Raw genomic sequence first — 70,227 nt, forward strand, 5'->3', positions numbered from 1 at the left:
TGCCTGGCAGCAGCCTGCAGACTCTGGGTGGACTGGCGCTGGTGGGAGCGCACGTTGTTCAAGTGAGTATTTCCCCGGCTGCTGCTCGCCTACCGCACCAGGATGCGAGTCTGCTCTGTGGCCGCTCGAGCCGCGCACACCTTCCCCTCCTGAGCTTTTGCCATCACCAGGGCTGTTTCTCTGCCTGTGGGAAGAGCCGCGCAGGTTCCCCCTGCCACGCACCAGCTGACGGTGAGCGCGCCGCTGCGTTTCCGCGCAGCAAGTGTGCCTCCGCCTGGGAGGCGGGCAGTCTGGCTGGCTTCTGTTCGGCTTCTCCCCCTCCTCAGCGTCAGAGTGCGCTCTCTTCCTGCCGCAGTGCTGAGGGGGAGGTCCTGCAGAGTCCCATGGTTTTCTCTTCCCTCGCATCCTCTGCAGATTTTCTCCACCTTCTTGATTTCTCAGTCCCCCGATGCCTCCAGGAAACGGACTCTTCAGCACTTGACCCAGCTTGGCCATGGAAGTGCTCTTTGTCTCTTGGCGTTCAGCGCCTGCTCCAGGGGTCAAAGGATGGTGCCTGGAGAAACAACAGGGATCTTAGGCTAGGGTTGTTGTTGCAGCCTCCTCGTGGCTTCAGTCTCCCCCTGTCACATTCCGGCAGCACTTGATATGACACGCAGAAGACTGAACCAGCACTAGAAACTGGAAATTAGGTCATGCGCTTCCAGCCATGCCTGTCCCTTTCAGAGCAGTGACTCATCTTTGTACCCTCTCGCACCTCCATTTTGCCTCGTTTCACAGCCAGTCTCAGGGAGCAGACGGGTAGCAATTTACACAAGCGCAACTGTTTAGGGCCAGACAAGGAGGGAGAAGAAAGGACCTGGCGGACTGCAGAACAGAGAACTCAGCTGGACAAAGAGGCGTTCTCTGCTAGGACAGAAAGCAAAACCCACCGGAGGAGACCAGCAACAAGAAGATCAGGAAGAGGAGAGGGAGTGTATTCTGAACACCCTTTCACACTCGATAGTACCTGGCATAGAAGAGTAAATAGGCACGCTGGCAGAGTACCGTCTTGATGTCACAAAGACGTACAGAGGCATCATTCATCTTGTACCAACATCCATCGCTGGCCTGCAAAGAAAGGCAAGGCTGTCTTCAGATGAACTGCAGGGTTTTTAAAACAAAACCACAGACAGGACACCGCTGAAGGACACAATAACCCAATGCACATCACTGAGTTGGCTTTCACCTTTACAAAGCAGTAATAATGTCCTGTCTGACAGCTGGAACCTTCATGTACCAGGACGGCATACAAGGAATAGAGGAGCGGTTCTCCAGGGGCTTGAGACATGTATGCGCCAAGGTCCAAATATTCCGGATACTGCACAACCTAAGGAGAGACCAAGAAGACTCAGAAACTACCTTGAGAGTCTTTAGGAAGCAGCCTGAGAAAACCTTGTCACCAAACACAGGCTGCAAGTATAGAAATCGATCTTCTTGGCCCATCAAAACCAGGTGTTGCCATTTCATCATGGAAGTGGCAGAAAACAGTTTGCGCCCAAACCATCTCTTAAGGAGCACAGGAGGTGCTTATCTTCACATTGGGACTTTCCTCTTACCGCAAGGGAAAGAGCAAGGCACAGCTATTGCCTTGTTTTTTCTTAGGCAACTGCACTCACTCGATAGCCATCAGGCAAGCAGACAGTAACAACTTCCAAAAAAGGGTTCTCCTTCAGGAAAGGTCTCCTTCCAAGCAGACGAAGTTGCAGTGCACTTGTAGCCATACCTTGCTAATCTTTCTGCCAGAGAAAGCATCAAATCTCTTCAAGCACACGGTCAGGACATTGGAGGAACCATGTATGGTAAGGCTCTTGGACGCAGCGGCCAGCTGTTCACACCTGGAAAACAAGCACAGCCCCAGCTGTTGCAACCTGTCTTCTCCCGGCTGCGCCCCCCATCCATGTAGGGTTGAGTTAAGGCTTGTTTTGCCCAACTATCGTATGCACGCTTGCATTTCAGACCCCTGAAGTCCATATGCTCTCCCTGAAGGCAGCTTCGGGCTAGGGCGGCTCCCTTTGGAGAGCAGCAGTCTAGAGCCTTGGCAATACAAGAACTAGGCATGACGCTGTTCAGGGAGCCAGCGGGGGCTGCTGCTGCTCCGAGGACTGAGGTCTCCTGGACAGAGACGCAAGCATCCAAAAAGCCTTGGAAACAAAACTGTTGATGGCTTTCTTGAGGAAGCTGCTGTTGCCAGATCACTGCCCAGGGCTCCCGCCTTGCTTCAGCTCACCACTGCATATGGGACATGTCTTTTCCCTTCTGGCCATAGGGGTAGTTCAGTGGGCAACTTCATAGCTAGGAAGCTTGACCACCTCCAGGGCAGACAATGCCAGCAATAAAATTCTCATCCAAGCTTTCCAAGTATTGAGGCAGAAGGGGAAAGAAATACCCATCTTAGAAACAAATGCATTCTTTTCCAAGTTCTGGATGATTCAGGTGGATTAGTTGTATGGGGAAGAAAAAAAAAAGAAAAACAAAGCCAAGCTGTCTCATGACTGGGTTTCTCAATTCAGTCAAAACATAACTAGTGCTCCCAGACATGCAATACCGTAACCCAGTATCTGCTATGAAGGTGGCATTGGCCGAAATCTTACTTGCTACATTTATAGCCATTTTCACCATCCAGCTGCTCCGGTTTGACAAAGTCTTCCAGAGCTCCAGTGACCGATGAGGCTGCCTGGATGAGGAAGAAAGGAGAGCACTAAGTTCCTGGAAACTCAAAAACCCCAGGAAATAGCTACCCGCGTGGTACCAGCGTTATCCCAATAAACAGCTACCCCTGGGCGGTACCAGAGTTACCTGCGGTACGCGTGGTCCAAAATAGCAAAAACAATCAAACCCATCCCCCCAGCATCAATCAAACGCGTAGTGAGGGAGTCCCAAGCAGGGTGGTATGACAGTGTCATGATGGCTGTCCATACCATCCTTACTCTTTGCCCAGCTGACACCCAGCCCCCAGCCCAGGGAGACCATTTACAGGGCTTCCGCAGAAGGAGCACACAAGCCCAGTTCCCTTCCCATCCACCCCCAAGCTCTTGCCTGGTAACAGCCCACAGCTGGAAGCCAACAGAGTTTACTGGAGATAAACTAGGCCCCCGCAGGGGCCCTGAAACATTTGGCACCACAATTTCAAAACATCTCACCTTGATATCCAAAGGAATATCAAGGAATGTCTCGTAGGTGTCGGAAACGGCTTTGCAGCTCAAGCACGTTACTGCAAAAAAGCAAAGAGAAATGCTTCTCAGGTAGGGAAGGAGACTAACTGCCCAATGACCAACACGTACGACTTTAGACACACTGGACCTACTGCCACATGCTAGGAGCTGTTTACCACAAAGAGAGGAAGAGCCATGGGTCATTCTAAGGACCGAAATATTTTTAAAAAGTACCTCTGGATCTTAGAAAGCCTCCAAAGACCTGATGAATGAGTGTGCTAGCTTGAGAAGTTGTGTCCCGGCTGGAAAGAAATGGTAATCGGAGCTCAGAAGGTGGAAGGCAGAGAGTTAGCTCTTCCACGAGTTTTCCTTGGTAGGAAGGGCCCAGACAGAGTTTTCACTGGCGGCCGTAAAGGAAGGAGTCAAAAGGGCTAGAGAACGTTTCAATGGTCATGTGCTTATGCTTACTTGCTGCTTGTGCTCAAGCAAGCCCTCTGCATGGCATCCACGGTGTAGTAGAAGAATTCATGTGCGTCTTCCTGGGTGCCAAGCTGGAAATGGTCTCCTATTCCTGAGAAAGAAGAAGGGTTTCCCACTGATCTCAGAGAAAAAGGAAAGAAGACTTACCCTTCTGAAAGCTCTCCTCCTTAACATGAACCCGGCAAAACCAGTTACACACTTCTTCAGAAATCCAAAATACCTCCAAATGAAACCATCTGAAATGACTCACGTGGAAGCTCATTGATCACAGGCGTAGGCTCGATGGCACTGCCCGAGCAAGACAGCACCTCCTCAATGTGCACTTCCATGGTACACATCATGCAGAAGCCTTGCTTCGCACCTAAAGAGGGAGGGAAAGAGGGACAGAAGGAAGCAAGCAAGCGAGCCTCTCGGTCAGGTAAAATATACACAGCTATGGAAAAGCTTCAAGGGAAAAAACCACCAAACCACCCCACGTTTAAGTTCCAGGTGCAATCTCCACTCTCCCTTCTACATGTGCTTCTCCTCAGATGCCAGTGGCTCAACAGCCCTGTGGCGGTTTATTGTGCAGAGTTGTATAGAAGAAATAGGCATGCCTTTCGAAGGCACTTCATTAAGCACGGGAAGCAAGAAGTGATCTTCCCCGGGAGTAGGAGCACGGTGCATGAAACCAAACTAACGCGCTGCCTATGCTATGCCGAGCCCGCTCTGAAGGCAATATTGGGAGGCAGCTTCCAGAGGAAAATAAAGAGCTGTCTTCCCAGAGTCCCTGTTGTTCTTTCATCCTTCAGAGCTGCCCAAGAGATGTAAAAGAAGGTGTAGCAAGGACTCACAGGACTGGCTGTGCTCACGAGAGAGCAAGTAGTTGGCCAGCGGCGGGGTGTACGTCAAACACTGCAGGACAGAGTTGAGGAAGCAGGTATTGCCCAGGTTGAAGAGGCCGCCTCCGACACTGCGTCTTTGCTGCCAGGCCATGCAAATCTTCTGCGGAGGAAACAGGTCCCTTTCCGGCACAGCCATTCCGACACTCATGCCTGCAAGGAAGTCAGCTTTTAAAGGAGATCCTCCTGGTTTGGTTTTGGAAAGCCCTAGACCGCTCTCCCTAGGCTTGTCCCTCTTAGGATGTGTTACATAAAAGATAACAAGGAATTATGCTGGCAGCCTGCGTCTACCCAAGCTGTAAAAGTAGAGCTCAGCTGGCACCTCAGAAGGTACAGGCCAAGCCACACGTCCACCCTGTCTCGATCTACGCAATCCCCTGTCCAAAAGGAAACTAACAATTACCTTTGCCACCAACTGGAATTAGCGGGAAGGGGAGGGAGAAAAAATGGATGAAATTCCTGGGAAGAAAAGGAGAATGTAGAAGGAAATGCAGACAGCGAGGAGCTGAGTGACCCCCGCTGGCGAGCTCAGCCCACGCTTGCTCTCTCCAGCACAGGCGCCAGCTCCAGGAGAGAGCACGGCAGGAGCTGCGCGGGGACGCCATTTATGGCCACCCGGCCCTGGGATGCCCTTTGTGACACGCGGCCGTGTGGGGCCACGCGGCGACGGGGCTGGCACCGCCCGGCAACTCCCACACCTGCGGCCACGGGGCCGCCGCAGTGCCCGCTGCGGGGACGGGGCTCCTTCCCTGGGCAGAGCACATGCCTCTGCCCGGCGCAGAGCCAGCCCTGGGTGGGCACGGGCACACGGCTGGGGCCACTGCTGGGGACAGCTGGGGCTGGCACAGCCCTGCTGTGGCCCCGGGGTCCTTCCCTGCTCTCTGCAGTCAAATGCTGCAGGATGGTGCTGAGGAAGCTCCTGTTGCCCAGGTTGTAGAGGCCCGCACCGACCCTGCCTGGCTGCTGCCAGGCCATGCAAAGCTTCTCCGGGGGAAAGAGGATCCTCTGTGGCAGAGCCATTCCCTCGGCAATGGCTGCAGGGAAATGACATTGGAAAAGAGAGGAGACGATGTGATTGCATGAAAGCATCTTTTAAAAGTCGAGTTCTGTACAGGAGCCCCCAGGACAAGCAGCTCTACCCTCCGACACAGAACCACTGGGGGAAGCCTAACACTGCCATTGACAATGAGTGGTCAAGAAACAGTTTTGGAAAAGAGTCTGTTGCCCTGCTTACTTTGCCAAAACACCATGAAACCCACGCTCTGATTTCTGTGCCTCGGGCTACCTTCCTTTCCCTCTAGACTGCTGAACTGGATTATCAGGTCACGTCTTCCCTTTTCCTGATTGTAACTTGATGAAAACAAGCAAGTCCCTAGCCCAGAAGGTAACCCGACTGATGTCAGAGCTTTCTACGAGCAACATCCTCTTCCAAAGTCTTGTCCATCGTGGCAGAGGAGGGACAAAACGTGTTTTCCTGTGTCTAATTGAAAACACCTGGGTGAGCCTGGCTGATTGCAAACAAATAATTGTAGTTCAACAAAACGATTGAAAAAAATTCCAGAATTCCAAATTCCAAATGAAACCCACAGATCAACGTCTGCCATCAGGAGTGTTTCAGTGGTGCTTGTAAGTGCTGCAGAGCTGCAGGCTGACGGCCCTGCTGTCCCTGTCACAGGACTCCAATTGACAGCAATTACCAAGGCCTTTTGACAGACTGCATTGCGTGTCACCTTCTCTGCAGAGGACCTGCTGCTTACCTGTGGCCAGCGTTAGCAGCAGAGCCCTCTGGTCTCCAGCCCACACTTTCCCACCTTGTACACAGGAGTGACCCGCTTTTGGCTGCTACTTTAACAGCTGCCTTTGCCGTCCTCCTTTTCTGTCTCCCTTCCTACCCCATCAGTCAGGGTGGGCTTCTTGTCATTCCAGGCTGAGCCCAACGCCTCAGACTACACGGCCACCCCCCTACTTACCTATCCTGGGATATGATAAAGAAATATAAGAATTAGCAAAGAGGAGCTCTACCGATAGCCCGTATCTGGCCGGCCTAGAAAGGTGTAATAGCTCAGCCTAGAGCTCGGAAGGCACAGACCAGCCTATACTTTTCTCCCATATCTACCTACCCTATGATGTGTCCTGAAAGTCAAATCATAATTACCTTTGACCGAGGATGGAAGCTGAGGAGAAGTGGGCAGGAAACGATAAATGGTTGGAAAAAAGTGGGCACGCAAGTAGCAATGGAAGGAGCTGAGTTATCCCGAAGGGCAGCTCAGCCCAACTGGCTTTCGCTGGCCTGCTCTTCAGGATTCCAAGCCCTGGCCAGGTGAGGTCACAAGCGCTGGGTGGGTGCCGCATCACCGCCCCTTTGTGACATGGGCGCCCACATGGGGACATGTCCCCTGGAGGCCACAGAGCTGCCACGGCCCAGGCACCTCCCACAGCCATCAGCCCCTGGGCTTCCCCATGCCCTGCTGGCAAAGGGCTGCTCATCTGCCGTCAGAGCTCCCACCTCCTCCCTGAGCTGCACCAGCCGGATGAAGAAAATCCTGCCCAGGGCTGTAAGCGTGCCTGTTCCCAGCTTTGGCTGGCACATTTGGGTTGCTGAGGGTTTCTTTTCCACTCTTCCCAGGTACAGGACTGTGTCCGTGAGACTCGTGGAGCAAAGCACCTGGTCTCTTACAGGTTCATTTCCAATGAATTTTATCTGCCCCCAAGATACAGCCATGGGCTGGCTCTGAACTAGTGCTCCTTGTCCCTCCGTTTCGTTCCCTGGTGAAAGGCGGCCACCCCTATGAAAGGCGGCACCACCTTGCGGTTCCCAACGGGAACCACTGCCCCGGAACCGGCATCCCCTCCCCGGCCTGGTACCAACACCCCTGGTATCTTTGCCCCGTCCTGCTGCTGACAGCCCCACCACCGGCATCCCCACCGCAGGCTGGAACCGGTGTCCCCAGGAACAGCATCCCCACCCCATGCTGCTACCATCGCCCCCAGTACCTGCAGCTCCCACCCATCTACGAGCAACCCCCACAAGTACCTCCCGGGGACCCCCACAGAGGGACACCCCAGGGGCTCTCTTAGGAAAATCTCATGCCCTAACTATTGCAGCAATTAGTCTTGAGAGTATGAAATTGGACCAAGTTCCTGAAGACAGACAGATAAACATCTCGTTGACGTTGTATACTGCACAGTCATGGTTCAGTCAGCATGACCAAAGGGCCCCAGCTCACTGCAAGGAGGAGAAGGACAGCCCCCACCCTGAAGAAGAAAGGATGCCCCTGGACGACCCAGCTCACGCCAGCATCCCAGCCCCTCCGACACCTCTGTGAAACCCTCCCCTTATCTGCCATCAGAGACCAGCATCTGCAGCCAGACCCACTCCAGGGACGTCAAGATCAAGAAAGAAGCAGGTGGATGACGACGCCACAGAATTAGAGTTGCTTTGCAAAACAGCAGCCTGTGTGTGTGTTAAGCAGGGACTGGTTAAATTGCATTGGACCTGAATGCTTGAAAGGCATAAGAAGCGTGTGTAAAACCGCATTTGTGGTGCCCCAGTTTGAATGGGACATCTCATGTGCACAAATGCAAGAATTCCTCTTGTAATGCTATACTCTGCGTCCCAGCTTCTCTCCTCGGTCAGCATAGCCCACTTGCCAAATTTTCAGGACAGCTCCCCATCATGGCCACACAGTACCGGTGCCGGCACCGGTTCCACCACAGTTGGGAGCAGCAGTTGCCCCCCAGGGCACAGAGGGGAGGACAAAAACAACCCAGAAGTGCCCCCACCCCCCACCCCCCAATCCCAGCCACCAGGGCAGGATGGGGCAGCACAGGCATGTTGGCATCACAGGGCCACTGGGGCTGGCCCTATCCCTTCCCCTTGGACAGCAAATTCACCTCCCCCAAAACATCATGCTTGGGATGGGAGACCATTGGGATAGCAAACCATCATTGGGATGGGAAATCATCACTGGGACGGGGAACCATGGTGGGGCTGGGAAACCCACACTGAGGGCAGGAAATCATCAGCAGGATGGAAAATCATGGAGGTGGGAAGTTGTTGTGGTATGAAAAATCAAAGCATCGCAAGGCTGGCTGAAGCAGGTGCTGGCGGAATGATCGCCATGGGGACGGACCCCTCAGAATGCTGTTTGCCCCAAACCAACCCCACACTGCCCAACTGCCATGGCAGGTACAGCAGCAGGCTCGCGCTCCTCCTGGTGCTCCTGCCCTCTGGGTAACCCCCCCAACAGCCTCTGCCCACCAGCATCTCAGGATGGGGGTCTGGGTCTCTGTGCAGAGGCTGAGGGACCTGGGCTTCTTTCGCCTGGTGAAGTGGAGGCTCAGGGCACTCTAGTAGTAGCGTGCAACTGCTTGAAGGGTGGCCTCAGAGGGGATGGAGCTTTTCCTGGTAGTGGGAAGAGAAGGAAGCCTCCACAAAGTGCAGCTTGGAAGGTTCAGACTGGATGTGAGGAAGAAGAAATGTCACTGAAAGGGTAGCCTTGTGGTGCAAGAGGTGACCCAGAGGGAGTCTGGATCAGCCCATGGCTTTGTGTGTCAAGGGAAATCCAGCAAGGGTGCAGAGACATCAGTGAAGATATAGAAATGCCGGGGTGAGAGCTAGGCGGGAAGGCAAGATGGATGTCAGCAGCCTGAAGGGAAAGAGGTGCAGGCATGGGACAGCGTAGGACAGCCTGCAGCAGATGTGGCCAAGGGCTCTAGCAAGGCTGAAAGGCCCAAGAGGACCGAGGTCTTTGTCCTCTTGGCTCTGGCAGCTGCCTCCGGCACCGAGGCCTACCAGGCAAAAGTTGTTTTGAGGCTCTGGCCTTTGTTTCTTCCTCAGCCCTGCCTGGGGAGGCCGGGAGGTGTTGTACAGTTTTCCTACACTTGGCATTGCTCACCCTCACACCCCACTGCCCCCAGGAAGAGCCCTGAGCCATGCGGGAGGGACAGGATCTGCCTTCCCGGGGCCTGCGGATAAGGGCTTGGCCTTTCTGCTTCACAAAAGAAACCAAAGGCTTTGCTCAGCATTACAGCTGCCTGCACAGAGCCTTTGCCTGCCTGCCATCATGGCCTCCAATTACCTGCTCTAAGGAGTCCCTGGGGAGGCTTTGTCAGTAATGGTCCTCATGGGACTCATTAATGCTTCAAGGTACTTTGGGTTTGCTTCTGACTTGGACTTCTTGAGCAGTTTGTTCAATCTCCTCTCCGTATCTGAGGTTCAAGGCCTCAGCGCCAAATACACCCTGGGGCTCATTAAAATACAGAAAGCCCTAACGAGCCCTGTCTCTTCCTGTGATTTTCTCCAAGTCTTCACAACTTGTACAGCTAATTAGAGAGGTTTCATAGCGGAGTTAAGGAGAAAGATGTCAAAGTGCATCTAATAAAAATGAAATTTTATTTTAAAGGATATTTTGTATTAATTCTGAGGTTAAAGAAGAGGTGATAGAAGCATTCTCCAGGTGTTAATGATCCAGAGTGTCCGCTCAGGAGGTCTGGACAGGTGGGAAAAGCAGTCCCTTGAGGTCTGCCACTGTATGGACAACTTTGCTCCTCACCTCCCCAACCTCCCCATTTCTGACATTGGCCCCCTGGGACTTGCATCACTGTTCCTTGCATCAGACTTCTGCCCTGGAGTCTGCAGCTGGATGTCACAGCTCCATTGCACCATCTCCCACCTGCTCTCCTTCGAGAACTGGCTGCACACAGGCACAGAAGAATTTTTCCTATTTGCAATTAAAGAAAAGCAAAGCAGGATAAAGTTCCACAAACAATAAAACACACTCTGTAACCATATGCTCAGTCCAAGCTGCCTCTAAGGAGGTTGCCTTTCTACAAGGGATAACCTTATGAGAAATGCTTAGAGATAGATAGGTGCAAACAGATAGATAGGAAAACAACTAAAGTGTTGGTTAAAGAGGCAATTAGACTACTGAAAGACAGGCAAGCTTTGAACTCCCTGGGGCTTAAAGCAGCTGCATAGGTGAGAGGTATCTGAAGGAACAAAGACTAAGGGGAGGAGAAAACTGGAGAAAAACGGCAAGGGCCTTTGCCTAGGCAGTCTGCATCCACAAAGATGATTTTAGAAATGGCCACTCTATCAGGATAGGTGAAAGTGTATGAAAGACTAGAGAAACTAAATACACTGTATAACAGGCAGAATAGTGGTAATGGAGTTACAGGGGAAGGCTGGCATTTCTTTGAATATCCCTTTTGAAAGGTCATGGGACTGGTGAAGGTCTTATGCGAGTGAGGCCAAGCAAGTGGTGCACCCATCTTGGAAGGCAGCCAAAAGTGCAAGGCAGGGAAGCGCAGGCTGTACAAGCTCCCTTTGGTGAGGAGGGAGCCACTGAATGCCTCCTCATGGCTGACATTTCTGGACAGCTAAAAGAGAAGAACATGTCCACCAGCAGTCAGCATGGACTCCCCAAGGGTAAATCATGCCTCGCCAGCCTGATTGCCTTCGTGGTGAAGTAACTGTGCTGGTGCATGAGGGGAGAAGAGTGGATGTCGTTTACCTCATCTTCAGCATGGCTCTTGGTGTGGTCTCCCTCAATAGTCTTCTACTCAAGTTAGGCCATTGCAGCCTGGATGGACAGGCAAACAGACGGGCAAAACGCCAGTTGGATGCTGTGTGTGTGTGCCACCGAGTGCATTCATGTTCCCGAGATGTGCTCTGTGCCTTGTGAAAGGTGAAAAATGCCGCCTTCTTCTCGAGGGCAATGTCACTGATGCTTGCAGAACCCCTTCTGACTGCCCAGGGGAGATGCTCTGCAGGCCACCTCCTTTGACAGCATGCAATGAAAGGGACAGGCCAGAAAGCCAAGGAAGCGTGATGGAGCATTTGCAATGAAGCTGTCCACAGTGGGTGAGACCTAAGCCTTCAGCAACTGCCCTTTCATGATGGCAATGCTGTTATGGACGTCAGCTCTGCCACAGAAGCACCCACTGCTTGTCCCCGCCTGCTGGCACAAACTGCCCCACACCAGGGCTATATCAAGCTGCCAGTGCTCTCAGGCCTTACACCAACAGAAGGGCTCAGAAGGAGCGAGTGGAAGAGGAAAGTGAGCAGCTCGGAAAGACCAAGTGCTGGTGCTGCCTGGCAGTGCTGCTGTGCCAGGGCTCTCTTCCCCTCCACCTCTGCACACAGGCACTGCCCCTGCAGCTCCAGAGAAGGTCTCAATAAAGGACCTGGGACAAACAAGTCACTGCAGGGTCGTTTATTTTGTTTTAAATCACAGAGAGCACGGCTCGTCATTACACAGTCTCTGGGTCACACAGGACAGGTAGATACGGACTGAGGAATGGTATGAGTAATGGCATTGCTTTGTGGACAACATTATTGCAATGAAGAAAAGCTAAAACCCAAAATAAACTAAAAAGAACCAAACTACCAAAGTCAGGCTGGGCCTATAGTGCTTTCTATTGTGAGTGATATACAGAAGAAGATGGGCAGTTTATTGCTGCTTAAAACCATCCAGTCATCAGCTTCCACACTGCACCCTTGAGCTCCTGGTTCCTCATGCTGTAGATGAGGGGGTTCACTGCTGGAGGCACCACTGAGTACAGAACTGCCACCACCAGATCCAGGGATGGGGAGGAGATGGAGGGGGGCTTCAAGTAGGCAAACACTGCCGTGCTGAGAAACAGGGAGACCACGGCCAGGTGAGGGAGGCACGTGGAAAAGGCTTTGCGCCGACCCTGCTCACAGGGGATCCTCAGCACGGCCCTGAAGATCTGCACATAGGACACCACAAGGAAAACAAAACACCCCAAAAAGACAAAAGTACTAAACACAAGAAGCTTAAATTCCCTGAAGTAGGCGTCTGAGCAGGAGAGCTTGAGGATCTGGGGGATTTCACAGAAGAACTGGTCCAGGACATTGCCTTGGCAGAGGGGTAGGGAAAATGTATTGGCAGTGTGCAGCACAGCATTGAGAAACCCACTGCCCCAGGCAGCTGCTGCCATGTGGACACAAGCTCTGCTGCCCAGGAGGGTCCCGTAGTGCAGGGGTTTGCAGATGGCCACGTAGCGGTCATAGGCCATGGTGGTTAGAAGTCAAAATTCTCCTCCAATGAAAAAGACAAAGAAGAAGAGCTGTGCAGCACATCCTAAGTAGGAGATGGCCCTGGTGTCCCACAGGGAATTGGCCATGGCTTTGGGGAGAGTGGTGGAGATGGAGCCCAGGTCTGTGAGGGAGAGGTTGAGGAGGAAGAAGTACATGGGGGTGTGGAGGCAGTGGTCACAGGCGATGGCGGTGATGACGAGGCCGTTGCCCAGGAGGGCAGCCAGGTAGATGGCCAGGAAGAGCCAGAAGTGCAAGAGCTGCAGCTCCCGTGTGTCTGTGAACGCCAGGAGGTGGAAATCGGTTATGGAGCTGCCGTTGGACATTTTTCCCTTTGGGAATGCGAACCTGTCCAAGAAGGAAAGCACAATGACAAGTTAGGGGAGACTTCTTAGAGGTAAAGCCCACGCCATTTCTCATTGCAATCCCCCTCCCTGAGCTGAATGAGGAATGTTTCAGATAATTTTTCATCCCTACCAACTGAATGACATGGTGCCTCACAGCTTGGGCACCTAGTTCCCATGAAGACACCTCCAGGGCAGGACCCTGAGAGCTGGTGTCAGAGCAGAAGCTGACCTGCAGCCCCACCTCAACCCCAGAGAGGAAGAGCACAACAGAAATGTGGGGAAACAGGGAAGAAAACTGCAATGCTCCAAAAAAATGAAGCAAGAAGAGAAAGGCAGATGGGCATGCTGTGAAGCCTTCTCCTTACCCAGCTTTGCTCTCCACCTCACTGACAGTGACACTGTAGGGCAGTTGTTTTTTCTGTGTTGTTCTGTGTTAATTGTAGGACACATGCACTTCTCCCAGACTGGAGGTCCAGCTGCCAAGGATGTGACTCATGCCCTGGATCCCATGGCCTTGGGGGAACAGGCTTTGCTGGGTGGGAGAGGAGACCAGGGGGTTTGCTCCAGAGAAGGTGTCTCCACTGCAGGGGATGGCAGGGAGGTGCCCAAATCCCCCCTCCCATGGCGTTTCTGGGAGCAGCTCCTGTCCCTGCCCAAGCCTCTGTCTCTGCTGCCAGAAGCTGTCCCTGCCAGGAGCTGGTTCTCTGTCCCCAGGCCTCTTTCATGTAACCGCTCACAGACCCCATCCCACCTGCTGTGTGCTCAGCTCTGACCTGCAGAGCCCTCCTGGCAGCAGGGCACTGCCCAGGGGCATCTCTGTGTCTGCAGCAGCTAAGGAGCAGCTCAGACAAGTGCTAAGGAGAACTGGAGTCTCCATGTCTTTTCCACAAGGGAGACAGAAATTCCCATCTCCCACGGCCCACCCAGTCAACCATGAGGAGAAAACTCAAAGCACAGACTCCTTCCCATTCAGGTCAATGTTGCCTCAATGTTCTTCTTCAAACGGACCCTCTGCAAATGTCCTGGGGGTGATCTGGAGCTGTGAGCAGCCCTCAGCCACACAGCAACCTGGTGACAGCAGGAAGACCCTGACCTACCTTGCCAATGGCTGCTCCTTCCACCCACAGCTTCTCCCCACATCACCATGGGCAGCTCCCTGGGCAGGTTGAGTGCTGACCCTGGCAGGTGACAGAGTCCCTGCCCCAGCACACAGCCCCTGGGTTGCAGGGACCCTGCTCTGAAGGACGGCCCTGGGCACCCCTGGCTGCACACCCACCTTCACACCCTGCAGTTGTCCCTGGGAGAAGACAGCCATCATGCCCTGTCCCTCCGATGGTGCAGCAAGGAAGCCCTGCTCTGGAGCACATCCTTCTCCTCCATTCCTGCCATGTTGATGTGCCAGTTCTAGGAGATCCCTCCAGGCTGGGCCCTGCAGCCAAAGACTTACTGTGTTAAGGGCTGGGAAGATTTCTCCTCCTTCACTCTACGCAGTTTCCCACTCCTGGCTCTCTGTAACCTCTCTCTGTCTCAATCCTCTCCCCTCGGTGCGTGCAGGCAGTGCCCTCAGCCCTGCTGCGCTTTGCAGAGGAGCTGCTCCTGGGCAGAGCTGTCTCTCTGCAGGGCTGCCCGCTTGCCAGGAGCTCCCTCCATCCCAGGAGCCCAGTCCAGCTCAGCAGCAGAGGCCCAGCCCAAGGCAGCACTTTCTCTGCCCCTCTGGGCTCCCTCCAGGTGTCCCTGGGGCTCCAGGGCTGACAGCTCCTGAAAGGCAGCAGGGTCTCTCCTGGGGAACACAATTTGAAGCAGACTGAAGTAATCGCCAGCTGTCCCTCTCCAAACACTGGGCAGACCGATTCCTGCAGTGGGAATTGCTCTGCCGGGGTGCACGGTTCTATGGGAGGTGTCAATGATCCCCTCTGGACACTTACATCCCTGTCCCATTGTCAGGCAGGAGAGGTTGGCAGTGATGGGCAGGGGATCATTTCCACCTGTGTGGGGCAGGGATTCAGCTCAGTGTGCTGGTTTTGGCTGGGGCAGAGTTAGTTTTATTCAGAGTAGCTGGGATGGGGCAATGTTTTGGGTTTGTGCTGGCAACAGCGTTGATAATCCAGGGATGTTTTCGTTACTGCTGAGCAGTGCTTACACAGAGTCAAGGCCTTTTCTGCTTCTCAGCCCACCCCACCAGTCAGTAGGCTGGGGTTGCACAAGAATCTGGGAGGGGACACAGCCAGGACAGCTGACCCCAACTGGCCAAAGGGTTATTCCATACCGTATGACGTCATGCTCAGTATATAAGCTGGGGGAAGAAGAAGGAGGTGGGGGATGTTTGGCGCGATGGAGTTTGTCTTCCCAAGTAACTGGTACGCGTGATAGAGCCCTGCTTTCCTGGGGATGGCTGAACACCTGCCTGCCAATGGGAAGGAGTGAATGAATTCCTTGCTTTGCTTTGCTTGCGTGCACAGCTCTTGCTTTCCCTATTCAACTGTCTTTATCTCAACCCATGAGTTTTCTCATTTTTGCTCTTCCAATTCTCTCCCCCATCCTGCTGGGGGGGAGTGAGCGAGCGGCTGTGTGGTGCTTAGTTGCTGCCTGGGGTTAAACCACGACACTGAGTCAGGGCAGGCATCTCGGCTCTCAGCAGTAGCCCTGAAGCTGGAGGGGCATTCAGCTTGTCCCATGCACCCCACAGACCCACATGAGCTGGGATTCCTCTTGGCTCAGCTCAGAATGGACAAAAGAGGTGGGAGCTCTTTGTTTAAGCTGCCATGCTAGTTAATGGAGATGGGGGCCAGGAGTGGGCTGCTCAGGTGGAGACACCTGGTGCCATTTGAGGTGCCACAGGTGGTCCAAGGCATGTGCAGGTATTTTCTCAGCTGTATTTCCTACATCTACACTGACTGTAATGTCTTGTGGTCTCCTTTCAGAGCTGCACAGCCCTGCTCTGCTTATCTCTGGCGCTGGTGAGAGCAGGCTTTGCTCACTCTGCAGGCACCTCATGTCAGCTACCTCAGCATCTACATCTGCATCTCCTATCATTATTTCCCATATGATCCATCTAGCATATACTCCAAGCACATCTCTGCTGTGAAGAAAAGCCATCGCGTATATGGGCTCTTGGGACCTCAGAGGGGCAGACTGTGGCCTGTCCTGGGGACCTTCAGGAGGGATCTCATGAGCAGGAGGACGGATAGGCAGCAGAGCTCAGCACAGCTGGTCTTTAAGGACAACCTCCTGCAAGCACAGCAGTGGTCCATGCGGATGTTCAGTGGACTCTCATAAGGGACTTGAGTGGCACCAAGATGAGCTGTTACTGCTGAAGTTACAGCTAAAGAGGGAAAACCAGACTCTGTGGGGCCACTGCAGAATTTAGCAATAGCAGGTGTAGACAGGTCTGAGATACAATATGTGGCCTTTGGCTCAGTCTTCGTCAGCAAGGTCTCCCAGGCCTTTTTGCCTTGAGGCAGGACCCATGGAGAACAAGCAGCAGTGGGTGGGGATCAAGTCGGGGGTCACCTGAGCAAACTCAACTCTTTACCAGTCCATGGGACCTGAGGGACTCCATCCAAGGGTGCTGAGAGAGCAGGCAGAAAGTCACAGTGACACTGCTCTGTGTCACTTTGGGCAGGTCATCAGGGGAACTCCCCGAGGACTTGCAAAAAGCAAACATTGCATGCATCTTTCAAAAAGGCCCCAAGGATGAGCTGGGGAACTCCAGGCTGTTCACCCTCCTTTTGGTTGAGGCGTGTGTCCCAGAGCGTGTCCTCTTGGATCCCATTTCTGGGTTTCTGAAAGAGAAGGTGACTGCATTTACTCAGGCAGATCATGCCTGACCATCTGCGCTGCTCTCTGAGATGAAAGGGTTGTACTTCTGGGTGAGGGGAGAGCAGTGCATGTCATTTACCTGGACTTAAGCAAGGTTTTTAACACTCTGCCCCACGATATGCTTTCATCTGTGTTATGATATTATGGTCTGTCTGGGTGGGTAAGTAGATGGATCACAAACTGAATGCCTGTTTGGGCTCAGAGGGACGCGGTAAATGGGTGCTACTCTGCCTGAAGGCCTCTCACTGCAGAGTGCTGCAGGGGTCTGTCCTGCAACCTGCCCTCTTTCACACGGTTTTCCTGGTCTGGAGGAGATGAAAGAATGCTTTCTCATAGAGTTTGCAGATGGCACCAAAGCGAGGGGAGTAGCTGAGACACTGGAGGGCAGGGCTGCCATCCCAAAGGATACAGACAGGCGGGAGGGATGGACCAACGGGAACCTCATGAGGTCCAGCAAGGACAGATCCAAAGGCCTGTCCTGGAGTGGACTAGGCCCCTGCAGCGGCATAGGCGAGGGGCTGCTGGCTGGGTTGCAGCTCTGTGTTCAATGCTCTGGTGGTCCTTGGGTTACATTAGGCCAAAGAAGAGCTATCGGCAAGGAAGGCCAAGAGCCTCCTGGGCTGTATGAGCAGGAGCACAGGCAGGGGAAGTGGTTCTCCGCCTCTGCTCAGCACTTGTTAGGCCACATGCAGAATACTTTCTCAGGGTTTGACCCCACACAATGCAAGAGAGGCATTGCCTATGGTGATCCAGGGATGTTTCCAAGAAGACAGTCAGGCTCGTCACTGGGCTGCAAGACAGGAGGACAAGAGGCAATGGGCTGAGACAAGAGAGAGTCAGGTTAGCTCTGGGGAGAAACTTTTCCAACAGGCGGACAGTCAAGCGCTGGGAGTTGTTTCCCAGGCTGTGCTCTGGCTCCATCCCTGCAACTTCTCGACACCCAAATGGACCAAACCCCTCAGTAACCTGGTGTGACCCTGCTTGGAGCAGCAAGTTGGTCTGGACACCACCCAAATTCCCTTCCAGCCTGAACGATGCTGGTTTTCCTTCTCCTTCATGTTGTCAGTGTTAAGGACTGCACTCAGGGTCTCCCTGACTGTGGAAGTCATTCCCATCCGGGACAGGGCTGCCTCCCAGGTACCCCCAGACAGCCCTGATCCCATCTTTTGCTTCACCTTTCATGTCCTGGTTCCCTCTTGCCCTCCTCTCAAGGTCATCTTTTTTACCATCCTCATACTCCCTGTAAAGAACCGCCTACCCTGTTAGCCCTTTCTGCATTGGCTAGCCTCTTCTGGGTTTGTGCCCTCCTTTGTTGTTTCTGATGTGAGTTTTGTGAGGCTTTCTACCTTGGGCAGCAATTCCAGTAAACAAGTACTGCTTTTTCTTTACCTGTAGTGTCCTGCAATGCCTCGTGCTGTTATCCTGGTAGAAGCACAAATGAGGATGAGCCATCTGCAAACATACCATAAATGCTGGCACAAGAGAGCTCCAGTCCAGAGGGACCCAGGCACACTTGGGGATTTGGCCAAAAAAAAACCCCAAACCCTCCCAAAGATCCACAAGGAGAAGGGACAAGCCCTGCACCAGGGATGGAATAACCCTGTGCAGCAGTGTGGGCTGCAACCTGACGGGGTGAGGAGTGGCCCTGAGCGAAAGGGCCTGGGCATGAGCATGGATGCCATACAAGCCAGTGGTCTCCCAGTTCTGGAGGAATGGGCAGAAGCTGGAGAGGATCGAGACAAGGGCAACAGGGATGGTGTTAGGGCCTGATTACATGAGCTGTGTGCAGACAGTGAGGGAACGGAGCCTCTTTAGCCTGCTGCTGAAGGGCGTGCTGAGGAACACCCAGCACCATCCTACGTCTGCCTGGAGAGATGATGGAAAAACCCTCTCTTGTGCTGTCAGAAATGGTATGGCATGGGCAACAGCCCCAAACTGCCTCTTGGGAGATTCACACAGGGCAACAGGAAAAGTAACAAAAACCCTAGGAGTGTGGTGCTGCACTGCAGCAGGACACCCAGAGTGCCTCTGTGATCCCCACCCTGAGAGGTTTTCAGGTCTCAGCTCCCAAAAGTGCCACCAGCCTGACCACGGGGTTGGTGGTAGTTACCCTTTGGGCAGGAGGCCAGGCTGGAGACCCCCAGCAGTCCCCTTCCCAGCCACGCTTCCACCAGCAGCCTGTGTCTTGCAGTATGCCCTAGAAGAAGGGACTCAGTTGAAGGTGAGGGTGTCTCTATCAGGCTCATGGGAAGATTCAGAGAAGAAAGCAGCTCAAGCGATCTCTAGCCCATTGTGCAGCTCAAAGCAAGGCCAGCTCTGAGGTCAGACCAGGTTGCTCCCAAAATGTTGGTATTCATGAAAAGGCTCGAAAGAGGAGCCAGGCATCTAAGCCATGGTTAGAGAATCAGAGACAAGGCATTTGATCAGCTCCCTGGAGACCGGTATTGGGAACACCTCACCTTTTGGTCCTCTGCTGGTTTTGGTTGGGATAGAGTTGATTTTAATCATAGTAGCTCGTATGGTTGTATGTTTTGGATTTGTGATGAAAACAGCCATGATAACACAACGATGTTTTAGCGATCGCTGATCTGTGCTGAAACAGGGTCAAGGCCTTTTCTGTTTCCCAGGCTGCCCTGCCAGCGAGTAGGCTGGGAGTGGGCAAGAAGTTGGGAGGGGACACAGCCAAGACTGCTGGGGGAATCTCCACTTAATTGCTGAAAGGAAGGTTCTCTGCTGCTACAGATTTCAGGCTTCAGAGATAGGATCTGAAGAGAAGAGCTTTGAACTAGCAAAGCTTTTCCATCATTTTGCATGTGTTGCCTCACTTCCCCGCTTTCACTCATTGGCACCCAGAAGCATCACCATCTTCAATTTGCTCTCCTCTGAAATACGGCCAAGTGATGGGAAGAAAGGAAGAAGAAGGAGGGAGGAGGTCTTTTTCAGTCTGTATACGGCTGAATTTCACAGGTATAATTCGGGTTAATTTTGGTACAAACCTTGATTGTTTGAAAGCGTTCAAGGGAATCCCCTCCAGCCGCCCACCTTTGGCCCTGGCCTGGTGAGCACCTCCAGGGCCTGGCTCTACAAGCGCTGCAGTGCCATGGCTGTGCTGGGCCTTTGTGTATCGGCCGGAGCCTGGCACTTGGAGGGACAGGGTGTTGTGCCATTGGGCATCCCTGATGGCTCAAGCTGGGAAGTGAGTCTGCGAGTCAGACCCAACGAGGTCCATGGCCAGGCATGGCTGTGCCCATGGCTGTGGCTGGCGAGCAGTATGCCCACAGCGTAGCTCAGGTCAGACTGACACTGGATTTCACATCCCTGATCCACTTTTCCCTGTTTGCAAGTACCAGATCCAGGTGAGCATCACCTCTGTTGGCACATCTGGCAGCTGGGCTAAGAAGCTGGCCCCAGGAACCAGAAGAAACCTGCGGGGCTGTTTGCACCCTGCGGTTTCCCCTTCTCATGAGCATCAGTGTGATTAGAGTCCCCAGGGGTGATGTGGGGTCAATGGACTTCCTCCCATTGCTTAAATAAGACTGTGTCCTCTTCCTCACCTCATTCCAGGTATTTAGCTCCTACCACAATGTCTCCCTAACTGGTCTCTCCTGTGACCCCCCACCCATAAGAGCTCACCCAATCTGCTGCCCATCCCACAGAGGACCTCCATACATCCAGGCAGCTCCCTCCCCCTGAGGGCATCCCCCTCCTGATGTTCCCCACCTCTCTCCTCTGAACAGCCTGTATCCATGCATCACAGAACCTTAAGGTTTCTGACCTGTCCCACCACACCTCAGCAGGTATTTACATCAATGTCACAGCTCTGTGACAGCACACAGGGCTCCAGCCCCTCCTGTCTGTGCCCCAGGCTGAGGCCATTGGTGCCCATTTGGGCTGCAGCCCCTCAGCTTGGTGCCACCAGGGCCAACCTCAGACTTGTCACAGCTCTTGCACCCAAGATCCTGTGCAAGCCAAGGCTTTGCTTCAGAGCGGAGACATGCTGGCGTGGATGGCAGATGGCAATGTGAGGCTGAAATGAGGGGCCCACAAGGTGACCAAACCCTGTGCTTCCCAATGCCAGAGAGAAACAGGTTTGGACTGGGCGGCCCTGGCAGGAGAGGGCTTTGCTGTCTGCAATGTCACTGCAGCCCAGAGAGGCTGTGGTGGAGGTGAAGCTGATCTCCAAGCAGGACAGGTTGCTGCTGAAAATATCCTTGACTGTGGACATCCTGTTATCCAGGCACGCTGTGAAAATCATTCACCTGTGCCTTGATTGTATCATCAAGGAGGTGAATAAAGGATGGGGGTAAGAAGAATCCTTTGAAAGTGTTGGCACATGAGTGGAGACCCTGCTGTGGTGTGCCTCGTACTCATGCACTGCCCCATGCATCTAATGGCTAGACGTGGGACAGACACTGCCTCCATGCAGCGGTGGCATTCAGTAACTTGCTCCTAAGCCCCAAACCTGTCTGAGATGCCATTAGAGGTGTCTGAGAGTGACCAGCTCGGAATGGGGATTGCTGTGCGATAGGTCCTAAGACGCCCTCGTCAGATGCCCTTGTGCTGGGCAGCTTTGGCATCTGAGATAGCACTACAGGCCGGTATTTGGCCATTAAATTGAGCAGCTGCCCTGTCCCTGTCTGGGTGACTGGTCTCATACCGGAACAAAAGAAGGCGATTCTTAGACCTAACTCTGACAGAAATGACACAGCTGGAAAGAGGTGTCTCTCCCCAGCTGAGAGGGGGAACATGAGTGATTGCTCCAGCCTGTTTCACAGCAGGTTCCCCTGGAGCCCCAGGGACACCTGGAGGGAGCCCAGAGGGGCAGAGAAAGTGCTGCCTTGGGCTGGGCCTCTGCTGCTGAGCTGGGCTGGGCTCCTGGGATGGAGGGAGCTCCTGGCAAGTGGGCAGCCCTGCAGAGAGACAGCTCTGCCCAGGAGCAGCTCCTCTGCAAAGCGCAGCAGGGCTGAGGGCACTGCCTGCAGGCACCGAGGGGAGAGGAGCGAGGCAGAGAGAGGGTAAAGGCAGACGTGAGTGGGAAGGTGCATAGAGCTCACTGGAGCAGACATCTTCACAGCCCTTGACACGGTAAGGCTCTGGCTGCAGGGCAATGCACTTGAGTATTCTGGAGGGATCTCCTAGAGCTGGCACATCCCATGGTTGGTGCAGTGGAGAGGGGAGTGCTCCAGAGCAGTGGTTCTGTGCTGGGGCAGGGACCCTGCCGCCTGCCAGGGTCAGCTCTCAGCCTGCCCAGGGAGCTCCCCATGGCAATCTAGGGAGAAGCTGTGGGTGGAAGCAGCAACCCTCGGCAGGTTCTGCTGTTGAGAGGGTGCTGCATGGGCCAGGGCTGCTCACAGCTCCAGATCATCCCCAGGACATTTGCAGAGGGTCCTTTTGCAGAAGGCCATTGAGGCAGCATTTACCCGAAGGAGAAGATGGCTGGGTGGGCAGTGGGAGATGGGAATTTCCTTCTGCCTTGTGGAAAAGGCAGGGAGACCCCAGTTCTCATTAGCACTTGTCTGAGCTGCTCATCAGTGCCTGCAGACACAGAAATATCCGCGGGCAGTGCCCTGCTGCCAGGAGGGGTCTGCAGGGCAGAGCTGAGCACACAGTGGGGGGGACTGACTGTTTGAGCAGGGACGGGGAGGAGATGTGGGGACAGAGAACCAGCCCCTGGCAGGGGCAGCTCCAGGCACCAGAGACGTGGGCAGGGAGGCAAAAGGATCTGCTCCCAGAAGCGCCATGGGAAGGTGGGGATTCAGGCACCTCTCTGCCATCCCCTGCACTGCAGACGCCTTCCCTGGAGCAACTCCCTGCTCTCCTCTCCCACCCAGAAGAGCCTCTGTCCCCATGGCCCCAGGGTCCAGGGCATGAGTTACCTCCTGCACAGCTGGACCTCCAGAAAAGAAGCACATGGGTCCTACAATTAATATTTATGTGTGCTTTTGTCTGTGAGGTGGAGAGCACAGCTGGGTATGGAGAAGGCTTCCCTGCATGCCTCTCTGCCTTCCTCTCCTTGCTTCGTTTTTGTTTTTTTTTTTTTTTTTTTTTTTGAGCGTAGCAGTATCCTTTCTTGATTCCCTCCCTGTCAGTGATGCTCTTCGTCTCTGGGGTTGGGGTGGTGGTGCAGGTCAGCTTCTCTCCTAACTATGACTGGGGATCCTTCAATGGAGGTGTCTTCATGGGAACTAGGTGCCCAAGCTGTATTTACAACTGTGAGGCACCATGTCATTCAGCTGACAGGGCTGGCGACTGAGCTGACTCGTTCCTCATTCAGCTCAGGGAGGGGGATTTCAATGAGAAATGGTGTGGGATTTTCGAGAGAAGATTCTCCTAACTTGTCACTGTCTATTCCTTTTTGGACAGTGCCCAATGCCCAGAGGAAGCAAATGTCCAATGGCAGCTCCATCACCCAGTTCCTCCTCCTGACATTTGCAGACACGTGGGACCTGCAGCTCTTGCACTTCTGGCTCTTCCTGGGCATCTACCTGGCTGCCCTCCTGGGCAACGGCCTCATCATCACTGCCGTAGCCTGTGACCACCACCTCCACACCCCCATGTACTTCTTCCTCCTCAACCTCTCCCTCCTCGACCTGGCCTCCATCTCCACCACTCTCCCCAAAGCCATGGCCAATTCCCTGTGGGACACCAGGGAAATCTCCTACTTGGGATGTGCTGCACAGGTCTTTTTTTTGGTCTTCTTGATCTCAGCAGAGTATTGTCTTCTCACTGTCATGGCCTACGACCGCTATGTGGCCATCTGCAAACCCCTGCACTACGGGACCCTCCTGGGCAGCAGAGCTTGTGTCCACATGACAGCAGCTGCCTGGGGCAGTGGGTTTCTCAATGCCCTCCTGCACACAGCCAATACATTTTCCCTCCCCCTCTGCCAAGGCAATGCTGTGGACCAGTTCTTCTGTGAAATCCCCCAGATCCTCAAGCTCTCCTGCTCAGATGCCTACCTCAGGGAAGTGAGGCTTCTTGTGCTTAGTGCCTGTGTAGTCTTTGGCTGTTTTGTTTTCCTTGTGGTGTCCTATGTGCAGATCTTCAGGGCCGTGCTGAGGATCCCCTCTGAGCAGGGACGGCACAAAGCCTTTTCCACGTGCCTGCCTCACCTGGCCGTCGTCTCCCTGTTTGTCAGCACTGTAATGTTTGCCCACCTGAAGCCCCCCTCCATCTCCTCCAGATCCCTGGATCTGGTGGTGGCAGTTCTGTACTCAGTGGTGCCTCCAGCAGTGAACCCCCTCATCTACAGCATGAGGAACGAGGAGCTCAAAGGCGTCTTGAGGAAAGTGATTTCAAGGGCTTTTTTCAGGAGGCATAAACTTCCCTTCTGTCTCCACTAAGAACTCCCATGGTAAACCATTCCAGGTCTTTACTTTGTGAGGTGTTCTATCATCATTAGCATCACTATGTTTATAAGTATAATTATCATCATTATCATTATCACTATCATTATGGCGTCATTGAGCTTTCTCTGTCTTGCCTGTAGCATGTATTTATGTCTGTCTGACACTGGGTCAGTGCTGACTCTCTCATAGCAGCTCTTTAATAAATGGCTTCTCCCCAGTGCAGTGCCCGAAGCCTCGACTTGTCTTCCAAAGCTGTTGCCAAGCGTGATCATGAGCAGCTGCACCCCAAAAGGGCCTGTTGCTCCATGGACTCAGGAGCAAAGAGCTCAATGTCATGTTGTGACCTGTTAGAGAGCAAGGTTTGGATTCAAGTTTCTAGTTACAGTGGAGATGGTGAATGGTCACTGAGGCACATATGCAGGGCTGTCCCACATGGGGGACATATCCCAGGGCTTCCAGATATGGCAGGTGATGTCCTTAAGGATGGGAGTCTGGAGTTGCCTGGGGAGCCTGGGGCATCCCCATGGACAGCGTGTGCTTGGGGTGGGCAGTGACATGAGCCCCACAAAGTGAGAGGTCCCCGACAATGGAGTCACCCAAAGGGAAAGTGCTAAACGCAGGGATCTGTAGGGAAACGAGGACTCTGCAGTCCCAGGGGAGGCAGTGGGCACCAAGCAGGTACAAAAAAGGAAGACCGGAGAGTGATTCTTGTCACCCTCAGGCCCAAATGAAGACACCTACTGTCCTTGGGAAAGCACCGCAGTCCCTTCAAGCACCTGCCACATCCAGAGACCCCCAGGGAGGCGGATTAGCGGTAGTGATCCCCATCCAGGTCAAGGCCCTGCAGGGAGCATGGGGAGGGGGCCAGGAAACCTCCAGCTGCATCAGAGGAGGGGTGGGGAAAATTCAGGTGGCAGCTGATGTGGGCTGGAAATTGCCTGGGGGAGACAAATTCTGGCATTGCGCTCATCAGCAGTAGTGCCCAGACTGTGGCTACCCTAAAGCAGGCTCACGGTGCAGAGCCACAAGTCCTTTCTGTCCTGGTGCTCCCTGAGGTCTGGGAAGTGGATGAAGCAGAATCGGCATCCCTCACTCCCCACCCCTTAGTGCCATGGTTCCTCCTGAAGCGTGGCATTGAAAGGGAGGCTGGGAACCTTTGTCAGGGCTTGTGCTGAAGGAAGCATGACCCCGTGAGTTTGCTGTTGTCCCTCAGTCCCTGTGCCCAGCACATGCCCTTGAGACAGTCTCTCCCAGCCCATATGCTGGCCCCAAAGTCACCCCCAATCCTGACCCTTTGTGTTTTCCAGCCCTGGCCATTCACCATGGTCCAGGTGTGGGCTGATCATTTAAATGTGACCAGCTCCACCTACACTGGGAGAACATCCAGCCCTTCCCCAACTCCCACATGCCCAGACCCTGGCAGTCCCCTGTCTACGAACCCCTGCCCAGGACACAGCCAAGTCTGGGCAGGGACCGGTGCTGGGGAGGGCTGCCAAAGCAGGAGGGCTGCCGAGGGATGTGGCACTGAGGTCCATTGGGCAGACCGTCCCAGGGGGTTGTTTTCCCTCCCCTGAATGCAGCCTGCCCCATTGATGCCTGCACAGCTGGGCTGTGTGGCAGCAGAGCTGTGCTGCTGCAGGGATGGGAATGAGAACAAGAGCCATGATGCTCCAGGAAGCTCCCACACTGCCAGGACCCAAATGACCCTCAAAATGACCCTCAAACAGGCAGGGCTGTCACCCCAGTCATAGTACTGGAGGGGCAGGCTGAGCTCCAACAGCTCCAGCTCTGCCAGCAGGCTCTCTGAAGCCAGAGCAGCTCCCCACAGTCAGGAGAGGACTCACGGCTGCTCGCAGGCTTGGGGGTGCCTCGGGGGTGCAGCCCCTGGCACCGCTTCCAGGAGGCCCAAGACACAGAGGCAAGCATCGGTTCCCTGCACCGCAGCCCCTGGTGCCTCCATCCCTGCGTCACCATCCTCTCTCAGGAGCACCACTGGGTGCATTACTCCCTGCCTTGGTTGAAGGGGAGCTGCTGGAGGTCGTCTCTGATGTCCTCCATGGCCCCTGGCTCTGCCCCAGCACCAGCTCCTATTCACTACCACAGTCCTTCTGTAGGGCTTGTCTCTGCTTGGATCTGGCCACCCCAGCCTGCCTGCATGGTTCCAGAGGGTCCCAGCGAGGCTGTGCTTGGAGAGGAGGTTGTGATTCTCCTTGGTCTGAGTAGGTGCGATGATCTGGCTAGGGATCATGAAGGGAAGGAAGGGACAAGAGACCATAGAGACAAGCAGCAGTAAGGGGAATTTCTTATCAGGTTAAGCGAAGAAAAAAAAAACATATATATACTCATTCACAGACATAGAGAGAGAGAGTTTTTTAAACATCTATATACACATATATCACCACAATAGTTGATAAAGAGTGGGTAAGGGGCACAGAGGTTTTCAAAACTCGGCTGGAGAAAGCACTGACCTGCCTGATCTAACCGTAAACTTCTCCCTGCTCAGAGCAGACCTCCAGATGTCCCTTCTGACTCAAATCCTGAAGGAAGAAGGGGCTGGACATGGACTCAGGAGGAGGGGACACTGCTGCATGTTGAGGCATTGCTGCCATTTTTATTCACTCTTTCACCCTGTCCTCAGGGTTACAAGGTGAGGGAGATCACCCTCAGGAGGAGGCTGTGCTCCAAGGGACACCAGGAGTCCAGTTGGTGTGGGGATCTTACAGAAAAGTTCTCAGAAACCCTGCCAGGCATTACAGACCCAGAGAATCACAAAAGAGTTGGGGTTGGAAAGGATCTCTGGAGGTCACCTAGTCCAGCGCCCTTGCTCAAAGCAGGGTCAGCTGGGGCAGGTTGCCAAAAGCCATTGGGTCCAGCTGGGTTGTGAATATTTCCAAGGATGGAGACTCTCTGGGAAACCTGACCCAGTGTTTGACCTCCCTCACATTTAACAAGTGTTGTCTTTTGTTCAGATGGGATTTCATGGGGTTTAATCTTTTTTTCTGTCACTGGGTACCACTGAGAAGAGTCTGGATCCCTCTTCTTCACTCCCTCCCATCAGGTCTTTTTTTACACTTTAATGAGATTCCCCCCAAGCCTTCTCTTCTCTAGGCTGAACAGTCCCAGCTCTCTCAGCCTGTCTTCATGTGAAAGATGCTCTGGTCCTTCGTCATCTTCATGGCCCAGAGCCAGATTCATTTCTGCAAGTTCTCAATTTCGTTGCACTGAGGAGCCCAGAACTGGACCCAGCACTCCAGGTATTGCCTCACCAGTGCTGAGGAGAGGGGGAAGGATCACCTGCCTCTGCCTGCTGCCCTTCCTAATGCAGCCAAGGATGCTGATTGCCTTCTATACACATTGCTGGCACATTGCTGGCTGATGTCGCACTTGTTGTCCACCGGGACCTGCAGGTCCTATTCTGTAAAGGACCTTGCATTTCCCTTTGTGGAACTTCATGAGGATCTCCTCTGAACCACTTCTCCAGCCTGTTGAGGTCCCTCGGAATCCCAGTGCAACCCTCTGGTTTATCAGCCACTCCTCCCAGTATCCTGTCATCTGTTAACTCCCTGAGGGTGCCCTCGCTCTCATCCTCCAGACCAGTAAGAGATTAAACAGTATCGGCCCTAATATTGGACCCTGGGGAACACCATTAGTGACTTGCCTCCCGCTGGAGTTTGTGTTGCAGGTCACAAAAGCTGTGAGCCCAGCAAGTCAGCCAGTTTGCCATTGCCCTCACTTTCCCCTTCTCTAGTCCATTCTTGGTCTAGGAGGGTGTTATGGGAGCCTGGCTGAGCAGCTCCACAGCTCCTCCTGCTCGTCCTCCTTGAAGACAGGACTGACATACGCTTTCTTCCAGTCCTCAGAAGTCTCACCCAAAAGCCATGGGACCTTTCAGAGGTGACCAAGAGTGGCTTCACAATGACATTGGCCACATTGCTAAGCCCTCACGAGCACATCTTGTCAGCTCCCGTGGCCTTGTTTATATCTGGTTTGTCTAAAGGTTCCCTAACCTGATCCTCCTCCACCAGACTTGCCCTCTGGTCTCAGGGGCCTGGGATTCCTGAAGGCCGGTCTCACCAAGAAGGCACTGGGTGCCTTGGCCCTTTCTGCATCCTCTGTCATTACAGCCCCAGCCCCATTTAGCAGCAGGCCCGTGTTTTGTCCCAGCCTTCCTTCTGCTGCTGATGTCACTGTAGAAGCTGCTCTTGTTCTTCAAAGTCCTCCACAGATGCAACTTCAGGTGGGCTTTGGCTTTCCAAGCCCATTCTCTGCATTCTTGGGAAGTTATCGTTGATGGTCTCCAGAAACCGCCTGGATTGCATGTGTCCTGCCCTGTTGTCCTTCCAGCAAATATCAGGGTGGTTCAAGTCCTCATGAGGACCAGGGCCTGTGAATGTGGGGTTTCTGCCTGTTGCCTGAAGAAGGCCTCCTCTGGTGCTTCCTGCTCAGGTGCTCTGGACCAGGCACCCTCTACAACATCAGCGATGCTGGTCTGCCTGCTAATCCTGACCCATAAGCTCCCAGCTAGCTCATTACCCATCCCAAGGCAGAGCTCCATGCGTTCCTGCTGACCTCTTGGATATAAGGGCAGCTCCCTCTCCTTTCCTTCCCAAAAAGCTTGGATCCTGCCTGCATGTGCTTGAGGTCTTTGTCCCCTTGGCCACGGCAGCTGTCTGTGCTACCGACGTCTATGAGGAGACAGGTTGCTCTCATGGCACTGGGGCCTTATTGTCTCCTTGCAGCCCCTGGGAAGGCCAGCCACTGCCATACTCTTGTCCTTCACTAAGCACTGCACATCCCACATCACCCTGCCCCAGGAAGAGCCCTGAGCTCTGTGAGGGACAGGATCTCCCTTCCCACAGGCTGCAGGTCAGCACTTGGCCTTTCTGCTTCATAAAGTCAGCCAAGGCTTGACTCACATCAGAGCCACCTGCACAGTGCCTTTGCCTCCCTGCAATCACAGCCTCCAGTTATCTGCTCTGACAAGTCCATGAGGAGGCTTTGTCAGTAATGGCCCTCAGTGGGGCCCATTAATGCTTCAAGACACCTTGGGTTTTGCTTCTGACTTTGACTTCTTGAGAGATTACTTCTGTCTTCTCTCAGTGGAGGACGTTCATGGACTCAGAGCACCAAATACACCATGGGGCTCATTAAAATGAAGAAAGGCCTAAGGAGTCATGTCTCTTCCATCATCTTCATCAAGTCTTCTCCAGCTAATTAGAGGGGTTTCAGGAGTGGAGTTAAAGAGAAAGATTTCAATGGCAACTTTGAAGACGTGATAGCAGCATTCTCCAGTTGATATTGATCCAGGGTCTCCTAAGGAGGTCTCGACCAGGACAAAAAGCAGTCCCTTGAGGTCCAACACTGTATGGGCATCGGTGCTCCTCATCTCCCCAACCCCACCGTTTCTCTCCTTCACCGCCTGGGACTTAGGTCACTTTGCCTTACATCAGACTTCTCCAGAAGAGAACTGGCTGCAAACAGGCACAGAAGGGTTTTTCCTAATTGTTAAAAAAAACCCAAACAACCAAAAGTATGACATGATAAACAATAAATCACACCTTCACTGTATGGTACATCCAAGCTGCCTCCAAAGAGGTTTGCTTTTCACAAGGGATAACCAGACAAGAGATGTTTTAGACAGACAGGAAATGATAAATAGAATTATAATTCAAGAGCTAGCTATAGAGACAGCTAGGCAGACTACTGAAAGAAAAGTTCAAAGTAGCAACTGGAATGGTGAGAGGTATCTGAATGGTCACAGAGGCAGAGGAAGGGGAATCTGGAGAACAATGGAAAGTGCATGAGTCCAGTTAGTCTGCTGGAAAGGTGACTTCAGACATGATCGGTTTAGTCAGGCCAGGTGGAAATACCGGAAAGATTAGTGAGATGAAATGCACACTATAATACAGAGTAGTAGCAAGGCAAGTACAGGGGGAAAGCTATGTGTCTTCTCACACGATTAAGACACATCCTGAAAATTCTGGCATTTTGGCATGAGAGGAATTACACTGACATTTTATTGAAAGTATTGAACCATTTCAGCTGATTAAAAGGTGCTCTTTTTTTTTTTTTAATATTGAAAAATTTTCTTAGGTTTTCAGGCTGAGTTCCTCTGTCTGACCATAAGCACCCAGTGCCACCTCTAGAGGCCCCAGTGCACCTGAGGTGCTTGCCTGGGACTGGCAGTTATCAGAGACCAGAGCCCCTCGGGAGCTGCAGATGGAGCCTGGGCAGAGGATGCCAGGGCATCGACACTGGCACCAGGCATCTGTGTCCCTGGAACTGCATCCTCCCCAGCACATGAAGTCACCAAAGATGAGTAGATTACTACACACCAAACCAAATCCAGGAGGATAAGAACACAAAGAATCCGAGAGGCTTAGCATTTTCTTCATTCTAGATCATTTTCTTATTTTCTCTGTTGGTTTTATTTTTTGGTTTTGTGTGGGGTGGTTTTTTTGTTTTGGTTTGGTTTTTTGTTTGTTTTTTGTTTTGGTTTGGTTTTTTGTTTGTTTGTTTTTTGTTTTGTTTTGTTTTTTACATTTTCTGATGCTAGTCAGGCCTACAGCATTCAAAGAGATCATTTTCTGTCTTGCAGAAAGCCCAGTGCCCCCCTCAAAAGAGTCCCTGCCCAGGACTGTGCATATCCCTCCTCACTCTTTGCACACAGCAAGTCACATTCAGGTGCCCAGCTTTCTCACCTGCTACAGGGGAGCAGAGTGACCAGTCGCATTGAAACACCTTGGGTTTGCATGACTACATTTCTGTTACAGTGGCTTCCTAAAGGAGTTCTCAGACATCAAACCACGTTTCCTTTTCATCCCCTACAAGGTGTGTGATGCGTGACACTGTTTTAGGTGATGAAATAGATGAGAGTGGTCTCACTCGGTATTAAACAATTCAGCGCAGATGTCTATGACTAATCAGGTTGTCTAGACTTCCCTCTGTAGTCAGTGGAGAGCAAGAACCTATTTCAACTGATATGTCCAGAGGTGCTTTTCTGGCGGTTACCAGCTAATGCTCTGGAAGGGACCCTGGAGGTCCCGTGTCATGTTTCCAAGCTACCCCAAGGAATCCCAGGCAGCAACAGACTCTCTACGTGGCCAAATTATTCAAGACCCAAATGTGGATTTTGTCATGAGTTGAAACCTAGCTCAAAAATAAATCTAGGCAATAACTGAAGAAAAGTCATCTTTCTCTAAACTTCAAATTTTTTTGCCAGCTCTAATGATGTTTTGGTATCAATTCCAATGATTTTCTTCTTTCATTTTACTGACAGCGTCAAGCGTGCACACCACAGTTGTTGCTCTCTCACTCTAGGAACATATTTATGTGTAGTCATTCATAAAACCACATTTCCCACCAACACTGCTAGCAGAGAAACTTTGTTCTGAAGAGCCACTCAGTTTACGTAGGTCAGATCAATCTGCTCCTGAACCAGCTGGAATCTGCTTTTGGGCAATTCTGGACAATGATTCTGCTCTTTCTCTTACTTCTCCACCAGCTCACGGTCATTGCAGCTGTGGCTATCCTCAGCACTGATATACCCGTCCAGTTTTGCCTTTGTTATGAGTAACAGAGTCCAGCCCAAGTCAGCTCATTAATGTCTGTGACAACAGATTCTCTTCAGCATCCTCTGGGATGCTCCTGGGCTGCAGGTGCCCAGCCCTACTGGCCGTCCAGTGATTTGGGGCTTATTAAACTACACCATGAGCAGCAAGACTTGTGACCATGGGGCTTCCAGATGCCTGTGTACATATCAAAGGACAGGAGGGCAGCGGGTGTTAATAAGGATGTCTTGGATAGTACAGGTCCTGAGCATAACGCAAATAGCAGGAATAAGTGGTGGAGATTGTACTGGGGCTGGCTGGGATGGCATTAATTTCCTTCACAGCAGCCAGTGCAGTGCTGTGCGTTGGCCTTGTAACCAAACCAGTGTTGATAACAATCCAGTATTTTGACTGTTGCTGAATATTGCTCACACATCAGCAAGGTTTTTTCCTTTTCCTGCTCTGTCCCCACAGCCAGTAGGCTGGGGATGAGCAAGACGCTGGGAGGGGACACAGCCAGGACAGCTGACCTGAGCTGACCAAGGGGATATTGCATACCATATGATGTCATGTTCAGCAATAAAAAAATGAGGAAAAGGATGAAGAAGGGGAGGATGTGGGTGCTTACGACATTTGTCTTCCCAAGTAACTGTTACGTGAGCTGAGGCCCTGGTTTCCTGGAAATGGCTAAACATCTGTGTGCTGATGGGAAGTAGTGAATGAATTCCTTATTTTGCTTTGGTTGCGTGCGCAGCTTTGCTTCACTTAATAGACCAATAAATAGGTTTTTTATCTTGAACCACAAGTTCTCCCACATTTGCTCTTCTGCTTCTCTTTCCCATTCTGCTGGTGGAGTGTGAGCTTGCAATGGGTGGGTTCTTAGTTGCTGCCTGGGGTCAGCCCACCACACCTGCGTACAGTCTAGCAGTGCTGGAGTCAACATTCTCTTTTCCTTTATTGAGAATTTTCATACTGCCACTTGCTTGACAGATAGAAAACGTTTTCTTCTTGTACGTTGGTCTAGATTGATCAGGGTTGGCCAGAGTGTTGGATATATGTCTCAGACAATATTTATGCACCAGGAAAACTGGCCGTTACTGTGCTAGGTCTGTGTTTTTGAGTATTTGTCTTAACCCTTCCCCTTCTGGTGTCCTCAGGACCCATTCCAAACTGCATTGGCTGGCCTTTGGAAATCCCGGGCCAAGGGTCTGGGTCATTGGCTGTTTTTTAGCTCCCAGATGGATTGCAGCAAATCAGCAATGTGGCATTCCCCTTTTAAGGTGCCCTACCCGTATAGTATAAAAACCTGCACTGTTGGACGGAAGGCAGGCCTTACTCCTGCACACAGAATTCCCTCAACAAATAACTCTTTGTTCATTTAATATTGGGTTGGCTGACTTCAGGTATTGTCCCCAACACACCCTTGGCTGGACTCAAAGAGCATTTTGTCTGGGAAGCTATCCTAAGAAGCAGCCTCATGCCAACTTCATTCTGTAAACTGAGGGACAAGCCCTGCAGCAAAAGTGGAAGGTTCATGGGTGAGGGTGGTAACTGAAATGACGAGCAATACATCTTTTGGTCTGGCTCTCTGGATGCTCAGAAGCAAAAGAGCTCTGAAGAAAAGTAAATCTGGAATTGCTGCTTACAGAAAACACATTTAAAACTCCTTATTAGCCAGTTGGAGCAGCAAAATTCTTGTTAGTGTAGGAACTGTCTGTCTCATGCCATGACCAATGACACTGGAGTAAAAGCCCCAGTCCAGCAACAACGTGTTGAAGGCCCACGGGCACAAGTGCAGATTGACTTTGTGGGACCTCTGCCAGCGACAGCTTGAGCTTTGCCAGAGCTTTGCCTTCCTAAAAACACTGAAGTTAATATATATATACATTTCTCCCTTGTAAACTGTCCTTGCTGTCACCTCCCAGCAGCTGCTTCATGGCCCCTGTCAGAGCCAGCCCTGTCCCTGCACTGACCCGGCCCTGCTGCCCCACCAATGCTGTATCATCAAGGGAAGACCCATGGTGGAAGGAAATGCACGATCACTCATCCTGGAAGGGACCTTGGGAGGTCTGTCGGCCAAGCAAAACCGTGGTCAGTGGAAAAAGGGAAACACAGGTTGGGCTGTTTGTATGCTATACGATGTTAGTGTAAAATGTATACCTATATAGAAACGCAGACAGTACAGATCCCTCCAGGAAGCTGTCTTAGACACTCTGTCTCTCCAGAACCTGGCCCTGGGATCCCCTCGTCCCCCTATGCCCAGACAAGAACACACACATGCAAAGAGTTCTCTCCAGCACACAACCACAGAACTATTGAGCCATCCAGCTTCCACCTTTTCTGTGTTTCCTCTTCATGCTTGGTTCCAGTCAGGAGCTCCTTTCTCATCCAGGCCTTCCTCCTGCCACCTCTGCAGGACCTCCTGCCTGCTAGGGTGGACCATTTTGGAGCTGAAAGAAGAGACCCTTGACCATCAAACAGCTCTCTGCACCCCTCTTCTCTGCAGGGCTGTATCCCATGGGAGTCTTCCAAGCAGGTCAGGCCAAAGCCTGCTCTCCTCAAGTCCTGCTCTTTGCCTTGTTCCCCTCTCTCAGGAGCCTCCACTCTGCCTTCTCATCCCTGACCAGCTCTTCATTGTTTGTAAGTAGGAAGTCCTACAGGGTGCCTCACCTCACTGCCTCCTCAGTCACCCTTGTCAGGAAGATCATTGAATCGTAGAAGCATAGAAGCATTGAGGTTGGAAAAGACCTCTAAGATCGTCAGGTCCAACTATAAACCTAACGATGCCAAGTCCACCACTAAACCATGTCCCTAAGCACTACATCTACCCGTCTTTTAAATACCTCCAGGATGGGGACTCAACCACTTCCCTGGGCATCTGTTCCAATGCTCAGTAACGCATTCAGTGAAGAAATTTTTCTTAATATGCAATCGAAAGCTCCCCTGGCACAACTTGAGGCTGTTTCCTCTTGTCCTATCACTTGTTACTTGGGAAAAGAGACCGACCCCCACCTCGCTACACCCTCCTTTCAGGTAGTTGTAGAGAGTGAGAAGGTCTCCCCTCAGCCTCCTCTTCTCCATGCTAAACAACCCCAGCTCCCTCAGCAGCTCCTCATAAGACTTGTGCTCTAGACCCTTCACCAGCTTCGTTGCCCTTCTTTGGACACTCTCAGCACCTCAGTGTCATTCTTGTAATGAGAGGCCCAAAACTGAACACAGTATTTGAGGTGCAGCCTCACCAGGGCCGAGTACAGGGGCACGATCACTTCCCTGGTCCTGCTGGCCACGCTATTCCTGATGCAAGGCAAGATGCTATTCTTGGCCACCAGGGCACACTGCCAGCTCATTCAGCTGGCTGTCCACCAACATCCCCACGTTCTTTTCCACCAGGCAGCTTTCCAATCACTCTTCCCTGCGTGCCTGTAGTGGTGTGTGGGGTTGACCTAAGTGCAGGACCCAGCACTTGGCCTTCTTGACTCTCATAAAATTGGCCTCGGCCCATCAATCCAGCCTGTCCAGATCCCTCTGTAGAGCCTTCCTACCCTCCAGCAGATCAACACTCCTGTCCAACTTGGTGTCATCTGCAAATTTACTGAGGGTGCAGTGGATCCTCTCCTCCAAATCATTGATAAAGATATTAAACAGAACGGGCCCCAGTACTGAGCCCTGGGGAACACCACTTGTGACCGGCTGCCAACTGAGCGGCACTGACTCAATGAACTCAGTTCATTTTCCTCAGTTCATTGAGTTCCTCAGTGAACTGGCTGCACGCGGACACAGCATGTTTAACTTCCTTGCTAACAAACAAATTTAAACATGATGTAATTCAGGAAACCATAAACTGCTCTCCTCAACCTTATGCTAAGTGCAAACTGCATCTGACGCAGTCCGCCTTTCTCAAGGACCATTCATACAAGAGCTCTTTGAGACCTAGAGATAAAAAAGAATAGACATAAACACAATTGAAGAGTGGGCTAAAGAGATATTGAGACATACTACTGGAAGATAGGAAAGTTTTTAACTCCCTGAAGCTGGAAGCAGCAGCTACATAGTTTCTTCAGCTTCTTCAGTGGGTCTTTGAGCTCCTGGTTCCTCAGGCTGTAGATGAGGGGGTTCACTGCTGGAGGCACCACTGAGTACAGCACTGCCACCACCACATCCAGGGATGGGGAGGATGTGGCAGGGGGCTTCAGGTAGGCAAAAAACGAGGTGCTGACAAAGAGGGAGACCACAGCCAGGTGAGGGAGGCACGTGGAAAAGGCTTTGTGCCGACCCTGCTCAGAGGGGATCCTCAGCACAGCCCTGAAGATCTGCACATAGGACACCACAAGGAAAACTAAACACCCAAATGTTAAACAGGCACTAACCACAAGAACCCCAACCTCCCTGATATAGGCATTTGAGCAGGAGAGCTTGAGGATCTGGGGGATTTCACAGAAGAACTGCTCCAGGACATTGCCTTGGCAGAGGGGTAGTGAAAATGTATTGGCAGTGTGCAGCACAGCACTGAGAAACCCAGTGCCCCAGGCAGCTGCTGCCATGTGGACACAAGCTCTGCTGCCCAGGAGGGTCCCGTAGTGCAGGGGTTTGCAGATGGCCACGTAGCGGTCATAGGCCATGACAGTGAGGAGATAAAACTCTGCTGTAGCACAGAAAAAGAAAAAAAAGACCTGTGCAGCACATCCCGAGTAGGAGATGGCCCTGGTGTCCCACAGGGAATTGGCCATGGCTTTGGGGAGAGTGGTGGAGATGGAGGCCAGGTCGAGGAGGGAGAGGTTGAGGAGGAAGAAGTACATGGGGGTGTGGAGGTGGTGGTCGCAGGCTATGGCAGTGATGATGAGGCCGTTGGCCAGGAGGGCAGCCAGGTAGATGGCCAGGAAGAGCCAGAAGGTCAGGAGCTGCAGCTCCCGTGTGTCTGCGAAAACTCGGAGGAGGAACTCGGTAATGAAGCTTATGTTGGACATCTGCTGCCTCTGGTCATGAGTGACTGTCCAAGGAGGAAAATGCAGTGAGAAGTTAGGGGAGACTTCTCTAAACAAAACAAAAGCCATTTCTCCTAGATGCTCCCCTTTCTACACCCACCCCCTTTTTACTTTTCTATGAGAACTTCCTTTAGCTCCATTTCTGAAACCCTGCTTGGTGCTGGCTGAATGTGCCATGAGAAATACGGGCTCTGCCTGCTGCCTGCCGAGGAGTCAGCCTACTCTGCAGGAGTGGGTTCATGGGAAAGGTGGGGGAAGGACCCAGTCCTGGTGTTGGACTTTGTCAGATGAAACTGCTCCTAACGCAGAAGGGCCTGTCAGCACCTGCACTCCCTGTGGTGAGGAAGCAGAATGGCAGAGGGCAATTTCAGAGTTTATTCTTAAAGTTTCCCTCCGTTTCCCCTGGGGAGTGTTCTTGGATGTCAGAAACCTCAGAATTTCTGCTGCCCTCAGGGAGAACAGAGGGAGTCCTGAGAGGCAGGAGGATTGCCTGTGGCTTAGAGCAGAGTGAAGGGAGCTGGTCTGTCCCTCCGCCTTGTTCCCAGATGCCCTGGGCTTGCACCTTTCTGAGATGGAGGGTGATCACACTCCCATGGTGCCCTGAAGACCACCAGACACTGCTGAGAGCAGAGGGATTCACTGCAGACCACTAAATGTCTCACTCGTTCTCAAGGTCTCAGAACCCCACTTCTAGCCAAGGACACACATGCCTCATTTCACCAACCCGACAGCATTTCCTCGGTCGTAGAGTCTCTGCGTTCTCCGTGGGGCTTTCAGAGAAAAGAGAGGTGCTATGGGACAGCTTTGCATCCTTGAGGGCAGTTCAAGGCTTGGAAGAACACATCAAACAGACAGCCAAGTGCCCTAAAGATGGCATCTCAGTAAGTGTCAGCTCATTCCCCAGCCCCACAGACTGTATGGATGAGATCTCCACAGGTGAGAGGAAAGCTGGGACACCTGTTCCCATGGACACACCTGCATGGGATGACACACAAGATCAGTGTGTGACTCTGCAGCTGAAACTCCCATCCCCAGAGAGCCTGACAGCAAGAACAAAATAAAATAAGAATAACCTAGACCAGTGGAGAAACAAGTTAAAATAAGGTGAGGGTCTGGCTGAGAGACGCCAGGTTAGAAGCACTCAGGCACTGACTCAGGACAGCGTTACCCTTACCCAGCTGTGCACACCACCTCCCGGACACCAACATTGCCGGGCAGCTGCTCTCAGCCCCTGTGCTCTGCAGAGGGAGAAGGGCCCGTGGCTGGAGAGCTGCACCACGGCTCTGCTGGAGCTCTGGCTGCAGAGGAGGTGGTTCACGCCTTGGACCCCGCGGCCCTGAGGGCATGGGGTTTGCTGGGTGGGAGAGGAGGCTTGCTCATTCTCCCTCCCACAACATTTCTGGTTTTAGTTTCCTCTCATTTCCTGATCATATATCTGCTGCCTAGAGATTTTTTTTTTTCCCTGGGAGGTGTTTCCCTGTTCCATGTCTTTTCCCTGCTAACAAACCCCATGTGAACCTCTGGGCACTCACCTTGGCCCTACAGAAACCCTTCTCTTTGCAGGGACTGGCTGGGCACATGTTCCTGTTGGGAGTGGCAAAAGTTCAGAGCAACCCTGATGGGTCCAGCAGAGGTGATGCTGGTGCTGTCCATAGGCAGAAGAGCAGTTGAAGGCACTTTAGGAGGCTATTAGCAGACCTACTGGCCACTCCAAGTTGCAGCTCAGGAGTCTCAATGACTTGTTCAAACTTGACAGGTCCTTTTCTCTTTCTCTTTCCCTCCCCCACTGCCCCTCTTCTCTCCCCTGCCCTCACAGTATGAAACTGAAAACACAGACTCGGGAAATCTCCTTATCTTTATTGTAAACCCTGCCTTGAACTTCCCCTTGAAACATCCCCTTGGAAGTTTCGTAGTGGTGATCTGGAGCTGTGAGCGGCCCTGACCCACGCAGCAGCCTCTCTGCAGAAGAAGGATCCTGTCCTGCCCTGCCAGAGGTTGCCTTCCACTCACAGGTTCTCCCTGCGGCATCGTGGGCAGCTCCCCGGGCAGGCTGAGTGCTGACCCTGGCAGGCAGCAGAGTCCCTGCCCCAGCACACAGCCCCTGGGGTGTTCAGGGACCCTGCTCGGAAGGACGGCCCTGGGCACCCCTGGCTGCACACCCAGCTTCACACCCCTGCAGTTGTCCCCAGGAGAAGGCAGCGATCGTGCCCTGTCCCTCTGACCGTGCAGCAGGGAAGCCCTGCTCTGGAGCATGTTCCTCTCCTCTGCAACAGGGATACTGTGAGAGTCATCCTGACAGATCCTGTCAACTGTGGGATGTACCAGCTTCAGGAGATTCCTGCAGCCAGAGACTTACTGTGTCAAGGGCTGTGAGGATTTCTCCCTTAGTGAGCTCTCAGCATCCTCCCACTGCTGACTGCCTTTAGCACCTCCCTCTGCCTGGCTCCTCTCCCCTCGGTGCCTGCAGGCAGCTCCCATGCTAATTACTGGAGATGAAGCCCTGGAGTGAGGTGTTCAGATGCAAACACCTGGTGACATTTGAGGTGCCAGAGCTGGTCCAAGAGACATGGAGGTAACTACATGTTCTAATGTATCTGCTCTGAGAGACAGGGTGGTATCTGGGGCATCATTTCTGAGCAGGAGGATGATTTCCTTTGGACAACTGAGATGACAGCAGATGCACACGTTTAGGACAAGAGAATCTTTCTCTAGTTGTTATTTTCTGGGCAGCCTACACAGGGATTCAGCTGATCAAATGGACTCATGGACCACAGGGAGAGCTAAGTCTCTCGCTTTCTGATCTCCATCAGCTGTACTTCCCAGATCTCTCCTGACTATCATGAGAGTTGTCTCGTTTCATCCCCACATTGCCTAACAGATTTCAGGACAGTTACTCAATGTAATGGCCAAAGAAAGGCCTGTAGTGTTATGTGAGGTGCCAAGGCTTTCACAGACAGCTACGTGCAGCTGGCAGGGACAGCACTGGTCCTGCACAGGAAAGCTGCCCCCCTTCAAAGCGTGTGTGTGACACACAGCCCAGACAGCACTGCCTTTGTGCAAGCCACCGATTGCCACCACTGCCCTGCAGCAAGGTCTGTCCCTGCTCTAGCCAGTAGATGCAGGACAGTGCAGGAATAGGAAGCACATCACAGCGGGGTCTGCACTCGTGTGCCTACACTCTCAAGCTGCTGGTTTTTCTCTCCGCCACCCTTTACTCACCCCCTTGATGATACAGGCAAGGAACAGAGCAGCAATGTTCACAGTGTGCCTGTCAGCAGCACCTTGTTCTTGCTGGAGATCAGCTTCACCTCTGCCAAACAGCCTCAGGAACAGCGTAGACACCACTGACAGCAGTCAGTGGTCCTCAGAGAGGGTCTCCTGGTCATAGAAACTAAACCCCTGTTGCTGGTACTAGCTGTGCAACCAATTGCTGACCCACAGGATCTGTCCAGTCCCCAGGCCTCTCCCCCTCACCAGCAGGACTGAGGAGAACACTGCCTGTGCCACCATGCCCATCACCCCCAGAGCCATGCAGTCACACTCAATCCTGTGCAGGTTTGGCTGTGTCATTGGTGCCTACAGGGAAGAGCAGCACGGGGTAACAGTCCAAGGTTTGGAAAAACTTTAGCAGCCTCTCAACACTGCACCTTTTGATGAAGGACAGTGGACAGTGTTCGTTAGAAGATGCTCGAGGTTAGTAGCAGCTTGTTGGAGTCAAGGAATCCTGTAGCCGTCCTTACCTGGCAGCAAAAGGCACCCTCAGCTTCCTCAGAGGGTCTCTAGGAGCCCACCAAAGATCTTAGACATTTTCAGGACACTCTTGGACAAAAGCCCTTAGGAAGTTAATGGGAATTCATTGCTCATCCCAATGTGAGCAGGAGGTTAGTCTAAAGACCTCCCAAGGTCCCTTCCAACCCGAATGGTTCGGTGATTCTGTTGTCTCTGATGATAGCTCCCGCGATTCTTGCAGTCATGAATTCCCTCTCTGCATGTGGGTTAGCACCAGGCATGGCATCCCCAGAGCCAGCCTCTCCTCGTGGTGTGATATTGCCTCTTAGGCCTGAAACATGCTAGGTTCCAAGTTCAATTGTGAATGACGTCATGTTCAGACTGGACCCTCCTCACAGCCTGCAACACCTGCGCATGACAGCATGGTAACTAGTGAGAGTGGCACATGCAGAAAGCCAAGTGGAGGGGGCTGTGAAAGCCCTTGATGTGTTTCATTAAGGAGGATGGCCAAGCCCTGACCCCAGGACCCTAGGAATGGGGATCCTTTCCTTCCTGGGTGTCTCAGGGCTCTTGCTAGGGGCAGAGAGATGTGAGGGTTTGTGATGCTGAGTGCAGGTCAGTGCTAAGACACCTCCCAGGCTCTCTCAGGGGAGAGGAGGCAACAAAGTATGGGGGCTGCAAGGAACTGGTGTCCTCACATGGGCCTCAGCCCAAGAGTCAGCAGCCCTAGCCAAGAGAACAAAGACCTCAGTTCTGGGTCCCAGCCCTACCAAAGCCCTTGGCTTTCCCCACCACAGGCTGTCCTACACTCTCCTCTGTCTGTGCCCGTTTCTCTGCAGATTTTAACCACCACCCCTGCTTCCCCAGCTCACTCTGCCCCCATGATATCCCAAGGCTTACTGATAACTCTGTGTCCTCACTGTTCTTCAAACACAAAGGTGTGGTTTTCTGAGGATTTGCCAATGTCTCTGAGTTCCCCACAACCCATCTGGCTTCTTTCAAAGCCCTGTTCACGTTCCTCTAGCACCCAAGATGTCCTAGCCCCAGACTTGCTTGAATCCTCACGTGCTCTGCTCTCTCCCTGCACTACCATGTGTCTCACAAACCCTTCCCTCTTCCCCTGCAGTGGCAGGACCTCAGCCCAGGAGGTCTGTGCATCCTCCACACTCATCGATGTTTCCTGAGGTCCATCCAAGTGTGGGAAGTGAAGGAGGTAAAGGGAGCATGGTCAACTCACGGTGCATGACTGAGCACAGCCATCCTCAGCAGCGGGCGTTCCCCTTCTCCTAGGGGATGCACATCACATGGAAATGTCTGTCATCCCTGATTTGCAGAAGAGGGGTCTTCCCTCCCGACATCTTCCCAGGACAAACCTCCTCCTCTTCCCCATCCACACACATCAGTTGCTTTCCATTTCTGGGCTCAGATATGCTTAAGGATAAAGGATAAAGCCATCAGCCACCTCCTTGTTTCCCACTGACACCCCTCGACCCTCTCTCTGAGACCTACGCACAGCCAGTCAGTGTTGCTTACAGCCACTCACTCTTCAGAAGTGGCCTTAAGCTTCCTGGATCTTCCTGGTGCTTGTTAACTATCTTCCTGGCTCCCTCCAGAGCCCATGGCAAACTTTGTTGTCTATAACAGGGCTTTTACGACCGTCTGCTATGAAATCTTTGTCTTTTTAAGATCTTCTGTGCAGAAAGAGTAGCCACAGAAAAGTACCAGGTACACCAACAGAGATGCCAGTAAGAACCAGGTGAGCAACACCCAAGGCTGGGACTCCCTGGCATGGAGTCTCTCCTGCTTGTCACCTTTTCTCATGAAAGAAACAGGAAAACTGTCCATGCCATGGAGCTCTGCAGCAGGAAAATGGAGCTGTACCTAGCGTCCGGTGACACAAGTGGGATCAGCAGGGAGAGAGGACTTCTGTAGGGAAGGCTTACCGAGGCAGTACCCTGGCTTCACCCAGATCAAAAATAGAGACCAGGCAGTGTGCTGACGTGATGGGGAGAAGTGTCCTGGGGTAAAAGAGTGTGGAGGAGAGAAGGCTGGAGAGACTTGGTTTGCAGAGAGTTGAGGCAGTACTTTCCAGGTCTGAGCAGCCTGAGCTTTGGAGACGAGGAAAAATAAAGAAGCTCTCAAGGATGTTTTGGAATTAGTGGTACTGTCCCTAATGGCAGTAACAGGACAGTGCTGTAAGGGAACTCCTTCGTATTCGCGATGATGAACTGAAGCTCTTCCATTTCATCTTTACTTGACAAAATAGCTACAAGTTCTCCGTGATTAGCCTCTGGCATGCAATTCTTAGAACAGTGCTTTTTCTCTCACTGCTAACTCTCTGTTACTATTTAATGCTTACAGCTCTTAGACAGAATTGCCCTTAAATCATCTCTGCTCCATCTGTTTCTCACAGTTTTCATCAGGACAGGGAGGTGGAATAGGGGAGTTGTTCTGTTTTTAGCCAAAGGCGGCCAAGGGACAGATCCCAGGTTAGTGAAAAGGCACAAAGGAAGGCAAAACCTTGATGTGGAGCACACCGCCATGACACCGTTACCTGCCTTTCCAGTCTCTGAAGTCCTAACTGTGCAGCAGGGAGCCTGGAAGCTCTGAGCTCCCTGCATCTGCCCTGCATGTCAGCATGTAAAATGAGACTAACCTAGTCATCAAGGTGGTTTTGATTGTCTTCAGAGCCTAAAGCACCGCATGGGTCAGGAGATTGGGCAGGACACATGAAGAGGAATCACGCTTCTGTGGACAAAAGCGTAGCTGTTCCCAGGAGTCTCAGGTGGCATGGCATACCGATTCCTGGGTGCAAGGAGCTGGTCAGGTGCCTTGTCTCCATGTCTGCAATGGTGGCCTCCCACCAAAGGGTGGGGTATCACCAACCCCAGGGTCAAGCTGGCTGTGGCTTTGTGGAGCTGAAACCTGAAACCCTCCAAACATGGAAATGAAAGATCCTCTCTGGATGTCCTGCTGCAGGGCAGCACCACCTGCCTTGTCAGGGTTTCCTAAGGCCCAGGGTGAAGCTCCCGGGAGGAACTTGGTGGCTGTTGCCTCTGCCATACCACCTGACACCGCAGAAGAGTTTGGCTCCACCACCTCTCCAGGTCGGTGTCACCTGCTTTTAGACTGCCCTGTGCCTCTCCTTCAGCAGACTAAAGAGGCCCAGGTGCCTCCACCTCTCCACACAGCTCATGTGCTTTAGGCCCCGAAGCCCATCATGACCGACTTCCTCTGGACCTTCTCCGGTTTCTCCACCCTCCTTTCAAAATGGGAACCCCACTGGCTCCTATGGCATAAGTTTTATTCAGGTAGAATAATAATTTTGACAGAGTTCAATGAATTCGATGGAATTTAACAAAGTTTAAGAGTGGTTGCTCAAGGTTCAATAAGTTTGATGATGAGGTTTACTCTATTAATTACTGCATGGAAGAAACATACAAAGGAAAATTGAGTTGCACTCAAGTTCACATGATTCACGGGGAGACCAGGGATACAAAAGGGTAAGGAGGACCCTCCCATTGAGTCACGAGGTTCAGAGTAGACCTCCTTGCTTTCTAAACTCCTGATGGAGCTTAGGTGCAGCTAGGTCCAATCTTAGTCTCAGACTCGGACAACGATTTATGTCTAAGAGATTATGTTGGCAAAATTTGTCAATTCAGCATGCAACCAAAGTTGCCAAGACAAAAATCAAAGTTACCATGCTACAACGTTCTGCACGATATCAGTCTCCTACCAAAGATCTGTCGCTGGTAAAAGGTCTCTCTGCCTCGAGGAGCAGCCTTGAGAGGTGTCCCAGCTCAAGGGGAGATCACCACCAGGCACCCACGCTGCCTAGCAGGGAGAGCTCAAAGAAGGCTCACTGAGGCTGTCGTATTTATAGGATAAAGTGGTTGGCTTGCAGTCAAATTACATGCGATAGGAAAGGTATGCAGGAGGCTCCTTGTACCCCCGAGTTTCTTTGTTCCTTGATAATTGAGTCTTGGAATAGCCACCCACTATTCCCGTGTCAGTCGCATGATTGGTGTTCCAAGCTCATAGACATCATGTACCCCTCGGCTCCTTTGTGGGTTTTCAGAGAACAGATAGAAACTAGAGGAGTTCATGGCCTGGCTACGGCTCACGCCTTTACCTCTTCTGAAGCCTGTACCAAACTACTGCTAGTTTGGTTAAGAGGTCGAGGGCATCCATCGCAACTGGCTGCACACAGGCCACATAAGGATTTTTCCTATTTGCAAGCAAAGCAAAGCATGATCAGTTTTCACAAACAATAAAACACACTCTGTAACCACAGGCTAAGTACAAGCTGTCTCTAATGAGGTTGCCTTTCTACAAGGGATAATCTTATGAGAAATGTTTTAGATAGATAGGTACAAACAAATAGATTTGAAAACAACTCAAGTGTCGGCTAAAGAGACGATTAGACTACTGAAAGACAGGCAAGCTTTGAACTCTGTGAAGCACAAAGCAGCAGCTGGGTAGGTGAGAATTATCTGAATGAACAAAGAATAATGGGAGGAGAAACTAAGAGACTAATGGAACTGGCCTTTGCCTAGAGAGTCTGCATCTGCAAAGATGGCATTAGAAATGGTCATTGTATGGGGACAGGTGAAACTGTTTGAGAGATTAGAGAAACTAAAGACACCATCTAACAGGCAGAGGAGTGATGAAGAAGGTACAGGTGAAGATCAGTATTTCTTTTGAATATCCCTTCTGAAAGGTCATGGGATTGGTAGAGGTCTCTTGTGAGTGAGGACAAGCAAATGCTGCACCCGTCTTTGAAAGAGGACAGAAGTTCAAGCCAGGGAATCCCAGGCTGTACAAGCTCGCTTTGGTGAGGAGTAAACCATTGAATGAGTGCTCTTGGGTGACATTCCTGAGCACCCAAAAGAGAAGAGCATCATCGTGGACTTCCCAAGGGTAAATCATGCCTCACCAACCTGGTTGCCTTCATGAGGAAGTAGCTTCCTTTGTGCATGAGGGGACATCAGGTGATGTCATTTACCTCAGCAAGCCTTTTGGCAAGGTCTCCCTTAGCAAGGTCTCTACTGTTCTTGTACCCAAGTTAGGCCATTACAGTCTGGATGGACAGACAAACAGATGGGCAAAACACCGCTTGGATGACGAGGCTGAGAGAGCAGTGGTGAAAGGGCCAGACTCTACCTGGAGGCCAGGGGAGATACTGGCGTTTGGTGAAGTGGCACAGGGGACTCTCCTGAGCCCTGTGCAGTTTAACACCTGTATCCATGACCTGGAGGAGGCAACTCTCACCACATTTTTCAATGTCACTAACATGGGAGGACCATTCCTGTGCCTTAGGGATGCCTTTCAGGGGAAACCTGAGAGGCGGGAGGACTGTCCTGTGGGGACCTTCATGAAATAGAAGGAGGACAAAGGCCAGATCCTGCACCTAGGATAGACTAGTTGGGGCCTGGAGCACATTATGGAGAAGGAGAGGCTGAGAGAGCTGGGTTTTAGCGAAATCCCTCAGAGTGAAACCCTGGAGCAAGGATGCAGGCCAGTTGGTGGGATGTCAATCAATGGATTTTTCAACATTTGTTGAGACAAGGTCATGGGCACCTGATCTAGCTGGAGCTGTCTGAGAACTGGCTTGGCTGAGAGAGACCAGCTGTGGCAAGAGCTCTGTGACTTGGTGTGTAATAAGTGTCTCTAAGAAACTGGTTCCCTTTTTCTTAATCCCGGTGGTGGAGTTGGATATATCACAGAGCCCCGGAGGAGGAGGGAAGTGACCATGCAGCAAAGATCACTTCTCAGGGTTGGGGTGTATGGCCAGAGATGGAAATGGCCGGTTTGTGGCACTGATCTGGGACAGTTTTCCCAGGGCAGCTTTTCCGAGGTGGCCAGGGGACATGACAAGGACTGGGCTTCTTACTTATGCACCTTTGGTGCCTGGCTTCCTTCACCATGATGCCTGACTCTGCACTGTGAGCAGTGCTGTGTGCCCCCACCCTGCACACTCACACAGCTTCGCTCTACACTGGGGCTTTCCTTTCCCAGGCATTTTCCCAGACCCTCCCCAACCCCTCCCCAGCTCTCCCCACCTCCCCTGCCCTCTCCCCAGCCCAGCCCAGCAGAGCAGCCCAGTCTGGGCTGGCCCCACGGCAGTGCCCACCGCAGGGTGCTGCAGAGCTCTGGGCACTCACCCCACAGCCCCAGCCCCTCTGAAGGGCACAGCAGCTCCTGGGGGGCAGAGAGGCACTGTTCAGAGTGCAGAGAGGCTCAGTTCAGGCTCACCATCAGCTCCAGGGATGGTGCTGGCCCCAAGGGCATGAGGAAATAGGGGACAGGAACTCTCTGGCTCTCCTGAATACATGTTGTAGGTGATGCCCAAACCTGACTGCATTTGCCCCCTTCTCTGCCTCCATCAGCCCCACTGCCCAGAGAAACGTGACAGTCCTGGCCCTGGGCCTCCTCAGGCAGCTCCTGCATCTCTCCAGGCTCCCCTCCCTGTTCCTGCTGGGTCTCCACTGACTCCTATGGCACTGCAGACATCCTTGTTCATGGATACATTGATTTAGTGCTTTACTTTTTGGGACTTCACCATTGAGGGTGTTTCACCTTCTGAGCTTCCATTCATTCCAACCCCAGGGCATGTGGTGAGTCCCCATCCTCTCCTCTCTTCACCCCTCCAAATTCTTTTCCAGAGAGTCTGGTATATGCCATCACTCCTGTCATACATGAAGAAACCTGAGGAGAGAATGGGAGCTCATGGGCCATCTCCCCTCCCATTGAACACCAAGAAGAGAGCATTTCGCTCAGAGGAACGAAATAGTAACATGACCTTAACTCCGAAAACATTGAGAACACGAGGAAATCAGACATCTTAAAAGACAAATTCCTTCAACATTTTCTTGGAAATACCTGTGGAGGAAGAGCCCAGCCTTCAGGCAAGGACCTGGGAGATGCCATTTTATTGAAGAGCTGCTATCTGACAGGTCACATCTGATACAGTATGGTACAAGGGTCAGACACAATAAGATCAAGCCTCAAGATAAGTAGTATAAACCCACAAAATTCTCCATACTTTGGATTATCACAAGAGGAAAAGAGACTGGTGCACTAAGATAAACACTGGGAAATGTGCATAGAAAGGGAGGCAGGTCATTGTCTGTGAGATAGCGCCCATTGGGCCAGTTTAGATAGGGCATCCTTGAGCTCCTGGTTCCTCATGCTGTAGATGAAGGGGTTCACTGCTGGAGGAAACACTGAGTACAGAAATGATACCACCAGATTTAGAACCGGGAAGGAAATGGAGGGGGGTTTCAGATAGGCAAACACTGCCATGGTGATAAACAGGGAGACCACAGCCAGGTGAGGGAGGCACGTGGAAAAGGCTTTGTGCCGTCCCTGCTCACAGGGGATCCTCAGCACAGCCCTGAAGATCTGCACATAGGACACCACAAGGAAAACAAAACAGCCAAACACTAAACAGGCACTAACCACAAGAAGTCCAACCTCCCTATGGTAGGAAAATGAGCAGGAGAGCTTGAGGATCTGGGGGATTTCACAGAAGAACTGGTCCAGGACATTGCCTTGGCAGAGGGGTAGGGAAAATGTATTGGCAGTGTGCACAACAGCATGGAGAAACCCAGTGCCCCAGGCAGCTGCTGCCATGTGGACACAAGCTCTGCTGCCCAGCAGGGTCCCGTAGTGCAGGGGTTTGCAGATGGCCACGTAGCGGTCATAGGCCATGACAGTGAGAAGACAAAATTCTCCTCCAACGAAGAAGAGAAAGAAAAAGAGCTGTGCAGCACATCCCAAGCAGGAGATGGCCCTGTTGTCCCACAGGGAACTGGCCATGGCTTTGGGGAGAGTGGTGGAGATGGAGCCCAGGTCGAGGAGGGAGAGGTTGAGGAGGAAGAAGTACATGGGGGTGTGGAGGCGGTGGTCACAGGCTACAGAGGTGATGATGAGGCCGTTGCCCAGGAGGGCAGCCAGGTAGATGGCCAGGAAGAGGCAGAAGTGCAAGAGCTGCAGCTCCCATGTGTCTGCGAATGCCAGGAGGAGGAACTCGTTCATGGAGCTGCCATTGGACATCTGCTGCTTCTGGGCATGGAAACTGCCAAAGGAGATAAAACAAAAAAATTCAGAGAAGCTTCTCTAAGCAAATTTTAATTCATTCATTGTGCAATACCTAAGGGTGCTTTTCTTTCCCGGGGGACTGTTATGCAGCTGGGAGGCTTCAGCTGTGGTTTGTGCTGGCTGAGTGTGCTGTGCAGAGCCGTGCCCTCTCCCCAGGGGCTCCTGAAGGGTCAGCCCTGCTTTCCAGCAATGACCCATGGAGGCAGCAACAGCCCAGGGTGTTTGGAGGGAGGCTTCCTGGGGAGGGGTTCCCTGTGCTGCACTAGAGCGGAGGGTGAAAAGCCCAGAAGGACGCTTTCTTCCCCAGAGGAAGGTGGGAGATGAGGTGCAGCAAATGGGTCTCGTTACACTGTGTTTTAGTTATTCAGCAACCCCCATCCCACTTGGGAAATGGTCTTGGAAAGGGTCACATTCCCCCGTAGTCCCATGGCAGAGTCCTTGTTTGTGCATACCTCAATTTAGTGTTTTGCTTTTGGCGGACTTCACATCTGAGGATGTTTCACCTTCTGAGCCTCCATTCATTGCAACCCCAGGGCACGTGGTGAATTCCCAGTCCTCTCCTCTCCTCTCCTCTCCTCTCCTCTCCTCTCCTCTCCTCTCCTCTCCTCTCCTCTCCTCTCCTCTCCTCTCCCCTCCCAATTCATTTCCAGAGAGTCTGGTATATGTCATCACTCCTGTCACACATGAAAAATCCTAAGGAGATAATGGGGAGCTCATGGACCATCTGTCCTGACACTGGACACCAAGAAGAGAGCTTCTAAATCCAGAGCATTTGGTTCAGTGGTACCCAATAGTACCACGAACCTAACCCCAAAACATTTACAACACAAGAACAGACTCTTTAAAAGAACAATTCCTTGGACATTTTCTTGGCAGCAGCTTTGGAGGAAGAGCCCAGCCTTCAGGCACTGGACCTGGGAGATTCTGTTTAATTGAAGACCTGCTACTGGACAGGTCACATTTGACACAGTACTGTGCAAGGGTAAGACTCAACAGGATCAAGCCTCAAGAGAAGCACTATAAATAAACCCAGAAAAATATCGAGATGTATGATTATCATAAGGGAAAACAGTAGTCTCCTGGCATAAGGTAAACTCTGGGAAATGTGCAGAGAAGGGGAGGCAGGTTGTTGTCAATGAAACAGCGTCCGTTGGGCCAGTCTCTATAAGGCATCCTTGAGCTCCTGGTTCCTCATGCTGTAGATGAGGCGGTTCACTGCTGGAGGCACCACCGAGTACAGAAATGATACCACCAGATTTAGAACTGGGGAGGAGATGGAGGGGGGCCTCAGGTAGGCAGACATGGCAGTGCTAACGAACAGGGAGACAACGGCCAGGTGAGGGAGGCACATGGAAAAGGGAATCCTCAGCAGGGCCCTGAAGATCTGCACATAGGACAGTGTGCAGGCACACAAGTGGAGACCGCAGTGCTCTGTGCCTTGTGTTCCTGGACTGCCCTACATCTGCTGGATTGACAGGGGACAGACCTTGCCACACTGCAGTCGTGGCCATCAGTTGCTTCTGTTAGGAAAATTTCCAACTCCCACGTGCACACTGAGGAGAGAGGCTAGGATGCAAAGTCTAGAATTACAAGGGTCAATATTTATTCATGCACATGAGGTGCCCCAGCTAAACTGGGGCACTGTCGCAAAAGCAAGTTGGGACATTCGTCAGCTGAGGAGGAAAGGGACACAGGGGGAGAATTGCAAAAGGTTTCTTTCATGATCGTGAGACCAGCTCTCCATAGGGAAGGAAGGTATCCATCGGGATTTTTCAAGACTTTATATACAGCTTGAAAGGTTTCTATACAGCTAAGCTTAATCATCCAATAGCGCACACACACACTTTAGTCCTCTCCGATCACGTTCAGTTCCTTGCAAGTATTCTCAGTCACCCAGTGTTGTTCTGCATGGGCAGTCTGGTTGTTCAAACATGACCTTCTGGGGTCCAGATGTGCCCCTGCGTTTGCCAAACACAGGTTCCTTTTTATTCTCCTTCTCCTGAGGGCATCCTGCTCAGGTCTCTTCTCAGGATTTTTACCTGGCTATCTGGGCTCAGCAGTTTACCCTTTCCTCACAGCTAATATCCTTAAACTGTGCTGTGCCCAGGCTCTGAGATGTGGTACCTAAGAGCACAGCCATGACCAGTCAGCTGACAGACCCCTGAGCAGAGATTCTTCTTGAGCTATTTGGTGTCAGGTATGGGCATGTTCTCGAATGATATTTACACTGTACTCAATTGGTTTAGATTTGTTAGCATAACAACAACAACAAGCAGTATTTATTGAGTTCAGAAGCTCTCAAGGCTTTCCATCTCATCCTCAGGGGATGGCCATGTTTCACCATTCACTATTCATGGATCCAAAAAACACGGGCTGAGGAAGCACATCAAGATGTGTGAGGGGAGGACCTCCCTGAGGCACCTCTTGGCTCTTTGACTGCTTGTGCACGGCTCGGGAGGAGCTCATTTGGTGACCCCATTTGTATTGCAGGCGGTTGGTCTGCACTGGGCAGGGAGTGAGACGGAACTGCTACCAGGAATGCCGTGGGAGGGGAGCTTCGGTGTACTGGCTGTGGCTGGGAGAGGGTTAATTTTCTTCACAGCAGCCCGTATGGTGTGTGCTTTGGATGGGGTGTCCAGCGCACACGGGCACAGACCAGACCCTGCTCCGCTGGTCCTTCACGTCTCTCCCAGGAGGCCTGGCTGTGCGAGGAGACATTCTTGGGTGCCAAGGACTGAATTCTCCCATGAGCGTCCATGACACTGCTGTGTGCCCCAGAGCTGCACACTCACACACTTGAGCTGCTCACAAGGGTTTTCCTCTCCTGGGCACCTCTCTGGGCATGTTCTCTAGAGCCGCTTTGAAAGAAGACCTAAGCCTTCAGGCACTGCCCGGAGAAGATCCTTTCTCATAGAATCATAGAATCATAGAATCGTTAAGGTTGGAAAGGACCTCTGAGATCATTGAGTCCAACCTGTTAACCTAACTGCCTGGTCCACCTCTAAGCCATGTCCCTAAGCACCACATGCACACGTTTTTTGAATACTTCCAGGGACTGTGATTGTACCACTTCCCTGGGCAGTCTGTTCCAATGCCTAACCACTCTCTCCATGAAGAAATTTTTCCTAATATCTAATCCAAAATGCTATTATAGAGGCCAGCTCTGTCACAGAGGTGCCCATTGCCCATCCCTGCCTGCGGTCACAGGACTGCCGCACCACAGGACTGTGACCAAGCTGCCAGAGCACTCCGACCGTGCACCAAGACAAGGGCTGAGAAGGAGAGTGTGGAAGTGGAAAGAGAGCAGCTTGGGAAAGACCAAGAACTGGTGCTCCCTGGCAGTGTTGCTGTGCCAGGGCTGTTTTTCCTCTCCACCTCTGCACCAAGGTGCTTCACCTGCAGCTTTACAAAGGTCTCAGGGGAAGAATCTCAGAAAACAAGTTGCGGTAGGGTCCTTTATTTTTTTTAAACACACAGAGAGCATGGCTCCTCATGTACACAGTCTGTGGATCACAAAAACCAGCTGGATATTGAAACAGAAGTGGGATGAAGAAAGGCACTTTTCTGTGGACAGCATTATTACAACTAAGAAAAGCTAAAAACAAGCCACCAAAGAAAGTCTCAGCCTAAAATGAGTTTCATTATGAGTGCAATGAGATTTGCAGAAGAAGATGGGCAGTTTCTTGCCAATTAACGACATCCAGTCACAAGTTTCTTCAGGGAACCCTTCAGCTCCTTGTTCCTCATGCTGTAGATGAGGGGGTTCACTGCTGGAGGAAACACTGAGTACAGAACTGCCACCACCAGATTTAGAACTGGAGAGGAGATGGAGGAGTGCTTGAGATAGGCAAACATGGCAGTGCTGACATAAAGGGAGACCACGGCCAGGTGAGGGAGGCACGTGGAAAAGGCTTTGTGCCGTCCCTGCTCAGAGGGGATCCTCAGCACGGCCCTGAAGATCTGCACATAGGAGAAAAGAATGAAAACAAAACACCCAAATGCTAAACAAGCAGTAAACACAAGGACCCCAACCTCCCTGAGGTAGGCATGTGAGCAGGAGAGCTTGAGGATCTGGGGGATTTCACAGAAGAACTGGTCCAGGACATTGCCTTGGCAGAGGGGTAGGGAAAATGTATCGGCAGTGTGCAGCAGAGCATTGAGAAACCCAGTGCCCCAGGCAGCTGCTGCCATGTGGACACAAGCTCTGCTGCCCAGCAGGGTCCCGTAGTGCAGGGGTTTGCAGATGGCCACGTAACGGTCATAGGCCATGACAGTGAGAATAAAATACTCTCCTCCAAACAAGAAGAGAAAGAAAAAGAGCTGTGCAGCACATCCCAAGTAAGAGATGGCCCTGGTGTCCCACAGGGAATTGGCCATGGACTTGGGGAGAGTGGTGGAGGTGGAGCCCAAGTCGAGAAGGGAGAGGTTGAGGAGGAAGAAGTACATGGGGGTGTGGAGGCAGCGGTCGCAGGCTATGGCAGTGATGATGAGGCCGTTGCCCAGGAGGGCAGCCAGGTAGATGGCCAGGAAGAGCCAGAAGTGCAAGAGCTGCAGCTCCCGCGTGTCTGTGAATGCCAGGAGGAGGAACTCATTCGTGGAGCTGCCATTGGACATCTGCTGCTTCTGGGCATGGAAACTGCCAAAGGAGATAAAACAAAAAAAATCAGAGAAGCTTCTCTAAGCAAATTTTAATTCATTCATTGTGCAATACCTAAGGGTCCTTTTCTTTCCTGGGGGGCTGTTACACAGCTCCGAGGCTTCAGCTGTGGTTTGTGCTGGCTGAGTGTGCTGTGCAGAGCCGTGCCCTCTCCCCAGGGGCTCCTGAAGGGTCAGCCCTGCTTTCCAGCAATGACCCATGGAGGCAGCAACAGCCCAGGGTGTTTGGAGGGAGGCTTCCTGGGGAGGAGTTCCCTGTGCTGCACTAGAGCGGAGGGCAAAAAGCCCAGAAGGACGCTTTCTTCCCCAGAGGAAGGTGGGAGATGAGGTGCAGCAAATGTGTCTCGTTACACTGTGGTTTAGTATTCAGACACCCCCATCCCACTCGGGAAATGGTCTTGGAAAGGGTCAAATTCCCCCGTTGCCCCATTGCTCTCAGTGCAAACCTCCGGCAGTGCTCCCATGCAGGAGGGCTGCTCTGTCCATCAGCCTGGTGCCCAGCTGCTCTGGGCTTGCACCGCTCTCAGCTGCAGGAGGGCTGCACCCAGAGGTTGCTCTGCAAAAGACACTGGCCTGTCCTGGGAGCAGAGGGGTCCTGTGCCAGGTGCAGAGTTCAAAACACCTCTCCTTTCCAGCACAGCTCTGCAGAGTATGAGGAAGAGGACAGGGCAAGGATGCTGATTGGCATGGGCAGATCGGGTGCTCTCAGACATCTCCAAGGTCCTGCAGGAGAGCTGTGCCCTTCTGGAGGGATGCTCACAGCCCCGCAGGACTCCCTGTCCAGCAGAATCCGGTGTCTTAAGGTGCTGTCTGCTAAGGGAAGCAGTGTCTCATTGCCCAAGCACTGAGTGCAGTGTCTGGAGCCTGGCAAATGAAGAGAGGGCGTGGGCACCTTGGTCCCATGGAAACACCTCCAGGGCAGCGCCCTCCAGGTCAGGGCCAGAGCAGGCACGCCACACCCTCACCCCTTGCCCCACACCACCACCGTTCCTGCCAGGGACCCCACGAGCAGGAAGAAGAGCAGCACAAGCAGGTGGAGGACCAAAGCAGAACTCTGTGACTCTCCTCCTAAGGGAAGCAAGGAGAGGAGAGGCGGCCGGGCACTCAGGAAAGCCTTCTCCTTACCCAGCAGAGCACAGCACCTCCCAGTTAGCAAAAGCCCCGGGCAGTCGCTCTCAGCGCCTTTGCCCTGCAGAGGGAAGCGGCCACGTGTCAGGAGAGATGCCCCTCTGCTGTGCCAGAGCTCTGGCTGCAGAGGAGGCAACTCCTGCCCTGGACCACGCAGCCTTGAGGGCAGAGGCTGTGCTGGGTGGGAGACGAGAGCAGGGGTCTTGTGCAGAGGCAGGTGTCTGCATTGGAGGGGATGACAGGGAGCTTCCCAACTTCTCCCTCCCATGCCATTTGGGGTTGGAGGTTCCTAGAGCTCTCGGCCCATGTCTCTGCTGCCTGGAGCTATCCCTGCCGGGAACTGTTGCTCTGCCCTCCAGTTTTTCCCTGTCAGGGATCACAGACCCCATCACCCACTCCTGTCTGCTCAGCTCTGACCTCAAGAAACCTCCCCGTTCCAGGCACTCTCTAGAGGTACTCCCCGCTCGCAGGCAGGAAGGAGCAGGTCAGACAAACCCTGCTGAGGACAGCAAAGGTGGTGCTGGTGCTCTCTGGAGGGAGAGGAGTGGATGCAAGCAGTTGCCTTGCCTCCTACCAGACCTCCTGATCTCTCAGGGTGGCAGCTCGGGACTCTCAGGCTCCCTCGCCAAACGCAGCAGCGCCTTTTCCCCTTTTCCTGAAACAGCAGGAAACTGAAAGCACAGCCTCAGGAAAGCTCTTTAGCTGTAAGGGATCCCCTGCCTTGCTCTTCCTCTGCAAAAGTCCCCTCTGAAATGCCCTGGGCAGCTCTGGCTGCACACCCTGCCTTCACCCCTTCCCCCTGGTCTAACATGAGCCCCTGGGCTGGGAGGCCTCCTCACAGACCCTGGAGGCTATGAACGCTTTCGGAGACCCTTCCCGCAACGGCAGCTGCATTGCCCTGCACCAAGAGACTTACCGTGGCAAGGGCTGCAAAGGTTTCTTCCCTTGCAGCTCCCCTCTCTCCTCCCACTCCAGCCTGCCTTTAATCGCGCTCTGCCCTACTCCTTTGCCCAGAGCCCTGCTGCGCTTGGCAGAGGAGTTGCTCCTTGGCAGAGCTGTCTCTCTGCCCTGCTGCCTGCTTACCAGGAGCTCCCTCCACCCCAGGAGCCTGTCTCAGCCCCGGAGGAGGGGACCTGCCCAAGACGTCACTTACTCTGCCCCCCACCCCACTCTGCACTCCCTCCAGGTGTCCCTGGGGCTCTCCAGGAACCTGCTTGGGAAGAGACTGAAGGAATCACCGCTCTTGCCTGTCTCACCTCTGCAGAGACGTTTCTTTGCAGCAGTGCCCTTGCTGCTCTCCGAGACACAGTTAGGTCTGAGAATCCCCCTTCCTTGGCCCATCATGAGACAGGACACCTGGAGACTGCCAGGGAGGCATCTCCTTTAGCCATGCTGAGGGAAGGCAATCAGCTGAGTCAGTGGAGGCATCTCATGCTGGATTTGTAGTGGTGGGGCTGGAAGGGACCTCAGCTGCCTCCCATGCCTGCCACAAACCCCCAGGATGTGGGATTGCCCTTGCTTCTGTCATGGCGTCTGTTAGGAATAGGCACCTGCACTCCTTTCCTACAGTCCCATGGTCATGCCCCTGTCACTCCAGAAACACAGATGGGTTCTGCCCCTTTATAGCTTGATGGCATTGGGGTACACTGTGTACCGGTGTCCACTAGAACCTTATACTCCTGCGGGTCTGCTGTGCCAGGCCTTCAAATCCACACAGTCCAGTAAACCTGGTTGTCCCTTTCCTCGACGTGGCTCGAGGCACGGCCCCCTCTAGTCCTCGTCATAGTATTCATAGAACCATAGAATGGTTTGGGTGGGAAGGGACCTTTGGTGGTCATCTAGTGCAACCCCTCTGCAATGAACAGGGACATCTTCAACCAGATCAAGTTGCTCAGAGCCCCATCCTGCCTGTCCTTGAATGTTTCCAAGGATGGGGCATCTACCACCACTCTGGGCAACCCATTCCAGTGTTTCACCAGCCTCATCGTGAAAAATTTTTTTCCTATTTTTCAGTCTAAATCTACTTTCCTTTAGTTTAAAACCATTACCCCTTATGCTATCGCTACAGGCCCTGCTAACAAGTCTGTCCCCATCTTTCTTGTAGGCTCCCTTTAATTCTTGAAAGGCTCCAATAAGGTTTCCCCACAGCCTTCTCTTCTCCAGGTTGAACACCCCCAGCTCTTTCAGCCTTTCCTCATAGCAGAGGTGTTCCATCCCTCGGATCATTTGTGTGGCCTCCTCTGGACCCCCTCCAACAGGTCCATGTCCTTCCTGTGTTGAGGACCCCAGAGCTGGACACAGGGCTGCAGGTGGGGTCTCACCAGAGCAGAGTAGAGGGGCAGAATCCCCTTCCTCGACCTGCTGGCCACGCTTCTTTTGATGCAGCCCAGGGTACAGTTGGCTTTCTGGGCTGAGAGAGCACAGTGGCAGCTCATGTCCAGCTTTTCGTCTACCAGTCCCCCCAAGTCCTTCTCCTCAGGGCTGCTCTCCATCCCTTCATCCCCCAGCCTGTACTGATACCGAGGATTACCCTGACCCAGGGGCAGGACCTTGCACTTGGCCTTGTTGAACCTCATGAGGCTCACACAGGCCCCCTTCTCAAGCTTGTCCAGGTCCCTCTGGATGGCATCCTGTCCCTCGGGAGTGTCAACTGCACTGCTCAGCTTGGTGTCATCTGCAAACTTGCTGAGGGTGCACTCGATCCCGCTGTCTATGTCATTGATGAAGATATTGAACAGCACTGGCCCCAGTATGGACCCCTGAGGGACACCACTCGTCACTGATCTCCATCTTGACATTGAGCCATTGACCACTACCCTCTGGATGCAACCATCCAGCCAATTCCTTATCCATTGAACAGTCCGCCCATCAAATCCATAGCTTCCAATTTAGAGAGAAGGATATTGTGGGGGACCGTGTCAAAGGCCTTTCACAAGTCCAGCTAGATGACATCCATAGCTCTTCCCTTGTCCACTGATGTAGTCACTCCGTCATAGAAGGCCACTAGGTTGGTCAGGCAGGACTTGCCCTTGGTGAAGCCGTGCTGGCTGTCTCAAATCACCTCCCTGTCCTCCATGTGTCTTCACGTAGCTTCTAGGAGGATCTTTTCCATGATCTTCCCAGGCACTGAGGTGAGGCCGACATGGTGACAGTTCCCAGGGTCCTCCCTTTTACCCTTTTTAAAAATGGGTGCAATGTTTCCCTTTTTCCAGTCCCCAGGGACTTCACCTGACTGCCAGGACTTTTTGAATATCAGGGAGAGTGGCTTGGCAACTACATCAGCCAGTTCCCTCAGGACTCTGGGATGCATCTCATCAGGACCCATAGACTTATGTATGTTCAGGTGCCTCAGGTGGTCACAAACCTGATCTTCCCTGACAGTGGGAGGACCTCTGCCCCCCTGATCCCCATCATATGGTCCATTGACTCGGGAGGGGTGAGGAGAGAGGTTGCCAGTGAAGACTGAGGCAAAGAAGTGGTTGAGTACCTCAGCCTTCTCCTCGTCTGTTGTTACCAGCTTGCCACTTTTGCTCATCAGAGGCGGTACGCTTTCTGTAACCTTCCTTTTCTGGTTGACGTATCTGTAGAAGCCCGTCTTGTTATTCTCTGCATCCCTTGCCAGGTTCAGCTCCAGCCGAGCCTTGGCCTTCCTGACCCCATCCTTACACAACCGGGCAGCGTCCCTGTACTCTTCCCAAGATTCCAGTCCCTTCTTCCACTGCCTCTGCATTCTCTTTTGAACAGCACTGCCCTCAGTACGGACCCCTGAGGGACACCACTCCTCACTGATCTCCATCTGGACATTGAGCCATTGACCGAACAGTCCACCCATCAAATCCATATCTTCCAATTTAGCGAGAAGGATGTTGTGGGGGAGTGTGTCAAAGGCCTTACAGAAGTCCACATAGATGACATCCATAGCTCTTCCCTTGTGCACTGATGTAGTCGCTCCATCATAAAAGGCCACTAGGTTGGTCAGGCAGGACTTGCCCTTGGTGAAGCCATGTAAATCATCTAGTCCGACCCCCCAGCTGAGGCAGGGTCAACTAGAGCAGGTTTCTCAGCACCTTGTCTAGCACGGTTGGGAATATCTCCATGGATGGAGATTCCACAAACTCTCTGGGCAACCTGTTCCAGTGTTTGACCATCACAGTCAAAAAGTGCTTTCTTGGGTTCAGATGGAATTTTATATACATTCATAAGATCCCTCCATGCTTTTTTCTCCAGACTGAACAGTCCCACATCTCTCAGCCTTTCCCCCTATGAAAGATGCTGCAGTCCCTTAAACCAGCTTTATGGCCTTTGCTGGACTTGCTTTCGTAGGTCAACAACTTTATTATAGTGAGGAGCCCAGCACTGGACACAGCACTCCAGATGGGACATCACCAGTGTCATGGTTTAAGCCCAGCTAGCAACTAAGCACCACGCAGCCGCTCGCTCACTCAGGGAGAGAATCAGAAGGGTAAAAGGGAGAAAACTCGTGGGTTGAGATAAGGACAGTTTAATAATTGAAGTAAAATAAAATAGAACAGTTAAATAGGCAAAGCAAAAACCGTGCACGCAAACAAAACAAAACAAGGAATTCATTCACTCCTTCCCATGGGCAGGCAGGAGTTCAGCCATCTCCAGGAAAGCAGGGCTCCATCACGCGTAACGGTTACTTGGGAAGACAAACGCCATCATACCCAATGTCCCCCCTTCCTTCTTCTTCCCCCAGCTTATATACTGACCATGACGTCATATGGTATGTGTCCCGATCCAATGTCGGGAGAGGTTTCGATACGATCCCAAGGACGAGATTAAGACGCAAACGAGGTCAAATGCCGTACAACCTTTTGACTTTATTTTGGCGAACAAAGGGGTGAGGACCGGGTAGGGAGATGGGGAGGAAAAAAAAGAAAAAAAAAAGAGAGAGAGAGAAAAAGAGAGAAAAATAGAAAGAGCGTGCTCAGGTGGGTGAGAAAAGAGCCACGTAGGGGAACTAGCTACCGCCACTCCGAGTCCGGCGTTGTCCCATCGATCAAAGGTCCAGTCGGTCCAGCCTCCGTGTCCGCAGGGGCAGCTTCCAAGGAGGTGCGCGGGGAAGGACGAGAAGAGAAAAAGAGAGAAAGAGGACCTCAAAAGGCGCACGCGGTCCTTTTATAGGGCCATGCACTTGTGCAGAACAAGTCTGCATACATGCAGTTTGCGCGTCTGCTTTTCGCTCCCTAGTCTCTGCGCAGGCGTGCGTGCAAGTTCATGGTCCCGCCTTTTATGTCCTGGTCTCTGCATGGGCATCCATCCTGTGGTGGTTTCGTTGGGGGCTGGATGTCGGACCCAGAAGATGGCGGTAGAACAGTGTCGTGGTTTAACCCCAGCCAGCAACTATGCACCACACAGCCGCTCGCTCACTCCCCCCCCCCCCGTGGGGTAGGGGAGAAAATTGGTAGGGTGAAAGTCAGAAAAGCTCGTGGGTTGAGATAATAACAGTTTAATAATTGAAGTAAAATGAAATAGAATGGTAGTAATAATAATAATATAATACAATAATAATAATGTAAAGCAAGTGATATACGACACAATTTCTCACCACCCACCGACGATGCCCAGCCCGTTCCTGAACAGCAATCGCCCCTTTTTCTCTGGCCAGCTCTCCTCAGTTTATATACTGAGCATGATGTCATATGGTATGGAATAGCCCTTTGGCCAGTCTGGGTCAGCTGTCCTAGCTATGCTCCCTCCCAGCTTCTTATGCACCTGGCAGAGCACAAGAAGCTAAAAAGTCCTTGACTGGTGTAAACTCTACTCAGCAAGAACCAAAACATCAGTGTCTTATCAACATTATTCTCATCCTAAATCCAAAACAGAGCACTCTACCAGCTACTAAGAAGAAAATTAACTCTATCCCAGCTGAAACCAGGACAGTATCCACCCCTTATTCCATACCATTTACGTCATGCTCAGGTCCCACATTATCCAATACATCCTCATTAACCACCACCCCACTTATTCTATGGACCACTCCTGTAAAATGTCTGTAAAATGTCCATAAACATCCACAAATGTCCACATAATGTCCATTGAGTTCATTTAGTCCGTGACTTTGGGCTTCATCTGTCATAACAGTCTTTCAGGGCAGGAGAGATGGTGTGTGGTGTTAGATTGTTGCATGCTGAAGCCAGTTCTGGTTCCATCACCGCTGTACTTTGCTCGGTTTCCTCAAAGTTCATTCTTAATTAATTTGAGTGATTCTTACTGTATACTGTTGATATAGCATATAGCAACCATAGTAGTGATGACATCCAGTATTATATAGCAACTGACATTATACAATTCAGTTCATTGGCTATTTTCACCCAAAATCAAATGCCCTTGAGGTACACATCGGACTTCCCCATCGTCCTGCATCACCCACCAAGTACATCCAGGTCCTTGAGCAAAAGCAATTCCACGAATGGGCTTACCTCTGCCTGAAGCAGGAGTAACCCAGACCGTCTTCCCTGTCATATTTTTTAGGTGGATTACAGGGACTTTATCCCCCTCTACAGTACGTAAAAGTCTTGACTGGGCAGGGCCAGCTCGATTGGCAGATCCCCTAGTGTTGACTAACCAAGTGGCCTTTGCTAAATGTGTATCCCAGTGTTTGAATGTCCCACCACCCATTGCTTTTAGTGTAGTCTTTAACAGTCCATTGTATCGTTCGATTTTCCCGGAGGCTGGTGCGTGATAGGGGATGTGATATACCCACTCAATGCCATGCTCCTTGGCCCAGGTGTCTATGAGGCTGTTTCGGAAATGAGTTCCGTTATCTGACTCAATTCTTTCTGGGGTGCCATGTCGCCATAGGACTTGCTTTTCAAGGCCCAGGATAGTGTTCCGGGCGGTGGCATGGGGCACGGGATATGTTTCCAGCCATCCAGTGGTTGCTTCCGCCATTGTAAGCACATGGCGCTTGCCTTGGCGGGTTTGTGGGAGTGTGATATAATCAATCTGCCAGGCCTCCCCATATTTATATTTCAGCCATCGTCCTCCATACCAGAGAGGCTTGAACCGCTTGGCTTGCTTGATTGCAGCGCATGTTTCGCATTCATGGATAACCTGTGCAATAGTGTCCATGGTCAGGTCCACCCCTCGATCACGAGCCCATCTATATGTTGCATCTCTTCTTTGGTGGCCTGAGGTGTCATGGGCCCACCGAGCTAGAAATAATTCACCCTTATGTTGCCAGTCCAGGTCCACCTGAGCCACTTCAGTCTTAGCAGCCTGATCCACCTGCTGGTTGTTTTGAGGTTCTTCAGTGGCCCGACTCTTGGGTACGTGAGCATCTACATGACGTACTTTTACAACCAGGTTCTCTATCCGGGCAGCAATATCTTGCCACAATGCAGCAGCCCAGATGGGTTTGCCTCTGCGCTGCCAGTTGCTCCGCTTCCATTGCTGTAACCATCCCCACAGGGCATTTGCCACCATCCATGAGTCAGTATAGAGATAGAGCATTGGCCACTTTTCTCGTTCGGCAATATCTAAAGCCAGTTGGATGGCTTTCACCTCTGCAAACTGACTTGATTCACCTTCTCCTTCAGCAGTTTCTGCAACTTGTCGTACAGGACTCCATACAGCAGCTTTCCACCTCCGATGTTTCCCCACAAGACGACAGGACCCATCAGTGAACAGGGCATATTGCTTCTCATTTTCTGGCAGTTTATTATATGGTGGGGCCTCCTCAGCACGCGTCACCTCCTCCTCTGGTGATATTCGGAAATCTTTGCTTTCTGGCCAGTCCATGATCACTTCCAAGATTCCCGGGCGACTGGGGTTTCCTATTCGAGCCCGTTGTGTAATCAGTGCGACCCACTTACTCCATGTAGCATCAGTTGCATGATGTGTACAGGGGACTCTCCCTTTGAACATCCAGCCCAACACTGGCAGTCGGGGTGCCAAGAGGAGCTGTGCTTCAGTACCAACCACTTCTGAAGCGGCTCGAACCCCTTCATAGGCTGCTATGTTTTTTCAGTTGGAGTATAGCGGGCCTCGGATCCTCTGTATCCCCGACTCCAAAACCCTAGGGGTCGACCTCGAATCTCCCCTGGTGCTTTCTGCCAGAGGCTCCAGGTAGGACCATTCTCCCCGGCTGCAGTGTAGAGCACATTTTTAATATCTTGTCCTGCCCGGACTGGCCCAAGGGCTACTGCATGGACTATCTCCTGTTTAATTTGTTCAAAGGCTTGTCGTTGCTCAGGGCCCCATTTGAAATCGTTCTTCTTCCGGGTCACTTGATAGAGAGGACTTACGATGAGACTGTAATTTGGAATATGCATTCTCCAAAAACCCACAACGCCCAAGAAAGCCTGTGTTTCCTTTTTGCTGGTTGGTGGGGACATGGCTGTTATTTTGTTGATCACATCCATTGGGATCTGACGACGCCCATCTTGCCATTTTATTCCTAAAAACTGGATCTCCTGTGCAGGTCCCTTGACCTTACTTTGTTTTATGGCAAAGCCAGCCTCCAGAAGGATTTGGACTATTTGCTTCCCTTTCTCAAAAACCTCTTCTGCTGTGTTACCCCACACGATGATGTCATCAATGTATTGCAGATGTTCCGGAGCCCCACCCTGTTCCAGTGCAGTCTGGATCAGTCCATGGCAAATGGTGGGGCTGTGTTTCCACCCCTGGGGCAGTCGATTCCAGGTGTACTGGACCCCCCTCCAAGTGAAAGCAAACTGTGGCCTGCACTCGGCCGCCAAAGGGATTGAGAAAAACGCATTAGCGATGTCAATTGTGGCATACCACTTGGCTGCCTTTGATTCCAGTTCATATTGAAGTTCTAGCATGTCCGGCACGGCAGCACTCAGTGGCGGCGTGACTTCATTCAGGCCCCGATAGTCTACTGTTAGTCTCCACTCTCCATTAGACTTTCGCACTGGCCATATGGGACTGTTAAAGGGTGAGCGAGTCTTGCTGATCACTCCTTGGCTCTCCAGTTGGCAAATCAGCTTATGGATGGGAATCAGGGAGTCTCTACTGGTGCGATATTGCCGCCGGTGCACTGTTGTGGTAGCGATTGGCACTTGTTGTTCTTTGACTCTCAGCAACCCCACAACAGAAGGGTCTTTCGAGAGACCAGGCAGGGTAGACAGCTGTTTAATTTCCTCTGTCTCCAAGGCAGCTATACCAAAAGCCCACCGGTACCCTTTTGGGTCTTTGAAATACCCTCTCCTGAGGTAGTCTATGCCAAGGATGCACGGTGCCTCTGGGCCAGTCACAATGGGGTGCTTCTGCCACTCCTTCCCGGTTAAGCTCACTTCAGCCTCCAATACAGTCAGCTGTTGGGATCCCCCTGTCACTCCAGAAATACAGATGGGTTCTGCCCCTTCATAGCTTGATGGCATTAGGGTACATTGTGCACCGGTGTCTACTAAAGCCTTATACTCCTGTGGGTCTGATGTGCCAGGCCATCGAATCCACACAGTCCAGTACACCCGGTTATCCCTTTCCTCCACCTGGCTGGAGGCAGGGCCCCTCTAGTCCTGGTCATAGCGTTCGTTACTCACTTCTTGTAAATGCAAATCAAAAACCCCTGCATTAAGATCGGAAGCAAAATCAGCCCTTCTACCCTGTCTGGGGAACTGGTCACTGGAAACTGGAGCAGCAATTTTCCTGGAAGAACCACCTTTTGTAATTGTTTTTCCTTGCAACTCACGTACTCGTGCCTCTAAGGTCGAGGTAGATTTTCCATCCCACTTCCTCATGTCCTCTCCATGGTCACGCAGAATAAACCACAGGGTGGCCCGTGGTGTGTATTCACTGTATCTTCTCTCTTGAAGAGAGGGATGCTTACTCCTGATGGCTGAGATACTGGTCCGTACAGGTGAGGAGTAGGACATGTCCTCTTTGAATCGCTGGAGCTCCCGGGATAATTTCTCAGCTATCACATCAGGCAGTTTCTCCACAGCCGAGATGCAGGACCGTAGGGAGGAAGAGAGACTTTCTTCGTATTGTCGGAGTTGGCCAGCCACTTCTTCCACTGTTGGTGCCTCTTCATCTTTCCAGGTCATTACTGCCAGAGAGTTTGCATACGATGATGGTGCGCCCCGTACAAACTTCCGCCACATGGATCGTGTGCACTGGGCTTCATCTGGATCTTTGGATAACTGCTCATTGTTTAAGTCATTATGCATCACCTCTAGCACGGCTAATTCTCTCAGGTATTGGATACCTCTCTCTATGGTGGTCCACTTGCCTGGCTGACATAAAAAATCTTCCTTGAAGGGATACCTTTCCTTCACAGCTGCCAGAAGTCGCCTCCAGAGGCTGAGGACTTTTGCCCCTTTTCCAATCGCTTTGTCAATGCCCCCTTCCCTAGAAATGGATCCCAGCTGCTTGGCTTCCCTACCCTCTAATTCCAGGCTACTGGCCCCATTATCCCAGCATCGGAGCAGCCAAGTGATGATGTGCTCGCCTGGATGACGACTAAAATCCTTTCGCATATCTCGCAGCTCACTCAGGGACAGAGATCGGGTTGTTACCATCTCATTTGTGGGTTCTGCCTCTTCCTCCTCCTGTTCTTGTGATGGCCCTGGTTCATCATCAGCCCTTACTAAACGAGTTGATTTTCTCGTGTATTTTTTCTTCTGTATAGGGGCGACTGATACTGGTACAGATTGGTTCTCTGGTGTAGCCACAGCGTCTGTTACCGGGACTGGCATAACCACAGCGCCCGTCACAGGGGCTGGCGTATCGGCAGTGCTCGTCGCTGGGGCTGGCATAACCACAGCGCCCGTCGTTTTGTTGTCAGATCCAGAGACCTTCTCTTCCCCTTGAGGGTTCTGAATAGTGTTGAATAGGGCTCGGTAGGCATGGGCTAGGCCCCAGCACATTGTAGTAATTTGTGTCTCCCTAGGACTGTCAAGATGACAACATACTTTCTCTAAATGTTCTACTAATTTTTCAGGATTCTGCACTTGTTCAGGGGTGAAATTCCAAAACACTGGAGGGGCCCACTGTCCTAGGCATTTGCCCATGCTCTCCCACACCCCCTGCCACTCATAACTTTCCAGCCTTGGGGCAGATCTCTGGATGATATTCTTAAAATGCTCATTAACCTTAGACAAAGCCGAAACAATATTCCCAAGAACTATCAATAGATATATCTTAACTACCCAAGGATGTTCAAGATAGAAAAAAGTTGTTGTAATGAAGGAGGAAACATCATCGAAGAAGGCAGCGAAGGTGCCATTCTGTATTTCCTCCATAAAAAACTTCTCAGAGGAAGAGGTATAATTGCTAATTGCCTCCATGAGGTGGTACCCGCAGTACAGTAATGGCTTCAGTACAGAACCCAAATACCAGATAGCGCTCAAGGTCAGTGTTTTAATAACAAATCTCCCAGGCAAAACACCACTAATCACGGCAGAGCACAGCAAACTGCAACACCCAGCACCAAACTTTAACACGTACTGCAAAAACAAGAGCATGGTGCAGATGAATCAATATTATGACCAACTGTTAACAGATACAAATTCCTTAATACACTCTGATTGATCTGTTATTATCTCAAACCTTTCGTGCCCCACGTTGGGCGCCAAAAAGGACTGTCGTGGTTTAACCCCAGCCAGCAACTATGCACCACACAGCCGCTCGCTCACTCCCCCCCCCCCCGTGGGGTAGGGGAGAAAATTGGTAGGGTGAAAGTCAGAAAAGCTCGTGGGTTGAGATAATAACAGTTTAATAATTGAAGTAAAATGAAATAGAATGGTAGTAATAATAATAATATAATACAATAATAATAATGTAAAGCAAGTGATATACGACACAATTTCTCACCACCCACCGACGATGCCCAGCCCGTTCCTGAACAGCAATCGCCCCTTTTTCTCCGGCCAGCTCTCCTCAGTTTATATACTGAGCATGATGTCATATGGTATGGAATAGCCCTTTGGCCAGTCTGGGTCAGCTGTCCTAGCTATGCTCCCTCCCAGCTTCTTATGCACCTGGCAGAGCACAAGAAGCTAAAAAGTCCTTGACTGGTGTAAACTCTACTCAGCAAGAACCAAAACATCAGTGTCTTATCAACATTATTCTCATCCTAAATCCAAAACAGAGCACTCTACCAGCTACTAAGAAGAAAATTAACTCTATCCCAGCTGAAACCAGGACAAACAGCAATGTCGAGACAATTCTGGTTAGTCCTCGACAGTATGGAATAGCCCTTTGGCCAGTCTGGGTCAGCCCTCCCCCCCCGGCTGTGCCCCCTCCCAGCTTCTCGTGCACCCGGCAGAGCAGGGGAAGCTGAGAAGTCCTTGACCAGTGTGAGCGCCACTTAGCAGCTATTTAGCAACAGCTTAGCACTACTTAGCAAGAACCAAAGCATCAGTGTATCATCGACATTGTTCTCATCCTAAACCCAAAACACAGCCCCATACTGGCTGCCAAGACAAAAGTTAACTCTATCCCAGCTGAAACCAGGACAACCAGTTATTGAGAAGAGGCAAAGGGTCACCTCCCTCCATCTGCCAGCAATGCATTTCCTAATGCAGCCCAGGAGGCTGGTGGCCTTTGCCATGGGGGTGCATTGATGGCTCATACTCAGCTGCTTCTCCTCTGGGATGCCAAGATCCTCCTCTGCAGAGCTGCTATCATCTGGCCAGTTGGCCCCCAGCATGATGTCCACAGTGTGGCTGGATCACAGGCTGTCCTCCCCCAGGGACTTTCTCAGCAGCACCTTGTCCTTCTTGCAGCTCAGCTCCACCTCTGGCACAGGCCCCACGGTGCTGCAGAGTCACCTGGCACAGCAAAGCCCTCTCCTGCCAGGCCTGCACAGCCCAGGCCTCTCGCTCTCTGCCCTTGGGGACTGCAGCTTTTGCTCTCCGTGGGGGAACCTCATCCATCATTATGGCACCACCTGCCACCCACTCCAGCATGCCTCTGCTGGGAAGCCAAGCCTTGCCACACACGGGCTCCCATCTCTGGGGACCAGGTTTCCATGTGACAAGTCTGCCCTGGGCCCTGGTGCCACATCTGAGGTGCTGCAGCCCAAATGGGCACCAAAGCCCACAGCCTGGGGCGCAGAGAGCAGGAGCCCCGTGTGCCATCACGGAGCTGTGACATCAGTGGAATAAGAGCTGAGGTGGGGAAGGACAGCTCCCATGGCTCTTGTGGTTGCTGGCGATACAGCGTCTTGAGGAGAGACTGACAGGGGAGATGAGAAGCGGGGGATGCCTTGTGTGATGTGAGGGCAGCTCAGATATATGGAGGGTCTCTATGGGACACGTTACAGGTTAGATGGTGCCTTGTGTGTTGGTCAGCTTCTAGCTGGGCCACCCACTCTTCTGCTCACCTGGGTCTGGTACTCCCAAAAGAGGAAGGGCTCATCAGGGATGTGAAGACCAGTGTCAGCCTTGGCTGCAGTGATGAAGAAATTGTGGTCTGCCAGATCCCCAGGGAAATGGGGAAGGAGAGAGCACAAACACCATATATCAGGGAGTGAGAACGTTTTCTATTGAGGGCAGTGGCAGATGGGATTCCATGTCAGACCCCTGAGAGCATCCATAGGCCTTCATGGCCGTGATCAGCCTCACGTGGAGCCTCCACCTGCATCTCTGTCCATGGGTCCAGGAGACCATTGAAGCCCAAGCCTGAGTTTCAGCCCCAGCTGGATCTATGCTGGAGGCGTACGGGTCTCCAGACATGGCCATAGACACAGCCTTGCCTGTCCATGGACCTTGTTGATTCAGAATTGCAGACTCACTTCCCAGCTTGATTCTTTATGGGATGTGCAATGGAACGGCACTGTACCCTCCAAGTGCCAGACCCCAGCTGATTCACAGAGGCCTAAGGGCCTTTCTGCTGCCTTTCCTGCTGTCGCTTAGTCAGATTTTGGGAGGAGAGGAAGGCAAAGCAGGTGAGGTTTCTGGGTGCCAATGACTGAAATGGGGGAGCAGAGCCTTCCTATAAGAAATGATCTTAAGGCTATGTTAGTTCAAAACTGTTGTCTTCACCTTCTTTCTCAGAGGCTTTGAATCTTCAGCAGGAATCTGGAAGCTCTGAGATCCCTCCATCTCCCTCTCCTTTAGCCATGAAGTTGATAGTACCCAGGTCAGAGGCTTGCTTTCAATTCTGTTTCCAGCCTAAAGCACCCCCAGGTCTGGAGATATGCCAGGACACTTGCCTAAGGAAGCCACTCCTCTGGACAAGAAGGTGGATGTTCCCAGGAGTCTCAGGAGGCATGGCGTCCTGATGGGAGCTGTTCAGGGACCTGGCCAAAGATCTCGTCTGCATTTCTGTAATGGTGGCCTAGATGCCAGCTTCATGTCTAAACTCTCCCTCTGGATGCTGACATTTACTGAGGAACCTGGTCTGACCTCAGAGCTGGCCCTGCTTGGAGCTGGGCATTGGACTACAGATCACCTGAGCGCCCTTCCAACCTAAATTGTCCTATGAGCATATGATGTAGAGGCCCTCACCTCCACCTTAATCTTTTCTCACAGGGCACGTGGTCAAGGCCCAGGCTCCTGGAAGAGTTGGTGGGAAAGAGACTGCAGGGGGACTCTAGTCCAGCCTCCAGGCTGGCTGCCACTTTGCAGAGCAAAGAAGATCTCCAAAGGTGGAGATCACAGCAACACTCCTCCTAGTCCATTTCATCTTTCCTAAGGCTCAGCCTAAGGCAGCCAAGAGGCAGTTTGTGGCTGTTGTCTCTCTCTCATACCATTGGCCACTGCAAAAAGAGAGCTTGGATCTGTCACCTCTCCAGGGGGGTGTAAGCTCTTGTTAGGTTGCCCCATGCCTCCACTTCAGCAGGCTAGAGAGGCCCAGCTCCCTCAGACTCTCCTCACACCTCCTGCTTTAGGCTCCTCACTCCATCTTGGCAGACCTCCTCTGGGCCCTCTCCAGTCTCTCCATTTTCCTTTTGAAATGCAAAGCCCACGGGCTCCTATGGCAGCCATCATGACTCGCAGGCCCTTCTCCTCAGGGCACTCCTTAGCTGGTATGGTCACTGCCCATGCTGCTGCATGCAGTTGTTCTCCAGCTTTTCCTTCTAAACCTTCAGGTTTCTGTCGGCCAAATCCCCAGATGTGTCGAGGTCCCTCTGGACTGAACCTCCAGCAGTCAAGCACTGAAAGTACATGTGCTGATGCCCATCCTGAGTCATGGTGCCTTTAACAAGACCATAACTTAAGCAGCTGCAGGACACTAATGATGATAAGAAAAGAGTACTAGTGTAATGGAGTTGCTAATCAAGGGAGAAAGCACTGTGATAACCATCTCAGAAACAGCAAAGGTGGGTACAAAGTGAGGAAAGGCAGCGCCAGTGGGGAAATGGTAAAAAGGGGTTGGCTTTTTGCAGGGGAGGGGCTAAGGCTGGTTCAAGAGTAGCACTTGAGAGGTGGGAAATTAATGAAAAGGAAATGAACGGTGAAGCAAAGGAAGTGACCAGGGCTGTGTGGGGATACCTGTCAAGTAGCCCTGCATCTGAGCAGCACAGCCTGGAGCAGGACAAGCAAGCTGCAGCTGCTCTGACTGTACTGACATGTGACTTTCTTCCAGGGTCACAGGAAACCTGAGAGCTTTCCTTACCGTCACCACTGCCTTCCTGAAGTAGGATTTACCCTTGGTAAGTCCATGCTGACTGCTTTTGGGCACCCTCATCTCTTTTAGGTGCCCAGAGAAGTCACCCAAGAGGACTCTAATTGATGGCAGACTCCTCACCACAGTGAGCTTGTACAGCCTGGGGTTCCCAGGGTCGCACCTTGGGCCCCCTTCAAAGATGGGTGCAACATTGCCTTGTCCTCACTCACAAGAGACCTCTGCCCATCCCAAGTCAAGAGGGAGATTCAAAAGGAATATTGATCTTCCCCTGCAACTTCATTACCACTATTTTGCCTGTGACACAGTCTGTTCAGTTTCTCTAATCTTTCATATATTTGCACCTGTCCTTATACAATGGCCACTTCTGAAGTCATCTTTGCAGATGC

At 52.1% G+C, this 70,227-nt stretch overlaps 5 protein-coding genes across 5 annotated transcripts; 1 reads left to right on the forward strand and 4 right to left on the reverse strand.

Annotated features, from left to right (window-relative positions):
- Window positions 1-3,655: 3,655 nt before the first annotated feature.
- LOC309603273 (ubiquitin carboxyl-terminal hydrolase 42-like) lies at window positions 3,656-4,691 on the reverse strand (the record flags this gene model as incomplete). The annotated part of the gene is made up of 3 exons (XM_082338158.1): window positions 3,656-3,762; window positions 3,922-4,032; window positions 4,505-4,691. The coding sequence occupies 3 exons, from the start codon at window positions 4,689-4,691 to the stop codon at window positions 3,656-3,658; spliced, it is 405 nt and encodes a 134-aa protein (XP_082194284.1).
- A 7,325-nt stretch (window positions 4,692-12,016) lies between these two features.
- LOC309603298 (olfactory receptor 14J1-like) lies at window positions 12,017-53,107 on the reverse strand (the record flags this gene model as incomplete). The annotated part of the gene is made up of 2 exons (XM_082338180.1): window positions 12,017-12,188; window positions 52,347-53,107. The coding sequence occupies 2 exons, from the start codon at window positions 53,105-53,107 to the stop codon at window positions 12,017-12,019; spliced, it is 933 nt and encodes a 310-aa protein (XP_082194306.1).
- LOC309603301 (olfactory receptor 14C36-like) lies at window positions 23,167-24,123 on the forward strand (the record flags this gene model as incomplete). Its single annotated transcript, XM_082338183.1, has 1 exon — window positions 23,167-24,123. The coding sequence occupies one exon, from the start codon at window positions 23,167-23,169 to the stop codon at window positions 24,121-24,123; it is 957 nt and encodes a 318-aa protein (XP_082194309.1).
- LOC309603268 (olfactory receptor 14A16-like) lies at window positions 35,675-36,643 on the reverse strand (the record flags this gene model as incomplete). Its single annotated transcript, XM_082338154.1, has 1 exon — window positions 35,675-36,643. The coding sequence occupies one exon, from the start codon at window positions 36,641-36,643 to the stop codon at window positions 35,675-35,677; it is 969 nt and encodes a 322-aa protein (XP_082194280.1).
- On the reverse strand, window positions 47,513-48,448 carry LOC309603269 (olfactory receptor 14C36-like; the record flags this gene model as incomplete). Its single annotated transcript, XM_082338155.1, has 1 exon — window positions 47,513-48,448. The coding sequence occupies one exon, from the start codon at window positions 48,446-48,448 to the stop codon at window positions 47,513-47,515; it is 936 nt and encodes a 311-aa protein (XP_082194281.1).
- Window positions 53,108-70,227: the final 17,120 nt, after the last annotated feature.

Source organism: Platalea leucorodia (genome assembly GCF_965183815.1).
Source record: "Platalea leucorodia genome assembly, contig: HAP1_HAP1_SCAFFOLD_46, whole genome shotgun sequence".
Lineage (NCBI taxonomy): Eukaryota > Metazoa > Chordata > Aves > Pelecaniformes > Threskiornithidae > Platalea > Platalea leucorodia.